We start from the raw sequence: 62,679 nt of genomic DNA on the forward strand, positions 1-62,679 counted from the left end.
GAAATGGAAGTAGTGCAGGGGGCCGGGAGTTGAGAAAAAGCTTAGTGTAGGCAAAGCTTCAGTGACTTACCAAAAGTTACCTTCTCTACCCTGGAGTTGTACTAGCAATGCAGCTGTAATCAAAGATGGGGCTAAATGGTGGTTGGTACCATAAGTTCTATCACAGTTTCTGAAGTGGTGTTGAACATAACACAGTCCTGTCTGTCTTCGCACTAAAACTGTTTTCTGCACTGTTGCACGTTTATGAATACACTGACCTTTTATTAGTCTTTAGTACAGTGGGGTATACAATCCAGAGGCTTTACTCTTCTACTGTAGTGATAACTACAATTATATTGTAGTGATAACAATTATACTGTAGTGATAACTACAGGCACTATTTTAAACACCAGTTTAGAACTTATGCAGTGAGATACATTTCCTTTGTTGTTAGGGTTTTCAATGTCTCAGATAATTTATCCAGAATATTTGGAAAGAATAAATTCAAAATTTTAAAATGAAACAGAAAATCTTCTGTGTTGGTTGCTATGGTGCTTTTTTGTAGTTTGACATTTTTGATGCACCAGTGGAGTGTATGCCTGAACCAGCAAGGCTGACAACTCCCTTCTTACCCTGTCAAGAGAATGGACAAGTTCCTGAGCCTTTCTCTGTTAGGCATCTAGCCTTCAAACCACTGACATGTAGAGATACTGGGCAGAGGGACAATCATTTGGAGGCCTATATGCCAGGTCCAGGGATTTATAGTATTTACAAATGTGACAGACAGGTCCAGTGTGAAAAGTTGTCAGCCTCTGCTGTTGTACTGTCCGCATCTCCAGATAGCCTATCCTTGTTTGCAGTATCTACATGAGCAGGTTCAGTGTCATTCCTGCCTGCAAAATTGAGTTCCAGGACTGATCTAATCAAAGACAGCTCAAATTACTCCGAAGAGAATCAAATAAACTTATAAAATCTCGGAGTTTAGTGCATTATTAGAGACCCAGTTTGGGAGGTTAAAATCAGGCTCTTTCCTAGCTAAACAGCAGAAACACACTTTTGGCATCTTTTGGAGAAAGGAAAAAAAGCATATTGCCTCCCTGAGCCAATGTGTAAAGTGGCTTTTTGGTCCTGGAGGAGACTATTTGGTTTTACATCTGTGAGATTGAACTGCATTTAGAGCTAAAATTTGTATACAAGAAGACTACATAGGGTTGGCTGTTCACATTAATAAAGACACAATAATAAAGATTCTCAGTGTTAGCTACAAATATAGCCATTTCAGAGGCCTATTTCAGTGTAACTGCTCTTGTTGCCATGTTCATTACCATTCTTCCCAAGCCATTGTTTTGTGATTTGTATCAAGACTGAGGTATCATTGTGTTAGGTACAGTATATATATTTACAGCCTGCCCTAAGATCTTACAGTCCAGACAAACATACAGGAGGAGGTGCGCAGGTAAAAGCTCACAGCAAGTCACTATCAGAGCCAGGAACTGAATTTTTATTAGCCTCCTTGCTCCAAGCCCAGTTTGCTTTGTGTACCTCTCTCTCCTTTCTTTGAATTGGTCCCCCTTGGATTTCTGAAGGAAGTTTAAAGTATTTAAAGGTAATTTAAAACAAAATCTAATGTACTTTTTTACTGCATCTTGTGCATTATCCTAGTAGTTATTTATAATGATTAAAACAAGGAAAATAATTTTACTTATAATCTCTGTATAACAAGTATAGCATTTTATGTAGTTAAAGATTTACAGCTTCAAAATAATGCAGTTTCCAATTTAGAATAACTGTCAGAACAAAGAAAATTTGGAGTACACCTAACTTGTCCTGGTTTAACTGATTTGTTTGTGGGTGTGATTTTTTTTCCAAAAATCTCAATTAAGTTGCATAGATGCAGTCTTTACTGTAGATACAGTTATACTGGCCATGCACCTTTTCTGTGTGGGAGTAAACTGTTATTATAACTATACCTGCAGCGGAGGGGCTGTACAATCTTTACTGTACCAATATAGTGGGGGGAGGACTTTTCCATGTACACCAGGCTACAGCAATAATTAATTTAAAATTAAAAAAGAAGAAACCCAATGATTTTCTGAGTCTTTGCAAATAAATATATCTATGAGATGCAAAGTAATTAATTAAAATGTATTCTTGGTGAGTTTAGTAAATAAGACTTGAGCATCAAGCAAACAAAGTTTCTTCTGGGTTTCAGGGCAGAGAGATAAGGAACAGCCCCCTTGCCTCCTTTTTTTAGTTAGGCATGCTAAATACCTTTCACTGTATGTGTTATGTGCTGAGTGCACTCTCTTAGTTCCATCTTGTGGTCAGAAATAGAATTGCATTCTCTGTAGATTTAGTTCCCTTTAGCTGTCTCCACCAAAAGTTAATTTAAACATAAAACGCTTCTGAGCAGGGGTGGCCAACTTGCAAGATAGGTACCACAAGTGACACAGCAGCCACACTATGTGTGGCAGGTAGTGGACTGGGGAGAAGGCAGGCAGCATAATGGCAGATAGTGCAGGTAGTAGAAAGCAGAACAGCGGATTGGGCGGGGAGCACAGGGCAGAGAGCAGAGTGACAGATCAGACAGGGGAAGGGTGCGAATCTGGGAACACTCTGGGAGGGAATAGGGCTTAAGTTGTGGCACACCTGCCAGAAAGGACTGGTCCAGACCATTTCATTTTCTTAAATATCTTCCTATCAGGTTCCAGTTCTGTCCCATTTAAGCCTTTGCAGGAGTATGCAGGACAGTGGCTGAGAGGTGCATTGTAGCAGATGAGTGACACTGAATCTACCCCAGGTGGAGCAGGAGGCAGAGTTTTTCTCCCTTTTGATTTGTGGAGAATGTTAAGTTTGTCTTCTGTCTTATCTGGCTCAACTCTTATACTTTAATAAGAGGTAAGGACATTCACAATAGTTGACTAGCTTAGTGTTCTACCTTCATTGATACCGGACTACATTTTATAGAAAATGGATGGAAAACTGAACAAGAAGGCAGGAATTATCTATCATAGGATTAGCCATGCCAAACACTTTCCTTACTAATCTCCCCTACCCAATCCAGTCCAATCAATTGAGGATTCTGTTTTGTATTAATACTACATTGAGATTAATGGGAGCACTTCTTTCATAGAGCTGTTGTTTAGATACAGTCCATAGTTTAAAGATAATAATTTTAACTGGAAGAGCTTGCCTCTTAGGGTCTGGGCACATGAACATGTTGTGCAGAGGCAGGTTATAACTGCCTGTGTGGGCACTTATTTTACCATGGGAGAAAAGCACAGATATGGGCAGTTACTGTATGACAGCTATATTCTTCAGTAAGCTCATGCCCTTGTTCATCATGTGGTAACACATGTGGCTGAACTCTAAGACCAAAATTTTAATTTCCTTTTTCTTAAAATGATGTTCCTAAGTCCATTTTCAGATGCCTAACTAAAAGCAGTCTGATTTCTCAAAAATTATGAGCATCTGTGTCTCCCATTTATTTTTTGGATCTTAAACACTTCTGGAAATTAGCTTAAAATGTTTAAGGTTAAGTGGTCCAAGGATTTAGACAGGAAGATTATTACTTTAAAACCCTGTGAAATCCCTAACGAAAGTATTTCTCTACATACAGGGGAGGATCCACTGGGGTGTGCAGTAGCATAGACACCCTCCCCTCTTCCACTGTGTTATACAGTTAGCTGTCCCCACAGACTAGCAGGGGGCACATTGGCTGGCCAAGCAGAGAGCAGGCACAGGTTGAGGGGCGTCCCCTCACCACTGCAGGCCTGGCACCTTGTGCAGTCACTCCCCCAACTGCAGTCCCAGGCCAGTGGGGGAAACCCAGAGTTAGGCAGGGACCAGAAGCAGGAAAGGGGGACTTGCCAAGCACCAATCCTGCCAAGCCCAGCACCCCATGCAGCTGCTACCTTCAGCTAGTGTTGTCAGCAGCTCTCCAAGTCTAACGTTGCAGGCACTAGCCTGGCTCTCCCAAGCAGAGTGGCAGGGATGTGAGCTGGGGTTCCAGGTCTGGCCATGGAAATGCTAGGTGTGTTGCATGGCCCACATAGCAACAGTGTCAGGTATGCTGAATTCCAGTGCTTGGCAAATCCTGCCTGGTGCTGGCTCTTGCCTGTGGACTGGGCTTGGGGATGGGAGGAGCAGCAACTCTGTGCCCAGCCACTTTGGGAGCAACAAGTGCCAACAGATGGACTTACCCTAGGTATGTGTTCTGCATGAGTGGGGTCATTGGCACCTGAGGCAGGGTGAACAGAGACAGAGCAGCAAATGATCTTAGGCTGCCAGCTCCATTTTGGGCACTTGGATCAGGAAAAGGTAGCCCCCTCAGGTGGGAACTGAAGGGAGTCTGCCTGCTGGATGGTTCTCTCTCACCATAGTCCAACAGGAACTGTCTGCTGCTACTGTCCCTGGCTGACATGGGTGCAGGGGCTCCTTCCTTGCTTCAGTCCTGGGCTGTTAGGAGAAGCTACATGGGATGCCAGATTTGGCTGGGGACAGCAGTGGCAGGTAGGTGCCCTCATCCTGTGCCTGTTCCCTGCCACCCCTGCCCTCCCTCCACTTTCCTATGACATCCTGGCAGCTCCAGCAGCACCTTGCCCCACCCCATGCTCAAGCTGTGACTCAATCACATCTGCAGCACCCCTCTTTTTTGAATTCTAGATCTGTCCACATGTGTAAAAAGACTTAGCAGAAACTAAGGAGTAGGCACAGTCAGTGGAATTTTGAAATGAATACTGGTACTGTCATTAAATTATTTACTAAAATAGTTTGGAAAAGAAATGCATTGCCAATCATCTGGAAAACCAGGAGAAAAGCTGTTTTCATAACTCATCTATCTCACGGTGAGTAAATGACATGTTGGATGGATTACTTTAATAAAGAAACTGCTTATTTTATTTATGCCATTATTTAAGATATAGAACGAGACACCTAACATGACTGATCATCATCATACTAATCTGATATCCAGGCACTATAAGTTCATTGCTGTGTATAACAATTAGCTATTTGACAGAGCATGTTTGCAGGGCAGTTGCAGAATACAGTACCTCTTTGTCTTGATATCACTGCAGTCTGTGTTTTCCACGTGTGTTAAAAATCATCAGTTCCTTATGACTGTTCAAAACATAGCTGAAACCCAAGCACTGCCACAACCATTAAGCAGCAAGACAGCAATGTCAGGTGCGGTGTTAAACCTGTGCTGACAGTCTATGATGCCACTGACATCTGTCTGAAGGAAATAAATGAGGTCAAAACAATGGGCCTGGAGCATGCACAGCAATTCTGTTTCTAAAGATGTTTTTATAATTGGCAACAGAATTTGAGGGTTTTCTCAGGCTTTAAAGAGGAGGCTTCTAGCTGAAGCAGAAAGACACATAATGATTGTGCTTTCAGGGAACGGTTAGAAGCTACAATCTGGGAACACAAGGTTTGCTAAGTGTACCTGTGCTATTATGCAGCAACCTTGGGTGTATAAACATAGTTCCACTTTCTGTATCCCTAGGATGGTGATAAAGACAAGGAACACTGCAAAGTTAAGAGACACAGATGGGTTTATCCATGCCTTACAAGGAGGCATGGACAGGCCCTGAATGTATTCCCAGTATGCCTTAGAAAGTTGGTGTTATTCAGAAAAACATTGGAGGTTGCAGAGTTGCATTGAACCTCATTAGATTTCCCAGATATCAATTCAGTCAGCATTGTTTGCATAGATGAGAGATAAGTCTGAACAAACACTTGGCTCAGATTGTTTATGGGCTTCAGCTTTCAGATCCAACCTCTGTAGCTTGGCTGGTCACCAATGAAATGATACTCCAATCTCCTTCTAGCACCATGAACTCTTAGGCCCAGAATGTCTCAGCAAGGGACCAAAATTCTGAGACAATTGTGTCAATCAGGGGCAGTAGGCAACTTTTTCCAGCTGTGGGCCAGAATGACACATACTGAGTCAGAGGCTTGTGTGTGCTAGGACCCAGCTGCTGCTTGTCCCCATGACAATATAGGAGAATGCCTAGAGAGAAAACCTACTGCTGAAGCTCCATACATGTGGGCTGTACCCAGTGGTTTCACAGGCCAGATCCAGTCCATGGACCATACACCACTGACATTACTCTGTAATGAGAACTCAAATCACTCATGCCTTTGAAGTTTCTCACCATTTTTTCTGTCTTCATTTTTTTTATGTTCCCCAAATACTGAGTGCCACACAAATCCAAGTAAAGATGTAGTCCTTGTCCTGAAGATCTTGCTTTCTGTGTTTAAAAGTATGCAACAAGCAAAGGCCATAGATGAATCTTGAAGTAAGAGGAAAGGAAAGAGGAGACAAAGATTCTGCTGTTACTGAGATCCTGGAAGGAAAAGTGCTGTCAAAGTAGACATTACTAACTTTATTATACTATTTAAAACATCCCCAGCTCAGGTGTGTGGGCTCTGTATCTGCTGTATGTGACAACTAGTCTCACACATCTGCTTTAGGGCCTCTGCAGCCATCTTGTGCACAGCAGTAGCACAGCACTGCATAATAGTGTCATTGGTGTGTTGGAGGAGGCACTTTCTGCTTATTGCTTGGTTGCCTTGGAACCCACTGCACTCGTCACCCTCTTTAACATAATGTGACTTCTGACCTCCGCCACTGCTCTTTGCTCTGGCTTCTTCTCTTATACTGATATGACAATAACAAAGGATCACAACAATCGCTGTCTTCTTACACTGAACAAGGAGCTTTATTCAAATAAAGATTGCTAAAACTGCTCTGCCTCTTCCATGGCTTCACTGTAGAGCTTCTATCTAGAGCACTTTTTTAATAAACACATGGTACATTCCACTGTAATGATGCGGTAGTGTTATTTGAAGCCATACCGTGTGGAGTTGTTACAGAGCAATATTGTAGTACAATAAATCGCAGTACTTGTAATTTTTCCAAGATTTTGGTATTCTGTGTGTTAGGCTATTTCTGTAGAACGCAGCAACGGTTTTTTAAAGGCTATTAAAATATTAGTTAGTTTAGAAATTACTTCTGAAACAGCAAATTTTTAATAAACTGTTATATAATAACATTTTTAAGAGGGTGAAAAGTATTAAAAAGCATCCTGTTACCCAGTCCAAAGCAGTAATGTGTCAGGCGACATCAAAGAATTAAACATTATTGTTTGCATCATTAACACCAAATGAAATGGTTTAACCAGCCAATAAGTGACAAGACTAAAACACAGTTATTGCATACCATAGTTCTAGAAAGTACTTAAAAATCTACATGCTGCAAGAAACAAATTTCCTGAAGAAAATAGTTTTCATATAAAATTAAATGGAATTTTTTCCAGTTTAACAAGTATCAAGCAATTACACTTCACTATTACATGTTACTTCACATGTTCAAAGCACTGGGCAGTTAGTAACTAATCGTTAAAGAAACTTTGAGGTAGAACGACAGAGTACATTTTTATTGTTGTTGCTCTACGAATGAGGAAACTAAGGCAGGGAAGTTCAGGCCTCAGTATTAGATCTAGGATGCAAAATCAAATTCCTGGCTTCTTTCCCTGAGCCCTGTATGTAAAATAATTCTCTCATTAGATCATGCTCTTTTTTTAACTAAAGGAATGTCTTTGTATACAACACATACCAAAGCAAGGCAATGAACAGAACAAACCCTACGTCTGAAAGAGAAAAGGATCTATCAAGTTCTGAGTCCTATTTTTAAATATCTTTCCTATCAGTTTGTTACTAAGAACGCAGTAGAAAATAAACTAACATCTATTTGCCAATTTTTAACAGTATTAAAAATGCTTTTTGTCATAGCTATGAAAAATATTTTTTTCTGCAGCATAATGTGACTGTTTGGAGCTTTATATAGGAGCTTTATATATAGCTACATGCAAGAAAGTAAAGTCTCTGTCCAGTAGAGCTTTATCTAAAGAAATTGGTCTAAGGATCCCTAATACTGTTGGTTCATATGAGTACACACAAACACTGGTGTGAGACCCACGTGTTCTTCAGATGCTGAATTCTGCTACCACTACCTTGGAAGCTTGAACATTGTGACTTGTACATTTTGAAGGAAAAGTGTGGAAATATGCAGAGATCTACCTAAGCCTTTATCTGAGATAACCTTCAGAGATAAGATTGTCAGCTATGTTAACTATGTCTGGTTAATGTTATGTAACTAGGGTTGCCAACCTGCCTGGATTGGCCAGAAGTCTACCAGAATCAGCATTAATCTCCTGGTGACTATTGAAAGCAATTCGGGAGATTGATATTGTGAACGGGTTGAACAGTACAATTAATGACATTATATCATGTTGGGGAAAAAAATCTCCCAGAATAGCTTCAGTCAAAGTTGGCAACCCTATATGTAACTATAAAACTTTCCTCTTTAAATCTTTGCATATATACACAATGGGACAAATTCAGCCTTGATACAAACAGGCCAGATCTAGGAGGGTAGCATCAGAGTTAAATCTGGTTCAGTCTTTCTCATCTGTTTCCACTTCCCTTTTCCAGACTTTGAAACAGCAAAACACATACTTACATGTTCAACGTTAAATAGAAGCTTATAGCCATAGCATTATGCCTCCAGAGACTTTTAGCAGAGGCAGAACAACATGGCAGGGCACCCAGGGCAGCTACCACGCAGGGCCAGCAGTAACTTGTGGCTGCTGCCATGCCTTGATGCAATTGCATGGCTGCAAGCAACAGCTTTTTTGTTCCTGTCCCCACCAAAGTTGGCACTCAGGGCAACTGTCCTATGTCTCTGCTTTTCAGCTGTGGGAAGAAGGGGAATTCCTCTCTTGCTGTTTTCCAAAGTCAGCTTGTGCCAGGTGGGGGAGGGTTATGCTGTATCCCCAAAAGGTAACAGTAGGAAACTGTCCAGAGGCAGTGGTTTTCCAGCAGGATCAGAATTAGCCAATTTTTTAAGGGCAGCTGTAGAAGTGGGTGTGGGACAATGCAGGACTGACTTCTGCCTCATATTTATTTTCATTGTGTCCTTAACTTCAAGCACAGACCTAAAAGGCTTGCCAAAGCAGGGTGTCAGTCAGAGAAGTAGTTCCCTCCCAACCCTCCACAATAAAAATAAATACAAGGCAAAACTCCTGCATTTCCCAGTGCCCTTTTCTATGGATCTCACATGGTTTGACCTATTTCCACCTCCCCTGCTTCCCTCCCACAGCAACCCACCATCCCCCCTCAATTCCTCTCATTCATCACTGGGGGAGCTCTAGGACTCTTCTCCTTCCAGTAGGATGCCTTAGTAAATGTAGGCAAGAAGGAAATCCTCTGCCTGCTGTGGCTGGAAAGGCCTTTGAGAGGCTAGTTGATCAGGGGTGGCAGTTTGCTGGGGCCAGGCAATTAACCGATGGCCATACAGTTGTAAAGGACATAAGTGGGTTAAGCCTGATGCTGTTCTATTGCAATCATTGCAGTTGCCTGTTTGAATTTGGCCTAGGGTATATACATGTGAGGGTGTAAAGTATAAAGTGTTTTTTAAATGTTAACCAGAACCATGTTATATATTTAGGTACTGATCCATTGCCCACTGAAAGATGGCTTCAATAGAACAGCAGTCTTGGTGAAGAAGTGCTTTGGGGTCCTTTCTCTGATACTGTAGGGGTCTCAGTGGTTCCTTCCTTCTCTTCTGCAGAGCAGCAGCTGTTTGTTCCTTATGGATGTGTCTAAGCAGCTGTTGCTTCTTCCCTTTATCTCACTATGAGATGTCACGGTGGCAGCTGAATTTCTTCACTTCCCTCAGTAGCCTGTCATATCTTATGGAACACCTGATACTTAGATCTTAATTCAGGCAAACACTATTGCCAACGCTCATGATGTTTGGCGTTGTTCTTAAAGTCTACGCTTCGGGAATGTGAAAACCTTAAAAGAAAGAGCTAAGTTTTTCACATTCCTGAAGTGTAGACTTTAAGAACAATGCCAAACATCATGAGAGTTGGCAATACTGGGTATAGCATGTTCATGATGGATATCCCAGGCATGTTGCATTGATGTGAATGGAGACAGAGATACACATAGAAGCACCTTCCATCTAGTGGGCTTTAATCATGGTCACATGCAGCAAGTACTTTAAGCAAACTGAAAGGATTACAAGCAAAATTAAAACCAATGTGGAAAGTAAGGATAAAATAAATTGTTGTTCTGCACTAAATTTGGGGCCCTGGGTAAGTATACAGTATCCCTTTCATCACTTTGTTCTCAAAAATAACTTTATTAGTGATGTTCTATGTCAATGTGTGTCTGATCCAAAGTTCCCTGCAATCAGTGGAAATGTCCCTGATGACTACAATGGGCTTTAGGTCAGGTCATAATTGCTCTTGAAATCTTTCCCTGCCTTCCTTTAAAACCGGAACAAACTTTTATTTTTGTCAGAAATTGAGAATGGAACTGCAAAAGCTCTGAAACATCCAGGACCCTTGGAATCATTCTCCTCCTTCTAAGTTAATAGTCTTTATTTTCCACTGATTTGGAGATCCAGATGTTTTCAGCCCCTCTCCATGCCCCATGTTTTCATCTCTTTCATTTTATTTATATGTTGTTTTTCCTTTGATGAGTGTGATTGAGCTTGATTTTGTAAATGCTATTGAGCTCAATTGAGCATTGCTGGACAGCCTTCAACAGTATGGACCAGACAAGAATTTCTTGTGTGATAGTGTGAGCATCTGGAGGGTTTCTGAGCAGATAAAGCATCTGTGAGGTTGGGAAATCACTTTGGTGTTCTTGCCAAACTGAAGGTGAAATGTCCATGTCTAATTGGATGGCAGCATTTGAATCACAAACTGGAACTTTCCATGCAGCAAGCATGCACACAAATGTTATGTTGAGTAAATGGCTTCCAAATCTACATGGGGAAATTATACAGCTAGTTCCCTAACACAATTAGAGAGTATTAGAGGCATCTAAAAATTTGTTTTTAAAGCTAACAAGCTAATCACAAGGCAAATCAAGGTTTTTCACTACTCAGAAATAACCAAGGACCATTTTAGTGCCAAAACAATGCAGTGGATAAAGGCAGCTGTGTTGTGCCACTTCACACAAAACATGTAAGGCCAGTAAAGTTTTACAAGGTGCTGGTGGACAGCTTGTATGCTAGAATGAACATACCTAACAAAGAGACTCTTTAAAAAAAAGACAGAGATTTTATTGCTTCCAAAAGAATTTCTTTGTCTCTATGCTTTGGAAAAGATGATTTAAGGGAAGTGAGTGATTTCCTCTACACAAAATCCTTCCAGTTACAACATGAATTCCATGATCTGAAAAAAGCAGCACGTCAATCTAACTGAAAGGCTGTGTGTGCCAGCTGACATATGTGTCGGATATATTTGAACCCATCATAATGTAAAAGGGGTTTCAGTGAGATAGATGATATCTGCATACTTCAGAAGGCCTTGCCGATTGTTGATTGCAACTCAGAAAGTTTGTCTGTAATGTTAATCCTAGCATTTGTTCCGCATGGAGTCAAGTGAACTGTCTGATTTAGATTGCACTCATATTCAAAATCATCCTTGGTCTGAGTCTGGACGGTGCACATGAATCGACCGTGGTTTGTCTGTAAGTCATCTTTAGAAGTTCTTGGCAGACCTTTTTTTGCTCTATTCAGCTGCTGTTCCTGTCTGAGCCTGGTCTGGGTCACATGGGGAAAAAAGTACAGCGGGCACTATTAAAAGATACGGTGTTTATTGTACCATGAAATTATCTTTACATCGATATTTGCAGTATACTTCATACTTAGAGTGGAAAAATATTGTAAAACCCAGGATACACGTAACCACTGTGGGTGGTAAAGACTCAGCGCTGATTCTCAGCCCCAGTCTGTCCCATTTGTACTGCTCAATCTGGTAAAGGGAAATTCTCAACTTGCTTAAAGGGTATGAGGCCATAGTCTCACTAGGGACCATAGCCATTTGTTGTAATTTAGAATACTTCCCAGGGTCCTCTTGATTACATCAGAATCTGGGTTAGGGCCAGAGCTTTTTGAGAATCAGTGTCTTCTGCCTGATATCCTGCTGTCTTTCTCATGCTCAGGGTATCCAGACACCAACGAGAAACTGTCCCTCTGCCGTTAATTGTGCAAGTCACTGAGTATTTCTTCTGTTTCTTTTATCGGTTGAGTCTATCCTATGTGAGTGAAGTTGGTAGGGGCGGAGGGGAGGGTATTAGTTTAGCTCTGCAGAAACCATTTTCACATTGCTTCATTTTGCTACATTTCTGCTGAATTCTCTGAACCAGCTGAAAAGCCAAGAAAAAATATTTTTTCTTGTCCCTTGTGTCTAACTCTGGCAGGCAATACTTTCACATATTATCATCTTTAATTCCCATAGTAATTTGGCAGTGTCCAATCCACAAAGTGCAGGACTATTTAAATCCAGGGTGGGTGAGGTATAATTATAAAAAAGCATTGGAGGGCAGAAAAGGTTTTACAAACCTTAAATATTTATTTTGGGGTTGGGACAGTCCTTATATTCTCTGAATTAAGCATTCTTCAGTCATCTCAGCTTTTGACACAATGTTAGAGCTGAGTTTTACAAGTCATTTAAATTAGTATGTTCATGTGTATAACTTCAGACGTGTACTTTGGCACTCTACTGCACTGGGCTGAAGTGCTCAGTACCTTGCAGGCGTGAACCCTTCAGCAAAAAATATTGCTCTTCAGTTTCAGCATCTTAATCCAACAGTACATCTTGCATGCACATAGCACGCTAGTCTCCATTTTTCCTATTCATGCAGAAACATGCAGATTCCCAATGAAAATGAGCAAATCGGTTTGGATGAAATAAGAACCAGCTGCGTCCCAAACCTGACTATTTTTCAAGTTTGGAGAAGTGTGGTTAACTTATTTTTTACCACTGTCTCCTCTTCCCACTTCGTGTTTGGACCAGGAATAGCAAAATACTTGGTCATTTTGATATTTCTAAACTAAATGAAACAGGGGAATAAAGATATTGCACACATTTACACACACATAGATACACATGCCTATCTTGTCAGCAGGACCCAATTTAATAGAAGTTCTCAGAGTAGGCTGACAAAATAATAGGTCCAGAGAGAGAAGTGACAATGATTGCACACTTTCCTTCAGACCTTGAGCAACTCCACTAGCCTTGTCTCCAGTTCCTGCTTGCCCATTCTAGCCTTACTCCTTCCTTCCTCTTTTTCTTTTCAGTTCCCTGACTCTGGAGCAGCTCAGCTGATTCTGACTTCAGTTTGCTTTTTAGACATGGGTTCCTGTTCATACCTTCAGATTTCAATCCTGCTCTAACCATTTTTCAGGAACATCAATGCTTTGTTCTCTGACACTTCTGGAAAGCACTAATGAAACATACTGTATAGGCTCTAGCTATTATTATATTATCATATGAGAAAGGTCACACAAGAAATCTGTGATAAAACAGGGAGCAGAATCAGGTTTTTAAAGTCCTAGTCTACTGCTTTAACCAGTGGTCAACGCTTCCTCTGTTACATGCCTTTTCCCATACCCATCTAAACTTTTGCAGAAACACGAGTCTAGACCTTATTCCACCTACTAAATATCATAATCTTACTTCATCCTGCCTAAATCCCTGAAACACCATTAATACATCAACTTTTGTCCATCTTAGCATCTAAGCTAAACTACAAGAAGCTCCAAAGAGGATGAGGAGGACCACTCACTCACCTTTTGCATTAATAGTTTTTTAGGGACTTGAGCAGGATAGATTGGGAACACTTTAGATGCATAAATATGGCTTAGTCACCTAATAAGTGGGGTAGGATCTGGCTCATTGTGACCAGCTGATGAAATCATATTAAGTTGCACAGGGAAGCAATAGAGATGAGAAAAAAAACATGCACAACATAGTATTACAGAAAAGGCAACCAAGTTCTTGCTTCACATTCAGTTTAGAGAACAGAAGATCCTTTCTGACTGAGAAATGATGTCCTTCCTCTCCCTCCTGCAAGATAGATAGGAAACACATTGACCCAGGGCAACAAATCCCCACCCCAGTCCTGGGTTTCCCATCTTTGGCTTTGTTGTGGTGTGTCAGCTCCAGAATTGTTTTCTACCTTAAGTGATATGGTTTGGCAAAGTTGTAGCTCTAATTAAGTGCAAAACTGTCCAAAGTCATTGACCTCTTCTCCCGCACCCCTCAAGACAGCTGCAGAGCTCTCAGCTGAGCAAAACTCGCTGGTTTGCAGATGCATTTAGCTATTAGTTTTCTATGAGAAAAGTGCAGATAGGGTTGGAAAGTGCTGGCCAGAGGCCAGATGCTCCAATTCCCTTTCTGTTCAAGAGATCTGGCCTGCAGCCTTGTTCTTGCATTTCCCAAGCAAGGGATAGCTATTGACCTGTGAGAAAACATTGGCTTCCAATCTATTTTCCATTACAGAAGAATATTAAAGCAAGGCTATTTCAATTCAATGTTAAAAATAAGACCTAAAAAGTATAGTTTTATTTATTAACATGTGCTATACAATAAATCCTTTGAATTTCTCTAGGACTTTTCGTATCAGGATCAAAAAGCACTTTTCACACAGTTAATTAATTAAGCTTCGTAAAACCCAGAGGAGGCAGAAGTCATGTCACCCATATTTTACAGATGAGTAACTTGAGGCTTGGATAGGATAAAGCACTTGCCCAGAATCACATGCTAGTTGTTAAGTCAGAGGTAAAACCTGAGACCTGGCCTTTACATACCCTTCCTTCCAGCCAGTTGATGACACACACTTCCATTCCATACATTAGTAGTACTGGTTAGGAAATGGGAATGTTTTTATTATAGAAAAACTTGTCAGGTTTTTTTTTGCTGAAGTAGTAGTAATAACAATATCATAACTATAACAATTTCCGACCACCTCTTTACATGTTATTAAAACAGAGATGTTTCCATACAATTAAGTATGCACATCGGCACATTCCTTGGTACCCATAAGATTGAAATATAAGTGATCTTAAGGGTACAGACAGGAGTCTTAAGGGTACAGTGGTCTTAAGGGTACAGACCATGGTCATGGTAATAAAGCCAAACAAGTTAAAGGCTTGTGTAATTCCAAAAGATTTGACTATGGCTGTCAAATGTGAGCATCAGCCCATGAGACCAGCTTATGCTTACTGGTTCTTGATAGCTTCAATTTTTAATTTGCTTACTTTCCAAGTGGAAGTTTTTGTTTTACCGTCCCTGCATGTTCAACCTAGATTCTGAGAATTAAATTGGTTTCTTGGGGTTCACTCGTCATAACTAGTAGGAAAAATTCTACAATTGGTATTAGCCATGAATAAATTTAGGCTGGGAAACATTTGTTTTTGTCTGTAGGGTGAATTAACATGTATACTCACAAGGAACAAATCTGCTGACCAAAAAGATATCATCCTTACCTAGTTTCTTTTCAATGATCCACACTTGTAATTCTGAATGGAAGGTGGCTTTTCTGCTCTAGTAAATCTATACAAAACTATCTTGTAGCTTCCTGAATGGGCCTGAAGAACTGTGAAGGCAAATCAGCATGCAGTACTGAGCAACATTTTTGTTTCAGCAGTTAAGTTCACTTTCCAAAGGCAAATCATGAGGTTAAAGGGAGTTGTGTAAAGAACTATGCTGTTTGCATTTTTAAATATTAATGTAACATTAGAGAGCCATCATCTTCACCATTTTATTAATTAATTCATGTCCTGGTACTAACTTGTACGTATAGAAACAAAGCACGCATCAGTGAAAAAGATTAAAAGATGATTACCTGTTTTAATGTAAAGTATTAAAAGTGCTAATTTCAGCCAAAAACACTGCTGCCTTTGCTTACTTCATTAGTTCTATTTGCTTGATTCAACCTAATATCCGAATAAAGTTATTGCATGCAAGTGATGACATACCATAACCTGAATTTTACTACATTGAAATGAAAGTCAGTAATCTATTGAAGAAAGGCTTTTAATGTCTTTTCTTCCTTTTTTTTACCATGGAAATATTTTGCTCATGTTTGAATCATACAACTTAATTAGGAGAAAAATGATAACTGGATGAGCTCGGTTGCTGAGAGAGACCCAAGCTGTAAAATATAGACCTGAGTGCTAGAAAGGGCCAGGTTCTGGTCTCTTTTGTCTCTGAATTCTACTGGCTGGAACTCCATGTGGGACAAGGGGCTTGTCACTGTGGAAGGTACCAGGGTGTGTGACTGAAGCTAAGACTGTAGTTCAGCCTGTTACTATGATTGGGACCCTGTGCAGCATTTAAGACTAGGTTTAAACAGAACATTTGGAGGCGTTTGGATTTACCGCTTGTGGTTTGAGTTCAACTGTACATGGTTCTACTGGTACATTCTCTATATTTATCCTGTCCCAGATCCTTTTGTATTTTTGCCAGGGGTGGATGAAATACTCCTTCATTATACTGAGGATATAGCCATTGTATTTTTATTTTATTTTGCAAATAATTTACTATTTTATATGCAGCACTTTCTGAAACTATCACTGTTGTGGATCTTTGAATTGGGAATATATATGACAGAAAGCAGTAATGATCCAAAGAATCTGTGGAATGTGTACTGTACAGTGAAACCAGCTTGTGTGCTGCCTCTACAGTTTTTTTGTTACTTCTTAAGATTTTCAGGCCTAGTAGTTCAGGATAAAAATATGCTTGTTAAATCTTGACAGGTTCCCATGTAAAAATGTGTTGCTATTTGTGCCATTATACCCAATTATTTCACCCTTTTATCATCTAAGGCATCAGTAAATACCAGAGCTCACCTACAGAAGGCAGGCTGGCAAGTCCATCCATACAGATGGATACCCCTCCATTCTTCTGGAATGTCACACTGGCATATATACAGAGTGATTCCCAATGGAGGAGCTGCTGCCACAAGAGCTTTGTTCCTTATGGCAGCTGCTGGCAGTACCATCCTGTGGGCACAGCCCACTTTTATTGTGCCACACCTTTTAAAAATCCTAGTTGTACTACTGTCATTTCTTTATGGTGGATGAACAAGAGTGGAGCTGCTTAGGAAAGGGCTGTGTAAAGCCAGAGGTCTTGAGATTAAATATCCCCATGGTATAATTGCCTGAGGAATGGAAAACTGGCAATGAAATGATTCTGGATTATTACTCGTTCATACCAGCTCTCTTCCAAGAGATGGCTGGCTCTCGCCACATTCCATGCGCCAGCCATTTTTGGAGAGTATTTTCAATAAAGTCGCCATCATCTATTTCTATGGGAGTATTCCAGCTCATTGAGTTTCTGATACGAGAATTCAGCTGTTACTTCTGGATCCCCTGATTTCTCCCCTTCTTTGCCCAGAAGGCAATGAAGAAAATGCAATGGGCTATGACAAAAAGACTGGTAAATCATGTTGAAAGACAAAAGAGTGGATTCTGTGTCTTGCAGCTACAAGCCTTTTATTAAAACACCATCATTTGTTTTCTCATTGCCTTGTTATCTTTGTCTTATTTTCTGTTTTCTGAATGTATGTATCCATGCCAAAGACTGGCAGGGTCAATAGGAAGAAATTAATTGCTGATTCTTAAAGGTCGTGAGCTCTTACTGGCTTTTAGGCATGATTGTAGTTAACATGGGACCTTTAGTTTTGAGATATATTTAACAGCAGACATCACCACATGAGGCCCTAGTAATGAAGACAGTGTCAATGCAGTGACACTCATAATTAAGGTCACCTGACCCAGCTTAAATTTCTTATAACTTTGTCAAATTTTAACAATGGGGTTTGAAAAGCTGGGTGTTCTCTTCAGTCCTCTGTTTTTGGGTGGGGTTTTTTGGAAGTGATGGGTTCCAGCTCAAACGGTCAGCTTTTTCTCAGAACAAGAATGTGAAGCCCATGGGTAAAAAAAGTCTTATTACATAGACATTCTAGCATCTCCAGGCCTTTGTACATGCTACAAAATTGGCCTTTAAAGTAGCTTAAATGCCCTTTTTCAGTGCTTTAATGGCATTGCTGTTTGCACACTCGGTAGTGTATTCTGCTTTAAATGACTTTGGTACATAGCATGATAAAACACCTCTGAAGTATTTTAGTTTGCTACCTAACAAAGTGCAACAGTGCACAGAGTGCTGGAAGCCAATATGCTCAGGGCTTGGCAGGCCTCGCACAGTTCAGGGGCTGTGGGACCTGGCGGCAGCCTGCGCAGGCAGGCTTCACTGAAGGAAAAAAAAAAGCGACAAGCCTGATCTTTACTTTTTTTCCTTCCCTGGAGCCTGCCTGCCTGAGCTGTTTGAGGGTCCAGTGCTTCCCTCCATGGCTATGGGGGCCCAGTGCTTCCCTCCACAGCTGTGGCACCCCCTGGGACCACCTGAGCTGGGCGCCCCCCGGGACCACCTGGGCATGGGGACCACCGCCTGGGGTGTCCCCACGCAGCTCAAGCTGCTCAGCCCACTGGCAGCTCGCCCCCTGCCCCTGCCCACCACTGAAGAGGCAGGTAAAGATTGGGCTCCCACCCTTGTGTACATGCTATGGGGGTTTAGTTCAGTTTAATTCTCCCTAAATCGAAGCGGTGTTTTTAAAAACCTGCTGTTTCAATTTAGGGAAAACTAAACCAAATTAAACCCCCATGGCACATACAAGCAGCCTCCATGCCTTGTATCAAGGACTTGTAATTTGAGAGGTGGGGTCTCCTTGATGCCAGGGATGTACCTTTTGACAGTGATAAACTCTCCTAACTAATGAATTTGAGACTAAAATTTCAGCTCTGCAAAGATTTGTTCGAGTTTCAATGCCAAGCACCCTGAGGCTTCCATCTGCACAGTGCAGGCCCTTTCTCAGGTACCTGGGCAGGACTGTCTGGCCAATGCTTTCCTAGTTCCCCTGGGTAGCTCCCATGCAGTGAGGAGGCGCTGAAGACATACCATAACTAGAAAACAAAAGAGTGGGAAGCCAAGCCTCAGTGAAAAGGGAGAGTATGAGGACAAGGATACAAAGGAGGAACTGGGAAAAGGAGCTCAAGTGGGTTGGGAAGGACATAGAAACTGGAATGAATAGCCAGGGTATATGGCTGGTTTCTGAGTTGTGGTCCCAGGTGATTTCTACTCTTTGCCAACAGAGAAGGGCTGGAGTCAGTCTGTGGAGGTGACTCTGATGACCATTAACTGCTTCCATTACATCCTGACTGGGTGTCACTCCTTTAAGAAGTATGTTGTGTTTCTGATCCTGCATTATATTTTGTGACCTATGAAGCCCTGGCTCCTGATGTTGAATGGTGATACCAAGTTGGGTTTGTAAAGTGATTTAAGGTTAGGAAAAGTTCTATGAGGTGTGACTTTTCTAGGATGGAAGAGAAGATGGAGGAGAAGAAGAGTCTATATATCTCATTAGAGGTTCTATGCCTCTGGACACTCCTACTTTCAAAACATATGTTTGATGAAAATCAGAATGAACTGTTATTCTGGCAAATTTTGGAAAGGATTTAATATTTGAAATTAGAGGGTTGACATTCAGTATTTGTTGTGCCTATGGGCTTAAGGATTATCCTGGTCACATTTTTAAAGGATGAAAAGTAATATGCCCAGGTATATCATTGTTGTTGGGTACTGATACATTTTGTATACAAAATAAGGTATAGACATAATATGTTTTATATATTGTATTTTACTGAAGAAAAGAGGTGTTTGAAAGAATTACTAGCAATCTGGTAGTGACATAATTGGCACAGAGAAGATGCTCACTGGTGGTATGAAATGATTTAAGGCTTTCCAGAGGAAAATAAGTGTGAAATCAAAGTATAAAGGGTGTCAATCTCCAAATCTGGACTGCATCATGGTCACTTTCCTTCACCCTGTCCATATCATGTTCACTTTTAGACAAATCATCCTCATATTATTATCCAGGAATGGCAGTCTTGATTCTGGTCATATCAGCTCAAAGGGGGATTTGTGTCTAAAACTCTCCAACTTTATTTCTTTTGAGAGGTAGAATTCTGGAGTTTTTCCAGCTACATTTGCTACCAACTTTCACAAAGGAATTTCAGCCACTTTTAATTTTAAAAACTCCTTAAAGCAACGATGCATTTCCTCCAGGTGTTTTATGACACGTGTACACCATCAATTAGAAATAAATAATAGCAAGCCACCTCCTAAATTGTTGTCTGCCATTTTTCATCTGCAAAACACCCAGAATTTGTGTATGTAAACTCAGTAGAAATCTGCTTAATGACTCAATCTGTGCATGCAACATTGAAAATCTGTCTTTATCAAATACATGGAAAGCTACTTCATTCTGCAATGTATTGTGTGTAATCTCGTGTGTGTAGATCTCCTGGTCCAGCAAAATTCAGTGAACACCATTCTTAAAAGACTATTGGAGTGGATTCATTCCAGCTGCACAGCCAGTTAGACCTCCTACTACTAGAGGGCTTTTCTTCACCCTGTGGATAGAATTTAGCCGGAGTGAAGAGTAACTGAAAACACTATGTGTCCTCCTCTGAGGTTTATTTTGAGCAGTTTTTTATTTTGGATCCTCCAAAGTAGTTCCTTTGACCAAAGTTACTTAGGGGGAGCTAATAGGGGAATGGTTTGAACTGTTAATATAATAGCCAGCTAATCAGCTACCTTTGTCATAACCTTTCTCTCCCTAGTCAGTGTTACCAGCTTTTCAGGCTGCTTTGCTGCTTCTGGGTACCTTGTCAGATGTGTTGCAACTGTATTGCACTGGTGGCCCTCTGCCTTTGTTTGGGCTGGCACATTCTCTACAGCCCTGTTTCCTGCTGCGGGCAGTTGCCACCTGGAGGTGTCAGAAGAGGCTGGAGGTAACCTCTGTGTTATTCTCTTCTGTACTCTCACCAATCGGTCTGTATCTGAAAGGACTTCTGAGCTGGAAAATCTCCATTTCACAATGGGATTTCATTTTGGGAAATAGTCTCTTTTAACTGCTTTAAACTGCAAAGAGAGGTCATTCTGGCCTTTGGATCCACCAGGAAAATACCAAAGTAAAGGAGTTCCTCACTTTTTTGCAGCCTAAAAGTTAACAAGGGGTTATACGTCTTAAAAATAAGATAGTCATGGGGCTAAGATGATTCAGGCAGAAGATGATCATAATAGACACCTCCATGGGCAAAGAACTGTTCCAATTAGCTGTCTTGCCTTGACGTCTGATGATGGGGGATTTCATGGAGCATGTACATAAGAATGCTTAATAACAGCAGTTACAAATGGAGTGTATACCTGCAAATGACATTTTCTGTGTGATATTCGTATTACTCCAGTGTTGCTAAATGTGGTTAATTCTGAATATCCTGTGCATCTGAAACAATTGCCGTTGCTCTTTATTCCATGCAAACTGTTCCCTTGAAAATTTTAAATGTAAATGCTGTGCCATATAGAACAGTGTTAACTGAGTGTTAATGAGCTGCCACATCAGCTTCCAGCCTTCTCTATAATCCAGTATGAGGTCTCAGAGGTGTCACAATAAAACAGAATTTAAAGGCTATTAAATATATTTCATGGATATGGCTTCTGACTGTGTGTTCCCAGTGAAGTGGATGTCCTTATCTGGGTCCTAATGAAGTAGTGCCAGCTGTATGCGTACATGGGAGTGGGTGTGTGATTATTTTTGCTGACACATCAGGTGGTCACCAGCCCTCAACCAGACCAGATCTAGAAAGTGGAAGCTTCCTTTTTGAGGAAAGAAAAGAGAAAATAAATATTTTTGCTGGGTGTTTTAATACAGTAATTCTCAACCAGGGTGTTGTAGCACTCTGGGGTGCCTCAAGATCTTTCCAAGGGTGCCACAGGGAGCTGCATAATATTAGCACTGTTAGGTGTGCAAACATCATTTGCAAGAGAAACCCAGAGATTTCTAATAGGAATCCATAGATACTATATAAAAACCTTCTGGCCTGTTGTGACCTTTCTGAGTTTTTTGCAGCAGAAACATGACACTCTTATTTTTTTGTTGTCAAAAAACTGTAACCATAACCATAACTGTAACACTTTCCCTTTTCTTCTCTTGTAAATTTTCCCTTTTCCTTTCTTATTTTATTACTACAGCAAGAGTAGGGAATTGGGCTAGAAAAAAAGAGGCAGCAATGAGGACTGTACAAGTTCCTGTGCTTGCCCTTGTAGTACCTCTGCCCCTTCCTGGTTCCAGTCAGTCTAGCTAGAATAAGGATACTTGGCAACCAGGCGTGCATGGTACATTGGGTTTTCAGACTACTGTCAGTTAAAGGAATGTTCCTTCACATTAGATGTGGCAGTAGCATAACTAGGGCAAGATGAGGATGGCACCCAACCTGGGCACTGTCTAGGATGGGGCTCCAGAATCTCCTTTGCCGGGAGCCTTTGCTGCAGTGGTGGAAGCCCTGTGCTGCTGCCGCCTGGCCACAGGAGGCACACAGTGGCAACACTTCACCAAGCCAGCTTTCTAGGGGCTGGGGGCTGAGTGGGGCAAACAGAGTGGTACTTCCCCCACCCCCTGCCCCTCTCTCAAGGAGCCTCTGTCAGAGCAGGCACAGCCATGCACCCATTATGTATGTATTGAGGGGGGAAATGAAAGGGGCACCAGGATCGGTGCTTCCAGGAAGTCTGGCCATTGAGCCACTGCCAGAGCTGACCTGCTGATGCTGAGCAGCAGCCCAGGCAGGTAAGACTTCCTTTCTCTTACCCATGCTGCCCTGCCACCCCTCTGTGTCTACCATGGTCAGCATACCCTTGCCCCCCTTTCCCCTCCCCTCCTACCGTGAGTACTCAGTGAGTTCAGTATGCCTCTGAGATATGGTGAACAGGCTGCATCAAATCTGAGCCGACTGTCTCTAAGCCACTATCTGTGAGTGGACTCTCTCGGCTGCCTGCCTAATCTCCTTGACTCCGTGATTAACCTCTCTGGCTCTGCATCATTTGCCTGGAGGCAAGTGTTATTCTATAGACTGTAATTTTGTCTTTATTCCCTGGACTTTATTAAGGTAAGCAGCATAAGATTTAGCACTCTGTACACTGTGGATGATACAACAATAATAATAATAATAATAATAATAATAATAATAATAATGCTCAGTAGCAGCATGAAGGCCCTAGTTCCTCAAGAACATGTATAACTTTGAGCACTGGATGCTTGGAGTCACAGGAAGAGTTAGATACCTTGTTGAATTACTGCCTTCTATCAGCTAGTTAGATTTTCTCCATTTCTATTGCATTTGCATACTCAATACTTCAGAAACAAATACTGCTAGTATACTGCCATGGAACTGGTTTAAGAATAGATGCAAAATTGCAGTTATGAAATCATGGATTATCAAAACAGTTCAAAATCCATCTTTCCGAATAGGGATGGATAGCCCAGTTGACTAGATTTCCTACAAAAGGGTAATCTCCTTTTCTGTTCTAAAGAAAAACAATTCCAGCCTGAAGAACCATTTTATGAAGTCACCCAGAGACTACCTACTAAAAATAAATATGTAAGTGTGTGTGTTTTATTTATATCTAAGGCAAAAACATATTTGTTGTGCATTCATTGGAGAAATTGGTATTATCTGGACAACAGCACAGGAAATATATTTAATCTGCTTACCAGCCCTTTTAGCTATGATTGTTCTGAAATGTCTCACTATAATTCTCCAATGATCTAAAATATTTAAATCAGTAACTGATGCTCTGATTCAGGAAGGCACTTAAGTATATGTGTAAATCACATTGGAGTTAGTCAATCTGAAGCATGTGCTTTTCTGAATAGGGATGGATTTACACATGTGCTTGAGTGTTGTCCTGACTCAGGGTCTGAGAGGTTGGCTACACAAGAAAAATTAATTGGAATGAACTAAACATATAAATTTATAGGGGATAAAGCTTTAAATTAAACCAAAATTGATTCAGAATGAATGTCTGCATAGGGGTTTAATGTTTTAAATTATCTGCTTTAAATTACACTTTTGTTTAATTCAGATAATTTTCCTGAATGACCCTATGTAGATGAGCAATTTATTAATCACAAATGTACATGAATGCTTTCTATCAACTGCACTATTTATGTCCCTAATATTAAGCCTGGATATTAATGTTTACAGGTTCAGAAAGTGGCAGAGGTTGTGTGCTTTAAAGAACGCTGCATCTCTACACTATATAGTGACTTGAGACAGGTACAGTTTATGGATGTGATTTCACAATGGCTTTATAATTTTCTGCAGAGTTTCCTTACTGTCCAAAATAGACATATACTCTCACTACTTTCTCTCTCTACTATTTGAATAAGCAACCTAAACAATCAATTACTTTTGGATACACAGCAATATTTGGGTCTGTGTTCCAGCTAGCCAAAACCAGACACTGGAAGATTATTTTTAAATATTTGCTATGCTCTAAGTTTGCATTTTTTCCTGGCCTTTATGATACTTGACACCCTTTGTTGCTGTGTCTCTAATGAAGAGTTTAGTATTAAAACAACAATCTTTGTGTTTGTCTTTGATTACATGAACTTGTCTCTCTACCTGGTTATTTGCTGGCAGTGGGGGAGGTCCCACTCTACTTCCACTGAAGTCAGCGGCAAAACTCCCACAGACTTAAATGGTGCCAGATCATGTGGTGCCCATCCTGCTCTCAGTGAAGTCAGTGGGAGTTTTGCCACTGACTTTAATAGCAGCAGGGTTGAGTTGTTCACACATGTCACACTTTGCATACTGTTTTAAACTCTGTCATTAATAATTTCCTGCATGAGAGCATAAATTCTAAAAATAGATTAGAGCCGATGTCATTTTTCCATTCCAGGGCAAAAATAGATCATAGGAAATGAGTTCTATTCAAGAGGGCTGCATATCATGCTGCCTGATAGCTATGACCTCCTACTCTGCCACTGACTAATATAAGCATTTTCTTTTCCCTGGATCTTTTATTTGTTTCTCTCTTCTCTTTCTCATATTTCGGCATTTTCCTTCTTCAGGCTCCAACTTTGGTCATGCTGTTTAGACGATATTTAAGGAGGTGCTTTCTTTCTCTAGTTATCACAGTTGTTGCTCTAAACTAGGCAAGATTATTCAATTCCTCATAAGGAGCGATAACTTAGTGCAATTTGTTTGCTGAATTTCACTTCTCTTTCTGTTGACATACTGCCCAGGAACAACTTAAACATTTTGAAAAAAACATATTAATTTTTTTACAATAACTTTCTCTGAATAATTCTTGGTCCACACCCCTTGGGGACCAATTTGTGAGGAGCTGATTGTATTTGCTGCCTGGATATTCAGGTTGTTTTGGATACCTTTGTCTGGTTAGATACAGGCTTGATTAGATGAATTCTGCTATCTGCTTAGATGTGCAGTTTTTGTTTTATTAATTCAAAACTATTTTGTTTTTGTTTATTTCCTGCCGAGGGACACCTAAAAATCCCTGGAGAGGATCCTAGCAAGAACATTTGTTTGTTTGACTGTTATGATTATGATGACTGTTATGAAGCAGGATGGAGTGTGATTGGAGACTTCTGCCCCCCCTGTGTACCTACGCTGTTTCTTGCTCTTCTGAATTCATCATAGCAACAGCCCCAGTATGAATGGTGCCCCAGAAAGATGGGAAATAAGGGGGTTTCCCTGTGTATGAGGAACACAAGGAAATGGAAGAGAAGATATTAAGAACAAAGTTGTTACAGGGAGATGATTTTCATGATCCCTTGGGTGAAAAGAAGAGGCTGTGACACTTGATCCTGCTGCAGCTGTTCTTAGCGAAATTTAGCTTTCCAGAGACACCTCACCTGCACAACAGCTAATGACCTGCAACTACAAAGGGCAAAGAAAGATCTTATAGCAAAGAGGGGATGTTTTTGCTACATAGGCCATTTCTGCTTTGGAGTAAGTATTCTCTTTCAGGGACAGATAAGGAGAGGAAAAGGCCCTTCATTTAATGCTAGCTGTATTTAGTGCATCACCAATTAAATAAGCACATCTCCTGCCAGCAGGTCCTTCTATAGCTGTTGCTGAAGCCTACCAAAATATGTCCCCAAGTAGAATTCCAAATTCCTCACAGATCATGGACTCACGTGACGTTGTAAAAGATTCTACAATAATTTCATAATGCGGATTTGGCAGAGAAGGGGGAAAAACATCTTATTTCGAAAAGTTTCAGCTCATGATTGCGATGTGAAAACGATGCAGAATCTAATAAAACCTTGACTTCATATGTTTCAAGTTAAATGTTTTAAGACATATAACAAAACAGTAAACTATCCTTTGAGTATCTATATTGGCAAATCACAGCAAGATATGGAGCAGAGCCTACTCTCCTCAGGGATCTGTTACTTACGGGCTTATAGGATATTTCTAGAGTGGTCTACCTTCTCAGCCCACAGTCCACTTGGGCCAAATCTATCCAAACTGATTTACTTCAATGGAGTTATCTGCAGAAGCAGTTTATCATGTTATATGGGGTAGGGGGAGGACTGAAACAAACATTTTTTGTTCTATGTGAGAAACTGTTTTACTCCTGTGAATTTCCAAGGCCTTTTATGAAATTGATGGTATAAAAGGAAAGATTATTTTTCTAAAGCCAGGCTCCCATGTGGTGTTCTGATTTTGATTACTCTGTGCACTTCGAGAGTTGTTTCATGGTGAGTGACTTGTTTAAATGCTACTTAGTTTTTAATATTTCATTTGTTGCCTTTAGAGAAAGTGAGATGCCCACAGAAGCTACCATTAACATCCTTTACTGTGTTCCCCAAGGTTGCCTTCTATAAGGGAGATTATTGATTTTGACTTTTTGAAGGAGAATTGGCCAAAAATAATCCTCCTTGACAGAATTTCTGCTTGGGACAGGAGCTGAGAGGGAGCAGTTTGACAAAAATAGCAAACACCATTACAAACAAAAAACTTATTTCAGTCTCATGGAGGAATTCTGTGGATTGTACCGGCCCTAATAATAAATCACCTTGCTGTATGAAGTCAGCTGTCCCATGCAGGGAATTAGAGGAAATACCAATCCTTGTTTCTTATATAAGGGAGTTTTCATGCCAGTTAACTGGCTGGGTGACGTTCTTTCAGAATGTGAATTTCAATGAGTTGTCTATTAATAATTACACTGGGGAAAATTGATTTTCTTGTTAAAATGTGTCCTGGATCCCACAGTAGACATACAGAACTGGCTTAAGATCAGGAGGCCCAGCTGTCAGAGTACTGCATTCATCTATTATGTGTATCACTTGTGTATCTGCATGGAGGCTGTCCTCATGGATCATTTGGAAGTGAAGATTATAGACACGTTCTCCCTTCGAAAACAGATTCCAAAAATAATGATCAGTAAGAGAGGTTTTGTTTTTCCACATAGGACACAGGTACCTATTAATTAAGTGTATAAACAAAACCAAAATATAATGACCCTTTTCAAAGCATAAAACCAAGGTTCAAATTACACTTTGACTCTGGAGAGGGGCTGCAAAAAAAAATTAAATCGGCTCATTGATTAATAAGTCCGCCTACGTGAAGGAGCAATCTGATTGGAGACCCACCCAGGTTATGATTTTCAAATCCTACAGGGAGGAGTTTTGTCTGTTATGGTGGGTGCTCAATTCCCTCCCCTGCCTGCCCGCTAAGCTCCCCCTTAATTCGGACCTTGCATAAAACCTGCCATTAAGTCTATCAGCCTTGTGTCTTCAGTTCTTTGCACAACAGATGTATTATGCCAGACCACAGGGGCTCAGTGGGGCCCAAATAACTATGTTTGCTGATTGTACACAACATACTAGACTTAGTTACATCTAATGCACTGCTGCTCTGGCAGGGTTCTGGTGGCTTCTGAAACAAAGATGATGGTGGAGACTGCAAGGGGGAAGAATCACAACCTAAAGGATCATGAACCAATTTCTACATACTACAGCATTTTCTGTTCAGTGGTATGCTGTTTAAATATTGCAAAACAAAAAGTAAATAGTTAATATATCTTTATTCTGGAGGTCGAATGGCTCCCAGCAAGTGTGTCTTTTACCTATAGGGCAGTGGTTTTCAACCTTTTTTCATTTGCAGACTCCTACAAAATTTCAGATGGAGGCATGGACCCCTTTGGAAATTTTGAACAAAGGTGTGGGCCCCTTTGAATTGTAAGTGCGGGTGTTCATGTACTTTCAATTGATCATAATCATCTTTTGCGGACCCCTTAGACACGGTCCGTGGACTCCCAGGGGTCGGCAGACCACAGGTTGAAAACCACTGCTGTATAGTCACAAACCTCCCTGCAGCCAATGAGTGTGCCAGCTGCCTTCTGTTCACACTAAAGGAAGGAACAATTAATTGCCCTGTTACTGGCAGTCAAAACAAGGGAAGCCACTGACCAAAAACAAGACAATGTAGTTGCAGGCTGAGGACTGATTTGGCTACAGCTGTGTAGGTGTAAAAGAAGCAGCCAAACAGCAGGCATAAAACTTTCAGGAAGGTTGGAGACCACAAGAGAAGCATTGTCTCTGAGAGAAAACTGAGAGAGGAAGAAACCTGATTGGGCAGAGTGCTGGAAATAAAGGGAGGCTTGCAACTGTAAGCATGGAAACTGCCTCTTGCCTGTTTCTGTTGTATTCAGAGAAACAGGACCTTGCATATGTTCTGTATAAAATAAATCAACAGGATTGCATCAGGCTAATACCTGACACTACCATCAACTTCTCCTAAAGAAAAGCACGTTGCTTGACCCAACGTGTTAGCTAACTGTCAAGCCAAAGTGGTATTATGATTTCTTGAACACAACACAGCATGCATTTGCTTTCTTGAAACAACAAAGGAAAAGTCAAAGGAATAAAATCAGTGGCTCTCAGAAAAAGATGTGGCATGTCACATACCTTTTTAAGAACTTTGTAATGCCCATGTATGAAGAGGGGGGAGAGGAGGTATGCTTTTCTTCCAATGCATAGCTCCCATGAACACTCAGGGAGAATTAAACTGTACTAGGGAGAATAGAGTTGGCACCTAAAGTGTTAGCCCTGAATCTCGGGCAGTGTTCTGAGTTCATTTCCCTTTGGTTCTGTAGCAAGCGGTAGGAACCAGGATGGCACTGAATCCAGGCAGCTGTCAGTTCCCATTTCTTTCCCAGAGCAAAATAAAAGTAGGTCATACATATTTAAATGAAATGGCAATAGGAAGCCATTGATTAGAGGGTCTGAAAGTGCTTGTTTATCTCGAGAGCTTCCAAGCATGACCCCCTCTGTGTGGAGGACTTTTACAGAGTGAGAAAATCCACACAGATTGGTTCACTGTATTGTTCTTCCCCGGAAGGGCTCTGGTCTGGGGAGCAATATGGAGAGGAGAATTCCCATCAAGAGCTACTTCTGAGAGATCTTGAAAGGTGAGATATGGAAGGCAGAAGCCTCTTCCAAGGAGAGTGTTTATGATTGGGCCCCCTCCATTGCTAACATACGATTGCCCCCATTTTAGCCTTTGCATAACAAGCCCCTTTCCTGTTATCTGCAAAGGAATTTTATAGCTGAAAAGGTCTTTTGGACAAAGACCAAGGGGCAGCTAAAGCAGAGAGGGAAAGTTACACACGTAGACCTGTACAAATAAACCTGGAGACTTTTTATTTCTATGGATTGACCAGACAAGGTTCTTAAGGGAAAATATTTACTTCTCATTTGCATCAGGTTTTCTTAATGCTTATCATTGCTCTGTGCCTGAGTACAGTGGGAGGAAACAGTTGCAACCCCTGCATTTCTTGATGCTCCCTGTAGGTATACTAAAGAGAAACAAAGTGCAACCCTTACTTAGGAAAGATTGTTCCTTGGGAAGGGCTATCTCTGGGAAGGGCTATCTCGTGGACTGTTCCTGCCCTGCCTGATTCTGGAGGTACCTGGGATTTCTGCTCTCACCACCAGTCAGTTTAAAGTTGTAATTCATGAGACCTTTGATCTTGCTTCTTGCTGCTCCACTGCTTTCTCTCTCTAGTTTCCTGTCTCCTTGCTGCACTGCTCTGCTTATTCTAGGTTTAGAACCATCTATTATTCTGTCCTGTCTGCCTTGGCAAGTCTCATGTTTTCTGTGCGTGAAACCCTTTTTCTCTGCACCTTCGGACTCTCCTTCAGTCCACATCTCTCCTTCAATCCACATATTTTCTCAACGGTAGGCTTTCTCTTTGCTGACCTTTTCCCCAGCATCTTGTCCTGCTTCTTCTGTTTGAGTCTTATCTCTGTTTGTAAACAATCATATACATTTATTATTATAAAATCCTTTGTAAAGCACTATAAATTTTCAGGATAAATCATGCATATCTCTGGACAACAAATATTTGAAAAACAAGATAGTTAAAGACAACAATGACAGGTTTTGTTGTAGAAGTTACGTATTTCCTCACGTGAGGACTTGTGACTTGTGGCAAAATTGTACAAACCATTTCTAACGGGTAATAAAACTCACACCCAGTGCTCAAACAAATAAACTCTCCAAATAGAAATTCATCCACTACATTTCCCGACAAGTTAATGTTTCCAGTCTTTCAGACCGCTGAATTTTTTCCCCCTAAGCTATTGCAGTGTATTCATATTGGAAGACATATAAGACACTGAGGCATCAGAGGAGGTAGTAATGCCTATTGTATATGATGGTGTGACATCGTTAAATTTGAACTTTTCCCTATACTCTACTGTACTTTGTTGTTGTTGCTGCAGAAAATTTGCGTTTTGGGGATACTATCAACTAGAGGTCCATCTAATAGTCCAAACACACTGGACAAAAATGACTTGCCTTTTTAGCTTATGCCCTTGGTATTGGATGCAGTCTTGTCCAGGCTGATTGAATTCTTGTCCAGTGGGCAATTTTAATATTTCAAAATTTGTTTCTATTTAGAATCAGGACAAAAAGTTGAAATATTGAAATTTTTACAGAACAGAAAGTTCTAAAAAAAGTCAATTCCCAATATTTCCTTTCAGCACATCCAGCAAACCTTTTGATCTTTCCCTAGTTGAAAGTTCTAGCTTTAGCTTGGGGAATTTTGGGGCAATTTTCAGCTTTAGCTTGGGGAACCACTTGGAAACATACCATTTCAGCACTCTGGTGAAGTGAGCTATTGCTCAAGAAAGCATCTGTGGTTCAATTACTTTATAACATGGGTGAGCAATTATTTGGGCCAGAAGGACACTGAGGAAGTTTTGATGAGCTGTTGTGGGGTGGGGCAGCACCACTCCCCCCTGTTCTGGACTCAAGACAGCTCACCAAAACTCCCTAAGTGGCTCTGTCCTGGGACTCAGCCTCAAGCTGTCACCACCTAGTGACTCCAGGGTTTCCATAGAGATCAGCCTGGGACCAGCCCAAGCAGGCAGGGCATGCTCAGCTGGGCAGATGGGATGGGGCCTCAGGCAGGGAATGACACCAGGGAGTGGGACAGGTGGTCTGGGGCTGGGATTGGGATCGCAGGGCAGTGACAGCACAAGGCTGGGGCCTGGGGCAGAGTTGCAGTCTTTTCCCTGAACACCCCTGCCGGTCACAGGGATGTGTGGGCAGCAGATCATGGCTCTGCCCCAGGCCCCAGCCCTTTGCTGTCAGTGCCCTGTGATCCTGATCCTGACCCTGGCCCCAGCCCCACCCACTCACCTGTGGTCCCATCCCATCCGCCTGGCTGAGTGCACCCTGCCCACGTGTGTCCTGGGCTAGTTTGGCATCCATGGTGGTGGGTGCGGGATAGCCACACTGGGGTGCTCAGGCAGTGGGGCTGGATCTGGTGGTAGAGACTAGCAGTGGCAGCTGGAAGGCACTGCTACTGTGGGGGCTGCTAGGAAGTGAGTCCAGTTGCCACATCACCCCAGTCCCACTGCACACCTGGGAGTGGTGGACCTGGCTACATGTGCCATGGCCCAGGCTGCTCCACATGCCTGGGCCAGACAGGACCAAGGGGCCAGGCCTATTGTCCTCTACGGACCCAACCCTCCAGGTAGATAACAAAACAAAAGGTTTAGATGAATATAATCTCGCCTTATTTACAACATGTATGGTTTCTGATTATTCTAGATGTGAATCAGTCTCATGACTTGGGGAGGAATACAACTTTCACTCCTGCTGGTTCTGGAACTTCTTCCTTGTCCTAGAACAGGGGTGGCCACTTACAGCTTGTGGGATAGATCTGGGTCACAGAGCCTTTGGATCTGGCCTGCAGAGCCATGGCTTTGGCAGCATTTGGCAGGAGGGGGAACTCTCCATGCTATGCCACACTCCCTGCAAGGGGCTTCAACGGCCGTGTCACAGTTGGGCAGCAGGAGGGGAGAATGGTGGGGAGAAGCAGTGGTAGTGGTCAGGTCCTAATGCCCCCTTCTACCTCTGACTTGAGCTGGGGCATTCTGGCTCCTCTGATGGAAAACATTGCCAACCCCTGTTCTAAGCAACAAGCTTTACAATGTGTTGAATTCCGTTTCTCAGTCAACAGTTAAGCATGCATTACTACGTAAAAATCAACAGCTCCTTAGAAATAAATACTTACTTGATTTGTTTTTAATTACTTGCTTGTTCTGACTTGTGACTATTGTTTGTAACTCTGACTTTTCTTTTTATTTCTTCCTCCTAGAAATGTCATGTATAAGCTTGACATTATAGCCACAGTAGAGGTTGTTCTGTCCCCAGTGCTGTGTGCTCTGGAGCAGGGTTATCCAACTGATGGCCCATGGGCCATATGTGGCCCCAAATGGGCAAGCATGAGGCCCGCAGGCTCCTGTCAAGTTGCCACTGCTCCTGGGGGTGCAGTGGTGTAGCAGGAGGGGGTCTGTGCTGCACGTTTGCTGGGGCAGGGGGGTAGGCTCCTCACACTTCACACATGGAAAACCATGTGTAGGTATGGTGCACAGTTGAGATGGGGGGAACTGGGCTGCCCCTACAATGGGAAGAGACGACTGGGGGAGGGGAGCTCCCCCATACCATCTGCCTGCTTGTGTGCATAGCAAATAGCTCATGCAGTCTGCAGGCCCAAGCTGACCAAGAGTTGGACAGCCCTGCTTTGGAGCATGCCATAAGGGGGCAAACACAATGTCTAAGGACAGACATTCAAAAAGCCTGAATTGATTCAATCTTTGCAGGTTAGTCTAACCTGCAAAGCTTGAACCAATTTGGAGATGGATAGACATTCCCTTTTCATTCCATAAATGTAGGCACATGCCTGCAGTGACTCAGGCTAGAAGAAGTGGGGCGCTAGAGCAGCCTTCCCTCCCCTTCTACAGGACTGAGCTGGAGGTGGGGGGCGTGGCCAGGCCCCAGCAGGATGCTCTGATTAACCCCAGGGAATTGATAACTGTGTTTATCACCCCTAACTCAGTGTGTATCACCCCATTAAGAAAACAACAGAGGGACATTACCAGTTACCTGTTGATTCTGCCTTTGTCACAGCACTGACTGGAGCCAGCATGTGGTTTGCTAGCTAATACATAGATACCTCTCAGCAAGGAAGAGGGAAGGGGGGAATTTCTGCTTAGCAGGAAGTGATGACGGGGAGGGAGGGAGCAGCCTTCAAGTCTCTGCTGGGGCTGCAGCCAGGGAGCAGACAGCCCTGCTCAGCCCAGCCCAGAGAGCATGCCAGGATGCTGGGGGTGTCTGGTTTAACTTAAACCAGCAAGGGGTCTGGGACATACATTGCATATACTGATTTGACCCAAATCAGTTAAGTCTGATACTACGTTCAACCAGGTTTATCTCAAACTGGTTTCAGCCATTTTCAAACTGGTTTATATACACTGAACATCTATTCTGTTACAGGTTTAAACCAGTCTCTGATCACTTAAATTGGTTTATGTGTAATGTCTGTTCCTAGCCAACTAGTCCTTTCTGTATCTAGTCCTTAGCTTCTCTGTACCTCAATTCATCTATGTCACAGGGATGTTGTAATATGACAATAAAATGAACATTTGTGAGATGCTCAGATTCTGTGTTACTAGAAGGGACATAAGAACATTAGGTCATGATAAGAGGAACTTGAATCTCCCCTGATTAGTTACAAATTTATTTTAACCAATGTATATATTCAAATATATTGTTATAAAGAGATTGGGAGGGGGAGTACATGCAGGGTTAGGGTAGTCTGGCCTTATAGTTTTCAGATCCCAGGATATGTTAAATCTGTCTCAGTTTCTTTTCTTGTGGGACACAATGCTGGTGGCAGGGGAGGCTGGGCAGCTTATGAGTTACAGAGTCACCTTATATGCCAAGTATCAACTGCAATGCATATGCCTAAGGCCAGCCCTGGAGATTGGGTTAAAGCAGAACTGGATGTGTTCTCAGCTGACTTTACTCCTGTTCCCCACCTTTCAGGAAGAATGCAGGCAAGCACCAGGAATTACCTTAACTGGATATTAATTTATCCTGAATTGACAAGTGAAGTGACAATTTGTAAAGGCAAAAATAAGCACCTAAAGAAGGCGATCAACAAGGAAAAGGTCATGTTCTGTGCCAGCCAGCATCCTATCTGCTATCTTGCACAAAACTGGGAGCTTTGACACAGATCCACTTAGAAAGTTGGGCTGGTACTACTCTTCCTGAAGTTAAAACTCAGCTTTGCTGAATGTTTGTGATAGGCATTTACATTTTTGGATGTAAGTTAGATCCACATTGAAAATTTAAAACAATAAAAAAAACCCCTCATGGAAGAAATTCAAGAGCTAAAATTAAACATGTCAGAGGTGTTTTAAATTATTGTGAAAAAAACCCTGAAACGATAAAATCAGTCAACAACGTGGGTCTGCAAACATGATTTAGGTGGCTTAAAGGCAATTTTTGTCACGTGGAAACAGGGAAAGTGTAACGTGGTAATGGGAGAGGTGTAACGTGGACAAGCGCCCTTACTGTTACAAAGTACTAGACCACACTCCCAGGGAACTGCACAGAGGGGTGGAAGGTGCCCCTTGCCCTTGAGGCAGCTGGCATGGAAATTTATGTACATTGACTTCAGGTGAGTGATGTGTGTGATTTGTGTTGCTCTCCTACACTCTCACTGTATTTGGCACAGTGCTTGGTCCCGTGTCCTAGCTTCCTTCCACATCATCTCTGTGTCAGCTGACAGCTGCGGAGCTGAGGTGATTGTTTCCAAGCAGCAGAGGGAAGTGGAGAGAGAGGCTGTGCTCCTGGCGCTTGCCTGCGTTCTTCCTGAAAGGTGGGGAAGCAGAGAAAGGGAAAACATCACCAGAGACACCACCAGAAGGAATTGCCTCAGAAAGATAACGCTTTGAAGTCTGGGGCTTTCACAAATATTTATTTTCATACCTTGAAGCTGGTTACATTTCAAATATTTTTCTTACCCTGAGGCTGGCAATGTTTTTGTTTTGATTTCAGCATTCATGCTGCCCTGCACATAGGCCACCTCAGAGAAAACTACCGCGCAGGTCCAGCTCTTGCAAACATTCATTGCCTTGTCCCCCTTTCAGGCGTCTGTTGCGTCCCAGCAGATTTTAAACTTGTTAACAAATGAGATGTTGGGCTGGCCTGAGGTTAGCACTGCCAGCTGGGTCCCAAGACCTTCCTTGGTTGGTAGGGAACGTGTTTTTCTAAGGGAAGGAAGTCCTATCTGACTCTTCAGTAACCAGGAAACAGAACAATAGGGCTCCACGTCCAGCCCTTCACAACTACGCTGTAAAATGAAATCCTGGAGGGAGGAAAGTCTTCCTTAGCTGAATGGCAGAAATGAATTAAAAAAACAACCAAACAGCAGTATAAAGGTGCAAGTGAAACATTGGAGCCGTGGATGCAATTTAAGAGCTTGTGCAATCTGAAAATTCCTTAATAACTTATTATGATTGATTAAAGATACCAAATCTCTGTTAGAAAGATGAGAACCAATCGGGCTGATGAAGGAAAGGCACCCTGTGGTGGCTTAGGAGGAGATGCCACTTGTCATGAGAAAAAAGAGGGAAGTACTCAAGTCTCAGAGGCCTACTTGCAGCTGCAGCAGCAAGGCTAGGAGCCAGACTCCTGCCACTGACTACATTATTGACACCTTCTCTTGAACCTTGAACTTTGCCCCATCACAAGACTTGGTCCTCCTGCTTCCCCTTTCTGCGTAGTCTCTTATAGAGACAAGCAAACCAGCCCTCAGTGAAGAAAATATAGCAGGTCCTGTGCCTTCCCTAGTAAAGCAAACTATTCTTTCTCTCTTTCCCTGTTCCTCTTTCATTTTTTCCCTTATTGCTGTAGCATCTGAACATATCACATCATTTATTGGGACACACTAATTCTTGTGGCCTACTCTGGTTTTCTCATTATATTCTACAGACCTCTGGATATCTCGCTTTCCCCAGCTTCCCACATGCTTTTCTTCTATTCCCCTTTTCTCCTTGCTTTTCCCTATCCATTGTTCTGAGACCTGGAACAAGCCTACCCCATCTTTCTGACACTATTAGTTCACATCACATAGGGAACGTCTACATGACATGCTAACTGCACAGTAGCCTAATAATACTGTGAAGTAGTGCATCACAGCACAAATAGTGCTAATAAGCTACTTCACAGTAGTGTCACTAAAAAGGTGTGTGCTGGCACAACTGTGCAGTAACACCAGTTACTGCACATTAATTTAGTATTCGATTATACACGTACTACACTTAAATGTGCAGTAACTACTGTGCATTAGTGAAGGTGTAGACAATGACATGCCCACCAGGTACCAACTTCTTGGTCATTACAGTAGATACATAACAGAAACATAAAAGTCAAAAAATCCATTCCCTACTACATACCCAACTAGTTTGCCTCTGTTTGAGTTCTGGATTGGTGAGTAGAGGTTGCACCCCACAAGCTGCCAAGTGCCTCTGGGAGTTACAGAGTGTGCCAATGCCCCATTGATTCAGGTGTTAGGCTGACATTGGCTGCATTTTTAATGCCTTCGAAACTGCTACTGGCATTCTTCAGTAAGTAGTTTTTTTAATGGTAAGAGTGGGGCCTTGACTGCCAGGACTGATGTGTTCTCCTGGGGATCCAGCACTACTTGCCATGTGACTAATTGAGTCCCTTTTCCTTACTATGTCTGGTTTACCAGATGTGTATGGCTTAATTAATGTCTGCAAGAAAAGTAGGAACGTTAAAAGAAAGGCAGCCCAGAAATGCCAAATATTGTTGTTTTCATGATTAAGCTTTGTACAGACAAATACTCCAGTTCTTCATGTGATAGGGGCTAGGCTATCACTTTTGTAGTGTCAAAACTACAATAAAAAGGCAAGAATGTATCTCCTTTCTCCCAGATTGCAAGCTTATTCTGTTTATCTCTCCTTCCATAGAGAATAGAATAATAGAAATACGACTGTGTACATGTGACATCCCTATTCCATCTCCTGTCAGACTGGCATTTTATTTTGAGAAAAGCAGATTTATTTTTGTGCAATTAAGTGCTCCATGGCAGATACCATACGCACTGAAGTTCATACGGACAGCCTGCTCCCAAGCTGTACTGCTAGCATAATATACAACTGAACAAATTTTGTAATTGATGGTGGGGTGCTTGGTCCAGTGAAGGCTGCAAAGATGACAGAATTGTGCTGGGTCACAGAGTCAGAAGGGAACTGTCAATAGCAGTAGCATAATTCAGGCAAGGTGACTGGGGCAGCTTCTCTGGGGTGGGGTTGAAAAAAAATGTTATCCCAGGCACGTGATCAGTGATCATGCTAGTAGAACAGCAGCAACTGGAAGTTGATGCAGACCCGGGTGTATTGCAGCTGCCCCTGGGTGCCTGACTACACACTGTTATGCCTCTGGACAACCTTATTAGTGGGTGGAACCAGAAGTGCAGCTCCCAGCTGTAACTCAGAAGGATTTTTGAAAAGCATTCTGAGTTACAACATTACCTGGGACCAAACAGAAGTTCACTGTTGGTCCCAGGGGGGAGAGGAATCCAGCTGCGGGCTGGGGGCCTGCAGCCATGTTCCATAGCAGTGGCCATGGCTCTCTGCCAGTGCTCCGTTTTCAGAACGGGACGGGGGAAAGGCAGCAGAAGGACCTTGTTCCTGGGGCTCCCCAGCTGGTGCTGAAGGGTGGGGTGGGCAAATTGGAGCCTCCCCCAACTTGGGGTGGGGGCTCCAATACACGTGACTCACTCTCCAGGGGCCTGAAAAGCCCCAGGCTGAACTCCTTCTGCTCCCTTTCCCCCTTCCCATTCTGAAAACAGGGACAGGCTGCGAGCTCCCCAGACACAAGTTACAAAAGAGGCTACATTTTTTAACATCTTTATCAGATACCTCATGCAATAAGGGGTCAGAATTTCACCCAATTGGCCATTTTTGAAGCTGTACGCAGCCATGTACTTGTGTTTGGTCATAGCTATAAACTGCTATCTGTGGCCAGATCAGGTGGACATTGTCACTTCCTTCTGCACCTAAGTGTGAACAACAGAAAGAAGCTATAATTGCTGCTCTGGAAAACAGTTCTTACCTGTTCTAGGATTAGAATATCTGTATGTGTCCAGGGGACCAGAGTGTATTATGTATTAAGTCATGGGGGTGATTTTTGCCAATACAGTTAGATCAATAAAAGCCAGAGTCTGGATGTCATTATAACAATATACAGGTTTGAGGGATTCGTTTTTCCTCTCCTTGTACAAGAATCAGATGGTCTAATAAAGGATAGCACATCTACCCAAAGAGCCTGTGGCCATTAGTACAAAACACTTTTATACCAGTGTAACTCCATCTAGGCTGAAAGGGATGTACCGCTAATAGCACAGGACAGTTAAAGCTATTCAACATTTAAGTGTAGACAATCCCCTAAACTGGTTTACAAGTGACTAATATCAATATAGCTTAATCTGGTTTGTTTCTGGCCCACGCTCCTGAACTGATTAAAGAGCGTTCATGCAGCTGGGAGTGGAGAGGATATCAAGAATGTAATCAAAACAAGTTTGAAACCAATTTAGTTAGATCCTTATTCAGGGACTCTGTGTATGCAGGGCCTGGCAGTTGGGAGGAACACTGACTTACAGGGGGAACAAAAAACACTGCTCTCTGGGAGTCAGTGCTTCAGACAGGGAAGTCCAATCAAGCAACTAGGGGCCACATGCCCTGTGGGCTGCAGTAGCAAGGGCTGCATCAGTGTGGGCCATGGGGCCCCAGGGCAACAAACTGTATGTCCCCTACTGCACTGTCACTTGCTGCACTATGCACCATGCACCCTGCCACTACACCACACTTTCTACCCCCACCACTACACCACATGTCCCCCCCACAACTACAGTTCATTCCCTGCTTCCCTCTCCTGCTGCAACGTGTGCCCTCCCACTGTACCATACACCCTAGACTGCACTCTGCTGCCAGGGATAAGCCAGACGGAGTAGCAGCCAGAGCAATGTGGGAAGCTGTGGTTGGAAAGGAGCCTACCTGTTATTTAACCCCCTCTGGGCCACATGCAGTCTGCAGGCTGCCAATTGGACGGCCCTGACCTGAAGCACAGCAGCTTCCTGTAGCAAGGTCTGTGCATCCGTACAGGTTGGGGTGGGGGGGGTTGTTTGTTTCTTTGTTTTTGGTTTTCTTTAATTTTCTGTTCTCTCCTCTCTTTCCTGAGTAAACACTATGTTGCATACAGGCCACTGTCACTTGCAACTGGTCTGCTGTTTTTGGAGATTGCAGCTCCTGCCTAATCCATAAACTTGAAGGATCTTTCCAGCAAAGAGGAAGAGAAATCAGCTCTAGTAATTAGCCTACCAACCAGAGGTTCATACCTCTGGTGCTCATAGGCACCCCAGGCTGGTGTAAAGGTAAGCACTAAGTTCATATGAAATTAGCTAATATACTCTGCTTAATGAAATGCTGGTTTCTCCAGAGCAAATTCACACATTTGAAGAGACATCCTGTACCAGGCTACCGGCAAAATGGCTGAGAGAGCTAGAGCTGTGCAATTTGTCCTTTTCATGCTGAAGAAACAGAAACCTGCTGCCCATATAAGCTTCACTGGCTTGGAGTGTGTGTGTGAATATTAATCCATATCCTGTGACAGTCTTGATATTAGTCCAATGGGCAACGTAGGAACAAAATCCTTGAACCAATCTTTGAAGTCTGGGATGGGGAAGTTTTGAATTTAACCACCATCTCTTACTATGGAGGGTCATTTTTTTTAAACTAGGAGACTCTTCATTACGTGTAGGGGAGAATAAGCTTCCAATATTGGGCTGGCCACAGTAACCTTAGTTTAGGGAACCCAAGTCTAGAGAAGTGCTGATGGGTGCTACAGACTTGCCAGAAGTAACTTGTTCCTCCTTTCCCCAATTTCCAGGATATAACAAAAAATAAAATGTTTCTCCCAGAAGGCATGCAAAATCCCATGCTTTAAATATAAATTATACTGACATACAAACATTATACTCTAGGAATCATTTTACTCTCCAGAGAAACGTGGCCCATCTCTAGGGGAAGACTTAACAACACACTGCAGATTTTAAAACAGCATGAAGATCACAAGCATTCCTTCCTTCACAAGGGTTAAAGTTACCCCTAGACATCTATACTAATGTCATCCGGGAGCATCACTCAGCACTTAAAACTGGTCTTAATACTTGCCAATCAAAACATTACAAAGTTATAGCTGCAGAGCTATGTTTGTGAAAAGATCACACCCTGTAGCCAATTTAGCTGTGCTGGTAAAACCTGTGATGTGGCTGCATACCCATTAGCAGAAGAAACTTCTGCTGTCAAAGCTGAGGCTGTTCAGAGAGCTGATATAGTGCTGATGGCAGAAGAACTCACAGAGCAAGCAAAGCAACATTTGGACCAGGAGACCTAACTGCTGCTGGTGAGGCAACCACCTCCACAGTCTAGACAAAGGCTGTCCAGTTTCTAAGCAGCCAGTACCTCACGGGCCACACCAGCAGGGTTTGCATGCCCTGCAAACCGTACCAGCAGGAGCCATGGGTCCCCTGTGCACATGGGTGCATTCCTCCTTGCTGCACTGCACACATCCTTCCTGCTGCCCCACATGCCTACCTAGGTGTCCCAGACCCATCTTCATTTCTCCAACTTCAGGCTCTCCCATGCTACACTGCACCACGTGGCTGCCCTAGGCCACGGCCTCCCCCAGCACCACAGGCTGTGCCACGCTGCTCTGCCTGTCCTGCCCCATGGGGCAGGGGTGGGAGGCAGAAGCCGGAGGAGGGAGAGAGCTCAGAGGGAAGTGGTGGCTGGGTAGAAGCTCAGGGCAGCAAACTAACTCCTTATGGGCTGTATGTGGCCTGTGGGACACCAGGTAGGCAGCCCTGGTCTAGACCAAGCCTAAATCCAAGAGTGTGAAAATCTGTTGTAGTCTCAACAGATTCTTCCAGCAGATACATGTGTCACAGTAGAGTACAGTTTCCTTGCTCCTCTGTAACTAGACTGACATTGTCACCCAGGGTGGATTGCTTTAAATCCAAGTGGTTCAAAATTGTGATTTAAATCAGTGAACAGGAAACCTTTAAATACTTGATTTAATCTTGTTTTATATTTGTGCTTGTTATTTTTCTAATGAAAGGCTGACTTTTATTGGTTAGTAACCATTAAAACATTTTGATTTGTAATGAAGTAGTCTTTACACTAATTTTGGTACTTGGTTTTGCTGATGAAGAGAAGGCATGATATCTATACACATTTATTAAGCAATAATATAGATTAAAATGATTTAATCAGATCCTTAATTTTTACATTTTTTGTTAGGAAATGGAAAATGGTGTGTTTATTTGGGTTTTTTTTCCTTAAATATGTTTCTGTAGAGCTGCATTTGGATGGAAGTTGGAATAAATTCAAACACAAAAAATAGTATTTAAAAATCTTTTTACTATTTAAATAAAACTACCTTAAGTGCTGGTTACATGAGGAAATAAATAAGTTTCTCACAACATGCTTTGCATTTAAAACAAATGTATTTATTAAACTGAGCAAGTATTTGCAGTTAGTGAATCGAACCTTGTCCAAGATTTCATAGTGCCTAGATCTCATCCCTTCACAACTCATTTTTATTCATATTTGTGAAAGAAAAACAAACTTTTCAGCTTTTTCTTAACTCTCATTTGGTTTGTCAACTTTGAAGTAGCTTGCCATTTAATTGAATTAGTTATATAAACTGAAACAAAGGAAATCACTCTGCGCCTCTAGAAGAGGCTCCTGCTGTGTCAAATGCTAGTTTGTCATTTCAACAAACTCTTGTTCCAGGTGCTTAGCCAGTAGCATCCCCTGGTTCAGTGATCTGACTTTCTTTAAAACCTGGGTGGCAGATGCAATAGTTGAATCGTAATTTAATTTAAATTACGTTAATGGCTTATGGTGAGCTTAGTTCTTAATACAGGTTGTCCTAATTTCAAATTTAATTTTAAGTCAGTTTATTTTTTTAATGCATTTAAATTGAATTAAAAGATTTTTTTAAAATAGTTGTTTTTGCCCATGCCCTCAGTCCTGCAAGCTCGCATTCTCTTTAGCGCCACTGACTGACTTAGGGTGGTAAAAGTTGTGAATGAGTATACCATTTGACCACAAGAATCCTAAAAAGCAGACAGACTAGCGGGAAAACTTTTCAGTCTTCAGAAAAATAAATACATTTTGCACTTCAGCTTTGCAAAGGGTGAGGTTGTCTGCAAACTTCTGAAGATCAAGTTATTTCTCTTTGCTGTATCTTTGTTATATCAAAATTGTAGCAGCCCAACTAGGTGCCCAAGAAGTAAGAGGGTGCTGTAAACCTTCTCTGTATTTGAGCAGATGCACAGCTGTTAGTGCTTGGCTCTGTACAAATAAAATGTGGGCGGGGTGTCAAAGCACTATCCATTGCATTAAATGCCCTGAAGAGGGAATGACTGTATGGAAGAGAACATATCTCCCTCCCCTCTGCTCATCAACTGACAATCCAAGGCCAGTGCTGTAGGAGTGAATGCTGCCTAGCTTCCCCAGAACAGTGTTTCTCAACCCATGGTATGTGTACCCCTGGGGGTACATGAGACACGGGTAGAGGAGACGCAGATGCTGCGTTTTGGTCTTTGCCTGCTCCGGTCAGAAGTTCCAGCCGCCCCCCCTCCCCCGTGTTTGGTGCGCCAGGGCTTTTACTTCCCAGTGTCAGTGTGCTGGGGGATAAAGGGAGAGGCCCCATGTAGGCTGCTTTGCCCTGGGCTGTGGTGGGAAAAGTGGGACTCGGCTTGCAGTGGCAAAACCGGAAGAGCCACGGTGGGACTTCTGGTTTCGCTTCTGCCATGTTGATTGGCAGGGGTACGTAAGGTACCAAAGGTTGAGAACACTGCCCCTGAACACCCAAAGGCTACTCTTCTAGGAGTCTTCTGGTCACTGCTGCTAGCATGACCCACCTCTGTGCTACTTTCCTCCTCTCCTGTTGCTGTGTCCTTAAAAGCCTTATTTGGCCCACTGCCCTGTTTAAAAAAAAAGGCTGTATAAAATGCGAGAACTTGGCCCATGTTAGAACCAGTTGTGATAGCAGGTATTGGGCCAGCAAGGTGGAAGGGAATATTTCCTTATTAGTGGCTGCAGCAAGCAAGATAGACTGTTGCATTTTGAACACCATGTGTGAATTTCTTTACTGTCCAAGCCCCCATGGTCTGGAACAGCCTGCCATTGGAGGTGGTTCAAGCACCTACATTGAACACCTTCAAGACAAAATTGGATGGTTATCTTGCTGGGATCCTATGACCCCAGCTGACTTCCTGCCTTTTGGGCGGGGGGCTAGACTCGATGATTTTCCTAGGTCCCTTCCAGCCCTAATGTCTATGAAATCTATGAAATGCTGCCTGTGGTACAAGGCTGCATTTCCAAGGACTATAGACAGCTAGCTCCTGCTGCTGCCCCAAGCAAGCCACTCCCCTAGATGTTTCTTTATAAAAAGCTAAAAAGCATGGGATGGAGGTTATAACACCAAATAACCACTGAGGAGCAGGGCATTTCCTAGGGAATTAATGACTGGCTGAGGTTAATGGCCCTCTGCTTTGCCTTGGGCCATCAACTCTCCCAGCTAAGTCATTAATCCCCAGGAAATGCCCTGTGACTCAATGGTTATTGCTTGACCGGGGAGTATGAATCAACAGTGTTCCGTGCCTGATTAGTAAAAAGGCAAAATGTTAATAAATTCATTTTTAATAAGAAAATCTGTTGTGTTTGTTTTTGGAAGCCCCCAGTTCTCCTGTCTAACACTGACCAAAGGTGGGGGGGAAAAGACTCCTCATCAACAAAGCAATATCAGAAGCTGGTAGGAGAGAAAAAGATGCATCATTAGAGTTTCCCTGACCCCAATTCAATCTTGGGTCTCCTCTCACTCGGAGCTCTTCCATCCTGGACAGCCCTTTGTGCAGACCATTTTAATCTTATCCTGGGTAGCCTTAAGTGGAAGGGCAGTTTTATGCATTAATAACCAGTAAAGAAGTCAATGAGCAGCTAGCTCTGAGTCTTACATTCTGGGCAGGGAGTGTGAAGCAAGATTCCCCCTTACACCATCTGTCTCAGTTTCTGTCATATAGGCCTGGAAGGACTTAAAATACAAGCAGAAATCTCTCCGAGGGGAAGATAGGAGAATGGTGTGCAACTCCAAATGTGTGTCCTCGCTGAAGCTAAAAAAAATGTTCACAGGGAGACTCAAGCCAAGGACTCATTTGCAAAATAGCAAATATATCTGTTCAGAAGATGGAGGTTATGCCCGTGTTTGTAAATGTGTGTCCATATATATTCATTGGGAAGCACAGTTATATTTTAACTCTTTACCTGTCACTGGTTGATTTATTACAGTTTTTAGTTGCTTATTGCAGCTGATCAGGACAATACATCCAGAGTGCCACTGTAAAATGTCAATCCTTTCTGCCTGAGATGAATTGAATTCAAAGCCTTAAATGTGCATTGTAACGCAGAGGCAAATATTCTCATTTTGGTATGCATAGATTTCTGCATATAACTCACTATGGCATTAAATTTCATCATGCTGTTATGAAAATGCCCCTATTTTGTAATAGCCACACATGCCGTGGCAGAGATGGGTCAAAATCAAAACCTTGAATACAAATCTCTTTTATTTATGAGTAGCAGATTCAACTTGATTAGCTAGATCTGAAGCCACCCCTCCAATTTTCAGATGTAGGTTGCATCCTATATCCAAAAAAGTATTGTTTTCTGTTCTAGTTTTGGTACCTTTATAAAGTGATTAGACTAAGAGATAAGAGTCATTTAAGGTAGCAGTTCATGTTGGTTTAGATCAGGGATGCTCACCCTTTTTCCCCAGTGGGCCAGATGGCCAGCACCCCATCTGTCTGCAGATCAGATCCCACCAGAGGTCTCAATCTGTCACTGGATCTGGCATGGTAGGCATCATCCAGCCATGTGGAGAGGGGCATGGGACAGCTTAGCAGCTACATGGCCCCATGGGGGAAGGCATAGCTTGGCCCCAGAGGCGGGGCATGGCTCAGCCCCAATTCAGTTCTGGGGGGAAGTACGGGGCGTGGCTTAGCCCCATGTGGAGAGAGGGCATAGCCCGGCACCAACCTGGTCCTGCATCTGGATTGGGGCTTGGCCCATCCCCACGGGACTGGGAAAGTGGGCATGGCCCAGCCCCGATCCAGATGCCAGGGAGCGGGAGTGGCCCAGCTGTGACCAGAGGTGCAGGGCTTAAAGTGTGGGAATTTGGCAGGGGGAGGGTGACTGTATTAATGGTCACCAGTCCTCTGCCACTATAGGAAGCCCCGTGGGCCAGATGCAGTGGTTTCGTGAGCTGCAGGTTGGGCACCCCTGATTTAGAGGGTGAAGAATACAAGTAGTTAAAGTTAATCAGGAATTCACATGTGTAAAAGGACAAGGAGGAAGATATTGTGGACACAAGGGCAAGCAATTGTTATGAGGTTGTCTGTTTTCTCAAAGTATTCATATAGCCCTCATATCACCCTGGTATCTGAGCTCCTCACTGTACTCACTAGATTTCATTATCTTTATTCATATTTGAGCTTTGGAAATACCCCCATTTTGTAGATGTGGGTCTGAGGCACCGAGCAGACTGTATGAGTTGCCTCTAAGCATGCAGGAAGCTTTATGTCTAAACCTAGAGGTCTCCTGAATGCTAGTCCAGGGTCCCACCTACCAGGCCGTCCTTCCTTTGAGAACAGCCTGCCAGCTTTGACAACCCATGAACAAGTTTTCTGCTACAAATGCATGTCAAGACTGAAGTGATGGGGATATCTCAGAACTGGAGAAGAGGGAGACAAATGCAAAAAAAATATGTGAAAGAGGTGTATATATTGCAAGGAGATTTTTCTTTGGCAATTAAATCCTGTCCAAAACAACAATATTACCAGTGCATTATCTATATGTGTGTGAGTAAGCGGCAATGGTGTAAACCGATGGTGCTCAGCATATCTGGTCTTGCATGCAAATAAGTGGTGTGGGGCATGGATCATCCATGGTTGTGATATGGTGCTCCAAACCAGCCCTGTATGCTATATCTGATCATGTGCAACCAATGCCACATGCTCAGATCTGGCTGTGTGCCCTGATCTGGCCACGCCTGCCAGAACTGGCCCTGCATGCCATCCTGCATGCACCTGGATCCAGTTGTAGAACAATGCCACATACAATCTAATGTGCAGGGCCATGTCATCCAGCACACAGGACTCTCCATGGGTCTGGAAATTTGGCAGCAGGGGAGCAGCAATTAACACTGCCATGCTCCCTTGCCTCCAAACTTCCAGACCTGTGAGGAGACTCATGGGCCCATATGACAGCTCTGTGAGACAGGGGTTGAGCACCACTTGTGTAAACTATCTAGCAACTTGCCTGAAACCCTGCAAAGTCATACCTACTTGCTGTCAGTGTGGTGCCCCTCCACAGGGGAGCTTAGTCTTCTTGTGATGGAAATCTATTTGTTATTCTTAAAGACAGGGCAAACTTTTGGATCCCCTTACGCAGCATTTGGAGTTCTCCCTGTTTCTTTGTGACGCTAACCATAGCTGTGGGGAGGACTGACAACAGTCCCCCCAAAGCAGCTTCCCAAGGGCTCCCTGTGCATTTCAGGCAGTTCCGAAGGCTGACCCACTCACTCATTGTAGCTGTGCAATGATTAGTTGGCAATGCTTGGCAGAAGGGGGGTTGTTATGCTAGATGTTAAATGAGTAACAGCCCCTTGCTGCTCCTCCTCTTCAGTTGCTCTGGTTTTCTTCCCTTTCCAGACATGCCAGGTTCCCCAGCATCCCTGGGTACTTAGAGAGGTAGACTACTGTTTGCATGTTATCCATGACAGGCCTGATGCCTTGCCAAATCTATCTATGCCATGTGACACTCTTAGGGCTAACTTCTGCTGGCGTGATGGAAAGCAGAATGTGGTCCCTTTTAGCAACGGCAAGCAGGAAGGCTCCTCAGCCCTCTGCAGCCTGCAGAGTAAAAATTCTGAGTCTGTTCCTGAGCATGTGCCTTGTGCAAGACAGGGCCGATATCTGTGCTCCCGGGTAACCTAGAACGCAAGTAAAGGAATTTGGATCTGTAATTGGCTCCCAGTAGGAGCTTGGCAGGCTCCTGTGTTGGCTGCCTGGAACAGTGGGATTGTCTGCAGAGACTGTGTGTTAGCAGGCTAATTCTCTCTTCTTTTCTAGTCTATCAGTTCCTCAGGAGATCAGTGTTAAAGGAGTTTCAACAATAAAAAAAAGGTAGTTTTCCCATGCCAATTTTTTTTCTATGGAAATTTCCTTGAGCCAGCCCACATACCGGTATGGAGAGCATTTCCCTACGGTGTTTCCTTTGTGAATCAAAAATTAAATCTATGGCCTCTCAGCCAAAAAGGGAAGCTGGGATCTTTAAGGGTTGTGTATTTTTCTTTGATAATGTAGCTGTAAAAGTTAAAAAAGTGTGTGCACATATATTTTAAAACTAGCTCAAGCCAAAGAAAAGAGGCACAAATTAACAGCAGTTTATTGGGTTTCCTACCTTTCACCTGCCAGTCCCCAGTATAAACAGCAGGGCATTACTTTTCCTTGCATATCAAAACATAAAAGTATTTTAATTTCTTTGCTTTAAATAAATTATTGTTTTGGTTAACCCTGCACACATGCATTTTCACAAATTTAATAAAATAGCATTTTTCTCTGTGTCTCTTGATTCAAAAGCTATTTCCCCATGGAATCCTGAGCTCTAGACCCTAACAGATTGCTGCCTGTATTGATATCAAAGGTTTATTGCACTGATTTTTGCTATAATAGTTACTTCTACAAACATACAATGTTAATAATCAGAGATACTTTTGCTTTCAATATGTATATGGTGATACATTATTTAAGTACTTAGCTGCTGTGCCAGGCTGTTGGTGGTTTCTGGAGTTCATTACGGTGAACAGGAAAAGCCAAAATATGTCGGGCGACGAAGTTACATTGGTAGTCAACTGAGAGTAAATTTGTTAATATTTCTGAATTGACAAGATTAAGACCTGATGCCATCTAGGTATACAGCTTGTGAATCTTGATGCTGGATTTAGAGAGCTTGTGAATTGCCCTGACTTCTGCCAGGCACTTAACTTCCCTAATATGTAGATATAGATATATATTAGGGCTGTGTGAAGCTTCAGCTGCCCATTTGATTTGGAGGAGATTTGGCCTGATTCAGGAACCAAATCTCTGAATCCAAATCAAATCAGGAGACCCATTAAAAGCTCTGAATTGATTCAGAAAAGGTTCAGAGATTTGGATTGGCTGGGGAGAGGCTGCAGGCAGCTGGACGACTGCAGGTTTTTCTACAGCTCCTCCAGTTTTTCCGCTTCTCCTCAGGCAGGGGGAGCTGTGGGGGAAGCTTCCATGGCTGCTCTGCCTGGCCCCAGCCTCCCAGCACTTAAAAAAAAAAAAAAAAAAAGCTACACACTCACCAGATGCAGCAGTCATCCGGAGCCCAGCAGCACTCATCCCCAGCAGCCCCAGCTCCCAGACATCATGCAGCACCCTGCTGAGCCAAACTGCACCTGCACCATGGGGCAGCTGCCACATGGGTGCCAGGTGGGCAGCAGGGGCAATTCCCGCTGCCCCATGCTGCATAGTGGGGCTCTGCCATAAGTGCCCAGAGACCATGATCACCGCTGGTGCAGCAAGTGAGTGAGGGGCCTTTTTTTTTTAAGTGCCGGGAGGCTGGGACCAGGCAGGGCAGCCATGCGGGCTTCTCCTGTGGCTCTCCCCGCCCGGGGGCAGTTAGGCATAGCTGGAGGAGCTGCAGGAAAACCTGCAGCCGCCTGGCTGTGCCTGCCTCTCACCGACTGATCCGGATTACCAAATCTCTCTGAATCAGCACTGAAGCTTTGGAAGCCAATTTGGCCAAATGGAATGGGGACAGTGATTCGAATCACCAGATCAAATCACTGTCCTCCGAACTGGCCGAATCCATATCCGAATTGAATACCTCCCTATTCGCACAGGCCTAACGTATATGTACATGTATATGTATCTGCAGATAAACCCCTGACCCTCACAGGTTTTCTTTTCCAATGAATAATTTTTCATGTTTAAAAAGAAACAATCAAAGCCAAAGAGATGGATTTTGGTTTCTGTTTAGTTGATGGAAGTCATGGATTTCTTTCATGTATATACAGAAGCTGAATGAACTGTATCCTCCGCAGCCCTCTCCAGTACACTGCTCAGGCTATAGACAAAAGCCTATGCTGCTTAGCAACCACAGCAAAGCCAATCAACACAGCTTTGACTATTAATATTTTACTCCCCCCTCCCCCCTGCCAAAAAAAAAACCACACAACAAAAAACCAAACAACTTATCCTGAAATTTACGGGGGGTTCATTCCTCTCACCTTTTGGTAAAAAATTAAGTAACGGCTTTCACTGTTTCAGATTAATGTTTCAGGCCAAGATCCATGATTTAATCTTGTTGCATGGATTCTAAGTCTGGCATGACGCCTTTGGCTTCTTTAAAATTCTGCAAAGGCTTAGTGTGGCCCCTTTTCCAAATACACTAAAATGTCTTTCTTTAAAGCAGCTTTCTGGTTTCGGAGATGCATTTATAAACTTACTCCACCTCCTGCTTTCTGTGCTCTGTGTTTTTCTCTTTGAGACGGCTCAGCTTCCTATCGCTCATCTTCCCCAGTTTGTGCACTGAGTTCTCAGTCTCCATGCCCAGATTTATAGACCCTCTGCTTGCTGGACGTTGTCACTCCAGCTGTTGCATCTTCCAGTGAGAAGATCCCAGCAGGGTATTCAAAGGTATGTTGTTTGAAGGTCACTGAGCGGACACAGGCAGAAGAGATGGCATTGAACAAACCAGACTGAGAACCCTGAGAATTTAGTAAAAGCAGATAAAGGGCTCAATAATTAAATGAGAACTATGTATGAACAGGTGAAACTCAAGAGCTGTGAACAGGGCCCACACATGGCCCATGCATCACAAAAGTCCCACTTTCACCCTACTTTCAGAGCTTAACCAGAGCCTACAGGAAGCACGGGCCTTGCACTTCTGTTCAGGCGTGAACGTAACCTCGCAAGAGGAAGAAAACCATTTAGCGTGAGGGAAGATATACACTAGGAAGTGCCTGGTCTGTCACACTAGCTATGATAGTGGGGGAGGCTAAGAGAGAGGGAAAATTTTTCCATCTCAGCCTTTCCCATTCAAGGAACAGGGTAGGGTCCTTTTTAGTTTGCAAGAGTTCATCATGAGATATGCACACTTGTCACAGTAATAGAACCCCATATTTGCAAGAGGGCTTGATGTAAAAGACTCTGCCTGGGAGAAGAAGGCAATGGGAGCTTCTGCCTGCTCAGTGCTTCTGAAAATAAGGCCACTATTATAGAGGATAAATACGGGCTTAGGCTCTTATGTTCCCACATCCTTGTTAGAAATCTTGGCCATAACTCTAGGTGCAGCAAGGCACCAGGTTCTACATGGAGAGCTCTAGGGAGTGGGATACTGCCTGAAAATGCCACCCAGGAAGTGAGAGAATACCTTTGGTAAAGGAGTTACCATGTAATTTTCCTTGAAAACAAACTTAAAAAAAAAACCTGGTTCACTGTCAGGGAACTGACATGCCTAGAAAACTGATTACAAACATTATACAGAGTGAGAGGCAGGGGTCTTCACAGGGGAGCAGCAGCTTTTTAACATCAGGCATCCAAGCTCCAGCAGAGTCCTAATGTCTGTTATATGTTGGGGGGGTTTGTTAAGTAATTCTTCTCTTAAAATTATAGGAGGAGCTAATAGTTAATATGAGAGTTAGATAACCAAGTTCTTAGATGTTTCCATTTTGCATAACCCACCATCATAAAAAAAGTTTATCCTATGAGCATTTCATGTTTCCCTCCGTCTTGGTTGTGCAAACACATGGTGTTTCTCAAGAACTTTGCTTCCACTGGAAAATAACATTAAGAACATATTTTCTCTGTCTTCAAAGCTTTATGTGTTTTGTCCTTTGAAGGAAGGTTAATTGCCCTCAGCCAGATCCTCAGCTGGTGTTAATCGATATAGCCTCATTGTCTTCATTAGCTCTGTCAATTATCAAAGCTTAGGCTCTGGCCTAATCTGTGTGCCTAAAATCATTTGTTCACAGGAACGTGATCCAAAATCCATTGCAATCAACGGGATTCTTTCCATCGATTTCTGAGAGTTTTGGATGAGGAGATTGGACCTCCTTTGGCCTTCCCTCATTTTGTTCTTGTGCCACCTGCATTGAATTCAGCAGAGTTACTTCTCTCCATTTGTTTCACAGGGAGGAGGATCAGTCCTACCAAGCATCCTTCATGTTAAGAAAAAGTGCATGCACAAATTAGTGTAAAGACTACTTCATTACAAATCAAAATGTTTTAATGGTTACCAACCAATAAAGGTCAGCTTTTAGTTAGAAAAATAACAAGCACAAATATAAAACAAAATTAAATCAAGTATTTAAAGGTTTTCTGTTCACTGATTTAAATCAAAATTTTGAACCACTTGGATTTAAAGCAATCCACCCTGGGTACCAGTGTCAGTCTAGTTACAGAGGAGCAAGGAAACTGTACTCTACTGTGACACATGTATCTGATGGAAGAACGTGTTAGCTGCAAGACGACAATTTTCACACTCTCGGATTTAGGCTTGGTCTAAGTCAGGGCTGTCCACCTGGTGGCCCACAGGCCACAGGCTAGCCTTCATTGCCCTCTGAGCTCATGTGCAAACATCCCCAGGCAGAGTTGGGGTGCATTTCGGAGGTGTGTGTGTGCAGAAAAGCTGCTGCATGCTTGCATGGAGGACACATAGAGGGTTTAGTCAACTGTGGCAAAGATATGTCACCTTTCTCCTCATCTGTGATTGTGCCTGTTCTTCATAGCATATTTTCATCTTTGCAGTGTCACTCAGACTTACCAAGAAATATTCTCTTCCTGATGATGCAGCTCTCATTCTGAAAAGAATCCAAGACTGCTTTTGTAAAAGGTAAGCAGAATTATTTTTTTTCTTTCTCTCTTTAAATGCTATACTAAGAAAGCTGGTACTTTGTGATTCTTTCCCTGTCTCCTTTTTTGCCAAGGGTCGTTGCAGCAGCCTGCTCCAGCCCTCTAATTACAGGCTCTCCTGTCACATGTATACCCAAGTATCCATTGGTTCCCGTGCATGTATTCTGAAGACTGCATTTGGGCTGAATAAGCTGCTTTTCTTTTTGAATTCCATGATTTGGACTTAGAGCTGGTGAAAGGTAGATTACTAGCCCTGGAAACAGGAGTTCTCCAGGTTTTTCTTTATCCACAGAACAGGTACAGCCTATCCAGTTAAGTTTCCCAGTCAATATGCCTCAGTCCTGTTTTCGAAGGGAGGATGAGCTCAACCAGCCCTTTGACCTGCTGACTGAGATCACATCTTTTGCGACGTGGACCCTCATCTGCTTGGAACTGAAGTCTGACAATCAACTGATTTCACTGGGACCATCAGCTAGTAACAATTTCTGGTCATTGACTACTTAGGTTGGATTTGAACCAGTGACATAGCGGAAGGTCCCATATGCCAATACACATTCCCTTGGCCATTTGTTATTACCTGTTCACCCACTGTAGCTTCCATAGAGGTTTCAAGACTCTGTTGGGGCTGAGTTGTCCTTGCCCACAGAGAAGTAGGGCTTGGATGAGTTTCCACCCAACAGACTCCAGGAGAGACACACCTTCCCTGGTATGGCCAAGTGTCTCCTCTTCAGTACACCCAGATCTTATTGATTTAAAGAATCCCATGTTTTCAGCTGTACATGTCTTGATTTCTTTGGTTTCTGATATCATTTCTAAAGTATAAGTGTACTTCATCCCAAGGGAAATAATCTAGAACTAAGTAATAGTTCACTGAGTTCAATTAAGCAGTAAAATGTATATACAGTCTAGGAGAGATGAATCACAGAATGTGGCAAGAGCTGGAAACCATTTCTCTAGTTTCAGAAAGGCTACAGAGTCAGTGACAGCAGATTACCATATTTTATCACATACCATATGCCCCCAAAACACACACAACTTATTTTTGGAAAGCAGACTGTAGAAAATAGTTTCTTCCAGAGTCATGGCCTAGAATTAGCTTTTTCATGGAGAGGCTGTGTTGCAAAATAGCTGCCATGTTCTCTCTTAGCCAGCAAGCTGAGAGAGACAATGAAAGGGTTAACAATGGACTCCACCCCTCCTGCTTGCTGGCTGAGAGAGAAGTTGATAGCCATTTTGCAACATGGTGTCTTCATGCTTCTATTTAGGAGGAAAACAATCAGCTTCCCTGCTTTAGACTTGCACCCCAATTTTGAAGGACTCATTTCTAGAGGAAAGGGTGTGGTGGTATGCACATATAAGCAATATATGAAGGTAGAATTGAAGAGGCAGGTAATGTATTTCTTGCAAAAGGATAGCTATGAGAGGTGTGCCTGCCAATTCACAGCATACTTAAGAATGGGCCTTGCTGAACTTGGGCTTTTTGATGGGATAATGTGGGGCAGACTCTTTTTGTAGAAACTGTTATACATCTGTTGGTGCTGCATTCATCTTGCATAAAACTGCTTAGTTGCAGAAACTAACCCAAACAAACTATTTGTTAGCATAGGATTAGACAGAGATTAGGCCATCCATTATATCAGCAAATATCAAGAGAAATTCCTTCCACTTCAGGGGAGTTGCTTCAGATTTATGCCATTGCGTCTGATAAAAAATAAGCCTAGATCATATGTCTGTAAAGCAGTTAGGAGAGGACCTGTGCATTGTGGATGGCTGGGTCAGGTGGTTCCCAGTTCCAGGAGGTTTAACTTTGTTCCTGGCTGATTGCACATAGTGCTTATTGTAGCGACCATGGGGTTCAGTGAAGATGGGCATGAATGAGACAAACTAAATAATAAAACACTTATTGTGAAGCAGTAGGCAAGCCTCTGCAGTCCCTCAATCTCTCTATATTATTTTCTTGCATACAACATGCAACTTTTCTGCCAGGGATGAAAACACGCTGCTTTGATTCCTGCTCCACAGTGGAGCAGCTGTGGTATTACTACTCTGGCAGCTGAAGGAGTCAATGGATTTAATGGTTCACTGTTCTTCAACCCACAGGTGTTAACAATCATCTCTCCTTTTTAATGATCTCAGTATTCCACTAATCAAACTATCCTTTCTTAGGGAAATTTTGCAGTTTGCTAGCTGCTCCTAGGTTTTTTTCCTTCTGTTTCACAGCCCTGGAGACTCTGTAGCTTTTTTCAAAATCATAGATCCACCCCTGGAGACCAGTCCTCAGCAGCAGCTATGGTTTCAGGTATAGTTAGGCAGGAAAGGGAGGGCAAGTCATCTTAAAATTAGGCTCTGTCCCTGCTGTATGCATCTATAACTCTGGAAAAATCTTTTCTCCTTCATTCTGCTTTTCAAAACCAAAGTCTGTGTTACATTCCAGAGTGTATGGTATGCAAGCAAATATAGTAACTAACAGCTACTCCCTAACTGAGGAACTAACTCCCAGTTCCCAACTCTTCCAAATCAGGAGTGTCTCTAAATTATAACTTTTATCACTACACTTCATGAAGCTTATAGAAACAACACAGTGAGTATAACTAGAGAGCTTTTACTTACTGTCAGCCAGCTGATTAGACTGGCTGGCAGAAGGAAAGGGCACAGGGGTCACATGTTGGAAGTGTGATAGAACAGTTGCATCTTTTATAAATTTGTTGTGCGTTGAATAACTATAGAAACCAATTAGCTTCTAATAAGGAAACCAATTATCAGTCACTGCACAGATAACCATGCAGATACCCATGTAGTAAAATAGGGTGTATGTGTACCAATTAGTTGTCCTCTTATTGTTGAACCTCCCTGCCTTCCTGGAAGATGTGTCACTTGACTTATCATCTTCCAGGTACAATCTGCAAGGGCTTTGAAACTCCTTACTCATTATATTTCTGGCAGCCCACCCAAGCCTGGTACTATCTTCCAGGAAGGGAGATAGAAAGGGGGAAACTGAGACCTTGTTAAACAAAGAAGAGAAAGGGACAGTGTAATGAGGCAGGGAGACCTGCTAGGAGCTGAGGCCTTGTTAAGCCAAGGTTTTGTTGAAGCTGTGGATAGTGTTAAGACTACTTGTAGCAGTGCCCAGTCTTGCTATACATGATGAAACATCCTACCCTGGTTGTTGAATCAAAAGTCGCTCTTAAAACTCAGTATTTTTTGTGGTTTAGAGCTCCAAAAAACCAGGGTGAGAGATTTGCCTTCATGCAGAACTGAAATTAAGGCCAATCACGTCATGCATTTTGAGAGAGAAGGACAAGTCAGGACAATCCCTCCATTCAGAATACATCGATTTATTAAAAAATGCATATAATGGGAAAAGCTTTTAATTTGAATGATATTAGTGCCCAGAAGCATGGCAATTACAGAAGGTCTGCCAACATTTCTATTACATATTCTGTTTTTATGCATTTACTATCTCAGCTGTTCAAATCACATCAGGCTGATGTCTGGCAAACACTTTTTTCCTCTCTGGATGCAAATCAGATCCCCCTCTGCTCTTCTGATACTTGTGCTTTAGCCCTAAGCACAGGGGCTTATTGGTATGAGTAGAGGAAAGGCTAGTGCTTCAAGGCTGCATGGCCTTTTGTGGCAGTGATACACTTCTATGCTCCTATTACTAGACACAGGAAGAAAAACCCTCCTAGTTGGGGGTGGCTGGTGCAATATTTTGCCTAGATCCATATGAGCTTTCTCCCTCCCACGGTCTTCATTTCTCCTTCCTCTCCCAGCCCTGTACAAGGAAGACCACTATGTTGTTTACTGTACATGCTGGCACAAATGGCCACATCTTTTCTTCCCCAGATCCTGATTGGGTCACAGTGGGAGATGATGAGATGTGCACCGTAGATTCTTTCTGTCTCAGGGTCCTGTACTGGGGGCAGTTATCCAGTAGGAGCCTGCTGACTTACTGCTATGCTGGTGCCATCCCTGGCCATGGGGCCTAGCTCCTGTATTTTCTTCTTCTAGCCCTTAATGTATCTGTTTCTTAAAGTCTCTTGACCACCGTACTTTGTTTACATGTTAAATCTCCTATTCCTTGTTAAAATTGTTTTTCCCTTTTGAATTGTAACTTACCTGGGACAGGTATTTCCTCTAATTGGGTGTTTATACAGAGAGTGGGGACTCAATCCTGATTGTAGCCTTTCTGTTGTACTACAGTACTGATGATGATGAAAATAATGATGATGATGATTTAAGCTGAGCTGGTGGCTGTCTTCAGATCTTGTGAAGTTCAGGGTACTCTGGAGGCCAGAGGGGCAGTGATACATTCTATGACCCTGTTGAAGATTTCAGAACAAATTTCTTTAGACCAGCAGATAGAGTGTGAGATTGGACATGTCCGTTGATGTACAAGCAAAGGTAAGAGCTGATCAGGTGGAAGAGGAATTAAGAGTTCAGGGAGCCTGCTGGAGTCTTGGGAGGGGGAACCCAGGTCAGATGGATTTGGTTAGCTGTATGCAAGGAAGGGCCAAGAGAAAAACTAGTGAATCTTAAACAGGTTCAGAAAAACATGAGGTCAAGTTCTGTGCTAATTTACACTGCTCTGTGCAAACCCCTGGGAGATGTGCAAGGTAGAAGTCAATGTAGAATTTGACCCTTACATTTTGAGTTGTTTGTTACAACCAAACCTCCAGATCTGTTTTGGGTTCTGCAGTTTGCCATTCAGTTTAGTGTTTGCACTTTCCATTTTAAACAGTCTTCATAAATATTGTGCAAATACAGGCGATTTGTACCCAGAGTGCAGAATCTGAGAAACAGAGGACTGGGAGTTACAAAGAACAGCTGAATCAGGCTTGGAAAGGTACAGAGGCGCTTAGGAGAGATTGGAATAGCACAAGGGAGCTGACAGGATTGGAGCAGCCTGAGGGAGCTCAAAGATCAGAGCGATGATAAATGCAGTATAGATTTTGTAGCTGGAAGGAATGCCACCAGAGAAGGAAGTGGGTGAAACAACAAATTGATGGTACTCTCCTCTCATAGCTCTCTCCTCATGCAGCAGCCCTAGCATATCCTGCGGCACACATCAGCTGTTTAAGCTCAGCTGGTCTCTCTAGCCAGGGACTACTCAGTGCATGATTTCAGGAGGGAGGGACAGAATATGTTATGCCAACAGAGGCAGTGAAGAGTAGCTCACAAACTTTTAGGATGACATTATTTTTAAAATGGAATCTCTGCTGGTCAAACGCTACAGGATGGATTCTTATGTGTTGGCTATTTAATGACCCAAAGCTGCAGTAGTTTTAGCTAATGTAGAGTTTGTACTTGTAATGAGACTGAGTGTTTTGTTTTATACTGATCTCTGTAATAATTATTTAAAATGTTGCTGTCTGCTGTTAATTGCTGTGCTGGGCCATCTGCCTTGTTATTTCCTGCCAGTGTACAATGTTTGACATTACTCTTAGCTGGAAACCGGAAGTAAACCTTGCCAGATATAAAACCCAGTGATAGAGATTAGTGCAAGAGAGCCAGGCTCTGAGAGAAAATTGGACCAAGTACTGTCCTGCTTGTATGTGGTTTCCTTCCTCCAGGGGATCCCAGTACATGTTATATACAATTGAAAGGAATTGCTTTAACCACAACTGAAATTCAGTTGGAACACAACTACTGAAAGGCAGCACACAGCAAAACTGCATGACGTTTAAGAAGTGAAATGAGGAGGGATACTATAGGTAGTCAAAACTGCAGGGAATATTTAGGCATCTAGGGTACAATTATCCGTACTAGAATTTGCCCAAGGCACTCTGTTTCCTACGCTTGTAAGCGTCATGGCATCGTTAATGATCACAAAAAGTCAGAGTTGCTGTTTTGCTTTGGCTACTTAACAATATTCCAGTGCCCTGATTCTTGGCTGGTCTTTGCTGTCACACAGGAAATCAATACGTCTGCTTCAGCTGATGTCCTGCGTTTTCCTTGGAGATCTTCCATCCATGTACTGGCAGGCCTGTTAAAGGTCAGTAGATAAGATATGACAAAGTCTACAACTCAAGTTCTTGCCAGTCTTTGCTACCAAGCCATCAGCTTCTCCCCTGCTCTTTCTCCATGGATGAGCCTGATGCTGCCTTAACTTCTGGAACAGAACTTGCTAAATTCCTTAGGGCTTGTATGTTATGATAGAAACAAAAACAAGGTGCATATTATACTATGGGGCATTTTTATATACAAGAAAACACAGTATATGAGCCCACATTTCACCTTAAAGTGTGACTTGACCCACCTGCTTTGCAGTAAGGATGCATCTCAAGCTGGGTTCTGGGTGTGGATTGTCCACCAGTGCCACCCCTTAATTTCCTGGAACTACTCACTTCTCACTTGTCTCCCATGCAGCAGAAACAACTGCTGGTTTTGTATACACAGTCCATTTTTAGCTCTTTGTTCCAAGTACCCTACTCCATTTCTGCAGTACTCAACTCACCTCAGCCAAATCATGCTAAACTATGTTGTACCAGCTTATTGCTAAGTTGGCAGAGGAGCACAGCTGGGGAGGGTTAGACTCTGCTGTGAGTACAGCAAAGACATAGATGTGGGAGATGTACCCAAAACCAGTTGGTGTATGACAGCATCTTGAAGAAGCTGATGGAAGCTAGAATCAAGGTCCAGTGTAGTAAGCCAAGGAAAAGCCTTGATGATGTCCTCTGTAGGCAAAGGATACTAAATCAAAACCTCCCTCCTACCTGCCCCTACTTGAAGCAGTTTGGCAGATAGTATGGATATTGTTGGCTGCATAGGCACCCAAATAGTTTTGTGTGTAGTGCCATCTTGCCTTCAGTTTGTCAAAGGTTCACTTTGTCACCATCTTACAATTGTTAAGTGTGCCATTAAAATAGTTAGGCAAAATATGGCCCACATGCTCCCCCCATGATGCACAGTCCCTGCTGCCAGTGGTAGCAGAAGCAGCAAGCAGCAGACCCTTGGGGTGCTTGTGGCCTGTGCAGGTGCAGCCGCCTAGCTGTGCGCAGCTCCACCCAGTTCCAGGGTCTGTATGTGGTGGCAAGGAGCAGAGCCAGGCTGGCCCACCTCTGTGCCATGGGGCAAACGTGTAGCTCTGGGGACTTGTGTGCACTGCTGCAGGGATGCAATGGAGCCAACTGTTTTCCCCACTTTCTCCACCACATGCAGCTTACAGGACTCCACTAGGAAGCAGTGCCACATCTCCCGACAACCTCCTTATGTACACACATCCACACCCCCAACATACCTATGCAAACACACATAAATCAGAACAAAATATTCATAGATTGTTAGGGACTGGAAGGGACCTTGTAGATCATCGGATCCAGTCCCCCTGCACTAGGCAGGAAAAGACAACTGGGTTCAAGTGACCCCAGTGAAGTGACTGTCCAGTTTCCTTTTGAAGATTTCCAGGGTAGATGACTACACCACCACTGGAGGCAGTTTATTCCACAGTCTGGACACCCTGGAATTGAGCCTGAAGCAACCTTCCAAGAGTTTGTATCCATTGCTCCTGGTCTTCCCCAGGGGTGCTCTGGTGAACAGCTGTTCACCAAGTTCTTGATGTACTCCCCTGATGTAACAGTAAGTCTCTACCAAGTCCCTTCTCAGCTTTCTGTTTTGTAGGCTGAAGAGGCCCAAGTCCCTCAGCCTCTTCTCATATGGCTTGTCTTGCCAGTCCCTGATCACACAGGTGGCTCTTGTTTGGACCCTCTCAAGTTTTTCCATGTCCTTGTTGAAGTGCGGCACTCAGAACTGGATGCAGTATCCAGCTAGTCTCACCAGTGCAGAATACAGTGGGAGCATCACTTCCTCAGTTTTGCATGAGATGCAATGGTTAATGCATGCCAGCGTGTTGTTTGCCCCACTGGCTACAGCATCGCACTGCTGGCTTATGTTCATGCAATGGTTGATCACTACTCCTAGGTCCCTTTTGGCTGCTGTGCAAGTCAAATTGTCACCACTGAGCCTGTAGGTATGTTGGGGATTGTTTGCCCCCAGATGGAGTGCCTTACACTTCTGAGTGTTGAACCTTCTCACCACCTGCACATGGGAGAGAGACCTGTTCATAGAAGGAGAAGAGATTGATAAGACAATACCTACCCACAACAAAGTGATGCTGGCTGTCATTCAGAATCTTACCCTCAACGAACATATCACACAAAAATTCTTTAATGAGTTTTTCCAGGATTTTCCCTGGGATGGAGGTTAGGCTGACTGGCCTATAGTTACCCAGGTCCTCCTTCTTCCCCTTCTTGAAGATAGGCATAATGCTGGCCCTCTTCAAATCCTCAGGGATTTCCTCTGCATGCCACAATTTCTGAAAGAGTTTTACCAGGGGTTCCACGATGGCCTCAGCCAGCTCCATCAGCACTTGTGGGTGAAGTCCATCTGGTCCTGCTGACTTATAAATGGCTAGCTTTTCTAGTTGGTTTTGCGTCAGCTCAGCATCCACAGTGGGAAGGATATCATTTCCACCATGCCTTCTGTGATCCTTATCTTGCTTGTCTTTCCTCTTTGTCTGGTGAAATACCGAAGCAAAGTGGGCATTCAGGAGTTCAGTTTTTTCCTGAGTGTGCATTACCAGCTGTCCCAAGGTGTTAAGAATGGGCCCACACTTCCATTTGTTTTCCTTCTGCTCCCTACATACCTAAAGAAGGACTTCTTATTGTCCTCGACTCCCATGGCTAACTTAAATTCAGTTGCCGTCTTAGCTTTCCTAATCATTTCCTTATGACTGCGGACCACTGTTGTATAGTCCTCCTTGAGGACTGTCCCTAGCTTCCACTGTGTGTATACCTCCTTTTTCTTTTTAAAGAGGACCGCAGTGTCCCTATTGACCCAGGAGGGCTTGCCAGCCCTTCTGCTACCTTTTCTTTTCATGGGAATGGTTTTCTTTTGTGCTTTGAGGATAGTGTTCTTGAGGAACAACCACTCTTTGTGCACCCCACTCACCCTCTGTCCCTGGTCCTGCATTGCCTCCTCTACTAATGCCCTGAGCCTGTTAAAGTCAGCATTTTTGAAGTCCAGGACTTCAATCCTACTAATTGATTTGTCAACCTTGTGGTGGACAGTGAACCTAATGTGCTCACAGTCACTCTCGCCCAGGTTACCCTCAATGTTCATGCTTCACACCACATTGCCTCCTTTGGCCAAGACCAAGTCTAGGAGAGTGGTACCTCTGGTTGGCCCTTGCACTTCCTGGGTCAGAAAGAGCTCCTTGATTACAGTTAAGAAGCTACATGACTGATCCAGCCTAGCCAAGTGTTCCTCCCAATCTATGTCCAGGTAATTGAAGTTGCCCATGACAACCAAGTCCTTTGCTTGTGCGACCTCTGTCAGTTCTCGAGAGAACTCCAGATCCGGCTCCTCCCTTTGGTTCAGGGGCCTGTAGTAAATGCCACAGTTAGGTCTCTCTCACCTCGCTTGCCCCCTTTTACCCACCCCCATGAAGCTTGACCCAAAGGGTTTCAAGCTGCTTATCTTTTGGAGCCGATGTCAGCCTCCAGAGAGGTGTACTGCTCTCTCACTTAAAGCGCTACACCTCTGCCTTTCTCCCTGCTCAATCCCTGCTGTGCAGGGTGTAGCCCTCTATGGTTATGCTCCAATCATGCAAGGAGTCCCACCAGGTCTCCATGATCCCAACCAAGTCTTATTCCCCACTAGAGAGCAGGAGAGCTAACTCCTCCTGCTTGTTCCCCATGTTCCTGACATTGGTGTACAGGCAGCTGAGGCCCCCAACTGACATTCTCGATTTCCTGAGATGCTGTAGGAGAACTGTTTGGTTAGCATTTTCAAAAGCAGTTATCTTAGTGTCCTCCATGAGGGAGCTTTCCTGTGTGCCAGTCCCCAGGCATGCTCCACTTGGAGTTTCCCCATCCCCCAGCAAAGTCAGTTTAAAGCTCTGTCTAGTAGATCAGCCATCCTGGCTGAGAACAGGGATTTACCTCTCTCCATGTGAGGTGGATGATTTCTCCCTGAAGTGTGTGCTGTGGTTGAAGAAACCGAAGCCCTCATGGTAGCACCACTGACAGAGGTGTCTGTTTACTTCTTCCACGCAGCCTTCCCTCTTGGGTCCATGGCCTGCAACAGGGAGCACAGAAGAAAAAACTACTTGAGCCCCCAGAGCCCTGTAGTCACTCATGACCATGTCCGTATTACTCCTGGCCATGTTGTTCGTGACTACATGGAAGAGGAGCATGGAGTAAGTAGTAGTCCAAAGATGGTGATCGGGGTGGAGCACCTGTCAAGGGGCAGGGCTACTGTTGCAGCCCTTAACAGCTCACCAAAACTAATTAATAGTTTCATACTTGGTAGGGTCAGAAGAGACCTGAGCAGATCATCGAGTCCGACCCCCTGCCATGGCAGGAAAGAGTACTGGGGTCAAATGACCCCGGGAAGGTGTCCATCTAACTTCCTTTTGAAGACCCCCAGGGTAGGAGTGAGCACCACTTCCCTTGGAAGTTGGTTCCAGATCCTAGCTGCCCTGACTGTGAAGTAGTGCCTC

The 62,679-nt window shown here is 43.1% G+C and overlaps 1 long non-coding RNA gene across 1 annotated transcript; it reads left to right on the top strand.

The window, feature by feature from the left end:
• Nucleotides 1-29,085: 29,085 nt before the first annotated feature.
• LOC109305919 lies at nt 29,086-58,176 on the top strand. Its single transcript, XR_002099767.1, has 4 exons — nt 29,086-29,192; nt 39,408-39,542; nt 52,055-52,158; nt 58,093-58,176. It is a non-coding gene; the product is annotated as an uncharacterized LOC109305919 (long non-coding RNA).
• Nucleotides 58,177-62,679: the final 4,503 nt, after the last annotated feature.

The sequence above is a fragment of the Crocodylus porosus genome, unplaced genomic scaffold (assembly GCF_001723895.1).
Source record: "Crocodylus porosus isolate Cpor-Errol unplaced genomic scaffold, CroPor_comp1, whole genome shotgun sequence".
In the NCBI taxonomy this organism is placed as follows: domain Eukaryota; kingdom Metazoa; phylum Chordata; order Crocodylia; family Crocodylidae; genus Crocodylus; species Crocodylus porosus.